This window comes from Castanea sativa, chromosome 9, assembly GCF_040712315.1.
Source record: "Castanea sativa cultivar Marrone di Chiusa Pesio chromosome 9, ASM4071231v1".
In the NCBI taxonomy this organism is placed as follows: Eukaryota; Viridiplantae; Streptophyta; class Magnoliopsida; order Fagales; family Fagaceae; genus Castanea; species Castanea sativa.
In genome coordinates, this window is record NC_134021.1 from 31,558,122 (window position 1) to 31,624,593 (window position 66,472).

At 34.1% G+C, this 66,472-nt stretch overlaps 4 protein-coding genes across 5 annotated transcripts in view; 1 reads left to right on the top strand and 3 right to left on the bottom strand.

The window, feature by feature from the left end:
* The window catches only part of LOC142610766 (protein PNS1-like), a 2,255-nt gene extending 2,078 nt beyond the window's left edge, over positions 1–177 (bottom strand). Inside the window, exon 1 of one of the 2 annotated variants that reach the window (XR_012839884.1) lies at positions 1–168. This exon is cut by the window's left edge and continues 56 nt beyond it. Coding sequence is in view for 1 of the 2 variants with exons in the window: in XM_075782694.1 (XP_075638809.1) it covers positions 1–46 (46 nt within the window). In the remaining variant the exon portion in view is untranslated. The other variant, XM_075782694.1, reaches the window with a different exon arrangement.
* Positions 178–15,145: 14,968 nt separating this feature from the next.
* On the top strand, positions 15,146–19,469 carry LOC142611222 (beta-glucuronosyltransferase GlcAT14A). Its single transcript, XM_075783273.1, has 4 exons — positions 15,146–15,881; positions 15,990–16,065; positions 16,191–16,306; positions 18,747–19,469. Exons 1-4 carry the CDS (start codon positions 15,386–15,388, stop codon positions 19,262–19,264), a joined length of 1,206 nt encoding a protein of 401 aa, XP_075639388.1. The 5' UTR covers positions 15,146–15,385; the 3' UTR covers positions 19,265–19,469.
* Positions 19,470–26,656: 7,187 nt separating this feature from the next.
* LOC142609043 (uncharacterized) lies at positions 26,657–27,272 on the bottom strand. Its single transcript, XM_075780686.1, has 2 exons — positions 27,092–27,272; positions 26,657–26,973 (listed from the first exon to the last, which is right to left on the bottom strand). Exons 1-2 carry the CDS (start codon positions 27,270–27,272, stop codon positions 26,657–26,659), a joined length of 498 nt encoding a protein of 165 aa, XP_075636801.1.
* Positions 27,273–33,039: 5,767 nt separating this feature from the next.
* LOC142611138 (glutamate--cysteine ligase, chloroplastic-like) lies at positions 33,040–44,068 on the bottom strand. The gene is made up of 15 exons (XM_075783178.1): positions 43,772–44,068; positions 40,182–40,332; positions 39,877–39,984; positions 37,723–37,815; positions 36,977–37,060; positions 36,745–36,813; positions 36,593–36,663; positions 36,427–36,495; positions 36,021–36,114; positions 35,453–35,542; positions 35,024–35,104; positions 34,300–34,392; positions 33,358–33,438; positions 33,213–33,282; positions 33,040–33,128 (listed from the first exon to the last, which is right to left on the bottom strand). The coding sequence occupies exons 1-15, from the start codon at positions 44,032–44,034 to the stop codon at positions 33,040–33,042; spliced, it is 1,506 nt and encodes a 501-aa protein (XP_075639293.1). The 5' UTR covers positions 44,035–44,068.
* Between the last annotated feature and the right edge of the window lie 22,404 nt (positions 44,069–66,472).

The following is a 66,472-nucleotide window of genomic DNA, read 5'->3' on the forward strand; positions in this document are numbered from 1 at the left end:
GCATAGTTATGGAAGTATTATTAAATGAGTCCTTCGAACTTGCCATGTGATATTTCAATATCTCCACTTTAAGTTTTTTTTTTGAAGAGCCTTGATATTTTCCTTCATTATTTTCTTGGTCTTCACGTTTTAGCAAAGTCTGCTGGAAATTTTTGCAAACAACAGGAACTTCTGTTTTGTTATCACTCGAAAGACTAAAAAATTTGCTCAAAAGTCTCCTAAAGACTAAAACTAATCAATATTACAAGCAACTGACCGAGTCCTACTCCCACCCATCTCTTTCAAACTTTTATTGCCCAAGTAGTTTTAATATTTGGAACTGTGGTTTGGTTGTGCTGATGTGTCATGGTGACATGAAAGAAAGATCAATATGTTGTCAGTGATGATGATAACCGGTAAATTTTGCGACATCCCTAGATAATTTATATAAATTTTACATACAATAGAGGGTGTTTATATTATGTAAAAAAAAAGTTATATTTGTTTTTGGGGGAAAGAGTGAAAGAGAGGGAGGAAAAACTTTCTACTTTGACTGCAATAATTCAAACTTGGGGATGGTGCAATAATTTGTACATTAAAGATTGGGTTAGGTTACCAAGATGATTTACGGATGCTTGCAGTGCATGTTGATTGTCGACCAAGAACTTGGTACCTTTTTCTTTAAAAAAAAAAAGAACTTGGTATCTTTCTTTAATCATCAGAGCTGCCAAGATTTTTAATAAGTGGTGTAACTTTTAAATTTATATATAAGATGTTCTAAAAAAATTTATTTCAACGTATTAAAAAGTTCTTTTATTTATTTTAGCACAATATTTAACATTACATCCTACACCTCATTTTTTATTTTAACATGTCACCTATTAAAATAATCTAAAACAATACCCACGATCTATTAAAAAAAAGTAATAAAGAGAGAGAGAGAGAGAATACAATAGCATGCGTTAAAATAATTTGGCTTATGACACATGCGATGGAGGTGAATTTTTTGTGTTTGGTATGCCAAATGCTCTAAAAGTTTAATAACATTTGATATTTTTGTGTGTTTTATTCATTTATAGATTCACGATGTGATGACATTGTAACAAAAAAAAAAATTACACTATCACCCTAAATTATATCACATATTACATTTTACACCCTAAACTTTCAGAATGCCAGTTAGCACCTTAAATTATAACCCATGTTACACTTTGCACCTCGACGTCAAGTTTGCTATTACCTTGGATGTAAAACTCAATCACGTGCAAATCATGTAACTCTTGCTTAAGTGGCACCAAGTCAAAAGGTCTAAAGGAGTCACGTGATTAGCACATGATTAGGTTTTCCATCCAAGATAACTGTAGCATTAATGTAAGATTGTAAAGTGTAATACGAGTTATAGTTTAGGGTGCTTACATTCTGAAAGTTTAGAGTGAAAAGTGCACTCGGATGTATAGTTCAGGGAAGTAAAATGTAATTTCTCAAAATAATAATAATTATAATAAAACTTTACTTCTTTAGATAGCTCTAAAAAACAATCACCTCCTTAAATTGTATATGCTTATTGATGATGCACAAAATCGTCAGTGAGTTAATTATCGAGACACGTAGTGGCGAAGGAATACCTGAAGAATGAAGAATCTATAGAAAGCACCAGTAGAGTGCCAGCCAAAGACACTCCAAAGGTTAAGTTAGTGACTCGATGATCTCCAATAACTCTAAACTATGAGAGCTAGGAAATTCTACGTACCTCGGAGAAGAGGAGGCTTGGTGGTTAATATAGTGATATAAAGCTGACCCAGTTTTCGTGAATGTAGGCTTTTCCCTTATAGAGAGTGAGGTGGAGTTAATATCCTAAGATCCTTGAGCCTAAGTTCCCATATTTGGAGGATATGAAGTTGTAGAAGGATCTTTGGGCGCGATGTGCAATTTATTTTCTTATGGAGTGGAGGACACACAAAATGGTGTGCAAGGCTAAGTATACAGGATCGTTTGTCATAGGGTATTCTTCTGTTACCATAGTGCATTGGAGGAGTAGGTTTGGATTAGGTCACTTCAGTGGTGATCAGATGCAAGGTACTAGACAATCCTTGGTACCCTGAAGATCCTCTTGCACCTGACTATCCTATGGAGGCTTGATGACTCTAGTGTGTTAGATTAATCTTATGATGACGAAAATGTTCCCTATCAGCTGCCCCTTATTCCGTGATTGTTTGGGGTGTCAGACGAGCTGCAGAATGTGACGGGTCACGCCGTTTATTTAGGTTTATGGTTATTTGTGGTTTGCGCCTTTCTAGTGTCATAATGGTCCGAGCATTTAAAGAAGTGACACGTGGCGCTTTGTGGTTGGTCCATTTAAAATAGTGGTGTCTTTTCGTTGCCCCACATCCTTCACATATAAATCGTCAATTTCCCTTTCAAACCTTTCTATTCACTCATTTTACATCGGAAACACATATTGACTTCAAAGGTTGACTTTTTTGGCTCTTATCGTTTGTTTGTCACGTAAAGTCGTCATTCGTTTTCGAATCATTCATTCGTCTCAGTGAGCCGCTTTCGTCCTTGTCTTTATATTATGCACTTTTCTTTTTTAATAAAGTTGTCTGGACAAGTATGACTTGATATCGAGTGGGAGTAGTTTCTTAGTTTTCGTTCGTTATTGTAGGTGTGAGGAATTCGAATGAATCCGAGTCGACAAGTAGTTCTAGGTTGTTTGTCCGAGAGGTGTTGAATAATTAGGTTTCCTAGCTTGATTTTGGGTTTCATGTTGACAAACAAGCTCAACTTGTAAGTAGGGGAGAATCGTCAACTACAATGGTGTAAGGGGAAGACCCTGCTCTTGATAATCCTAGTCGAGTCTTTCGTGATTTCATTTTTCCTGAGGATTGAGTAGTAAATGAGTTCCTTTCGAGGTTTCTCGATGAATATTTCTGGAGGGTTCGTCCACATTTCTAAATCCTTGATAATGTGCCTATTAGACAGGCAAAGGAAGGGGAGAAGTGTTACATAGGTGACACTTAGGATATTAGCTTCTATGAGGCTAACTTCACCGGGGGTTTGAGGCTCCCTCTATATAGGATCACTAGGGTTTTGGTGAGGAGGCTAGACATAGCTATCCCCCAACTATCATAAAACGCCTGACATATCTTTGTCAGAGCTCAAGTACTTTGGAGTATCATAAGTGAGGGTTGTCAAAGCTTGACCCTAGATGACTTCTTTCACTATTATAAACCTTAAGGGATCCCTCAATCCCATGGTTTTTATAACTTTGTTTGTTGAGGTGAGTCGGTGAGGTTTGTTGCTGACATGCCAACTTCTAACAGGACTTATAAGCATAGGTACTTCTTTGTATAAGGTGCCAATTGGATGTGTAGTCATGAAGAGTGGGAGGAGGAGGGGGGCTTTGATTGTACATGATGGCTTTTGCCTAAGTTTGGTGAATCATCTGCCCCTATCTCGACTTGTTTTGAACATGAATAGGATGCATAGGTATTGTGATGCTGTTATGTAGTGAGGTAAGCGAAGGTGATTCAACATGAACATGCACATTTGTTTGATGGTTAACATGATGAATTTGTGTTTGATGGTTAACATGATGAATATGCTTGGTTGATGCCATGAGTATGTGATGAATGTGTTGATGCCATAATGATATGCTTGTTACCTTGTGATATGTGTTGTTTGGATAAAATGATGTGCATGTTTATATGTATGTTAGGACATGTAATGCCTGGATATATGTAGGGAGATGAATCCATGCCATGAGATATGATATGAGATGCTATAATGTACAATATATGTATGTGTTAGATGAATGCTAGGATGATGTGATGATATGAGATGCTACGATTAGATGATATGTTCCATGTTTATATGAATGGTAGGTTGTATGCTAGATGCATGTTAGGATAGATTGTGTGTGCATGTGTGTGTTAAATAACCTATTAGAGGACCCTTTGATGGAATTATGATGTGAAACATAATGAGTGGAGGCTGACCCACGAGTTAGATGGGGTTTGGTCTTTAGCACCTTCCTATCCCTATACCTAAACTCTAAACATGTGCTTTGGTAAGACTAGTCCTTCCATGAAGGGCACTATATATATGGTTGTTAGAACTAATCTAGGTGGCGACACCATTTTCATCCTCCACCGCATTCCACTTGGACAAGGCCTGTTCCCCTCCAAAGAAAAGAGACGCCGTCCCACAAAAAAAGGCAGTCGTGGGCGCTTGTGCCACATAGATGAAGCTGTTTTGGCTATTTGATCAGAGTCTATGTTTTCTTCCCTAGGGTTTTGCATGAACTTGACTTCTAGGTTTTGAACTATGAGACACTTCACCAAGCTTAAATATTTTTTCATATGTTTGCCTTTTGCCTCATAGTCTTCATTGACTTTCCCAACTATCACTTAAGAGTCACTATGGATAATCATGGAAAAGACCCCTGCCACTTTGGCTAAGTTGATACTTGCCAATAGAGGCGTGTACTCAGCTTTTCTTATTGGTCGTTGGGAAATGGAGTTGTATGATACACTCTATCACGTCCCTTTCAGGATATTGTAGGAAGATGCCAATCATTCCAACGTGTCGATTGGATGAACCATAGATCTTGACTATCCATGGAGCTTCCCCCCAGCCCTCATCCTATTTTGACTTGAATTCTGCAATGAAAGTTGGCTAATGTTTGAGCTTTCATGCCATCCTTAGACAATATTGTATGTTGAACTCACTTAACTCAATTGCCCATAGAACCGATCGTCTAGCGGTCTTCGAATTGTTCATTTTTTTTTCTTTAGGGATTGGAATGTCAGGATTACTATAGTGTGAGCTTGGAAGTACAGCCTTAGCTTGCAGGCGGCCCGTAATCAGGGTGAATTCTAGCTTCTCCATAGGGGGGTATCTCTCTTCCACTCCCCTTATTACCCTGCTTGTGTAGTACACTAACATTTTCACTTGTTCCTCTTCTCATATAAGCAAGCTGATGGTAGTTGGTGAAACTACTTGGTAGAGAGAGAGCTCCTCATTTGGTTTGGACAGGTAGAGCAAAGGTAAAGATGCCTTGTATGCCTTCAACTCCTCGAAGGCCTTTTGACAACCGTCTGTCCACCTAAGGGTCTTCTTCAATATCTTAAAGAAAGGTAAGCATTTGTCTGTAGCCCTCGAAACGAATTGGTAAGGACCGCTATTTATCCATTCAGGTTAAGCTTCATGTTTTAGAGTCGGAGAGTCTTGAACATCTCTTGGAGGTTATCCAAGTAATGATCTTTTATCTTGCTTTACACCAATATATTTTCCAAGTACACCTCAATGTTTCTTCCAATTTGTTCATTGAACATTTTTCTCACAAGTCTTTAGTAAGTGATACTCGTATTCTTCAACTCGAAGGGCATGACCTTGCAGTAAAACAACCCTTGACTAGTGACGAACGAAATCTTCTCTTAGTCAGACTCATCCATCTTGGTCTGATTGTATCCTAAAAAAGCATTTATGAAGCTAAGGAGCTGATGAGAAACCATCGAGCCTACCAGTAGATCAATCTATGGGAGAGGGTAGCTATCCTTTAAACATTCTTTGTTCAGGTCCGTGATGTCCATACACATATTTCACTTGCCATTAGGTTTCTTGACCATTAATACATTAGCCAACCAATTGGGGTAATAGACCTCTTTTGTGAATCCTACTTATAAGAGTTTTTGGACCTATTCTGCTACAAACTTGTCTCTTTTAGGGGCAAAGACTAATCTCTTCTGTCGGATGGGTCGAAAAGATGAAGAGACTTGAGGTGATGGACCATCACACCTGCGTCAATCCCTAGTATGTCTTTGTGGCTCCAAGCAAACAAGTCTATGTTGCCTTTTAAGAAGAGTATGAGACTCTTATGAGTCAAAGTATCCATTTGAGTCCCAATGCGAGTGACCCGGTCTGGGTAATTGTCATCATGAGGAATCTCTTCCAGCGTTTTAGTTGGTTCTACTACTACCTAATGATCCTGAATGTTCAATGCTTGTAGTTGATCTTCCATTTTGAGCATTGTTACATTGCACTTTTGTGCAACAATTTGATCTCCTCGTGCTTCCCTTACTCCGTACTTTATAGGGAACTTGACCAGGAATTGGTAGGTGGAGATGGCAGCCCTAGAGGAGTTGAGGGTAGGTCTTCTAATAATGGCATTGTGCGCGGATGGGTAGTCAACTTCCAGGAAGCTTACAACCCTTGTCAGTTGCTAAGGGTAGAAACCAATGGTGACTAGTAGGGTGATGATTCCCCTAGGGAACACCTTAGTCCTGCTAAAACCCACAATGTGGGTATTTGACGGATGAAGTTCCTCCTTGTTGATTTTCATTTGCTGGAAGAATGGGTAATAGAGTATGTCCGCTAAGCTTCCATTGTCCACTAAGATCCATCTGGTAGTGTATTTAGACATTGATAAGGCAATTACCAAGGCATCGTCATGGGGGTGATGAAGTCGTTGTGCATCTTCATCCTTAAAGGCAATGGGTGAACCATTTAGCTTGTGCTGTTTGGGTGGCCGACTCGTGATTTGTATGCTTTGTACCATGCAAAGATAAGTTTTCCTTAACTACTTAGAGGATCCAACTGTTGTGGTACTCCCTACTATCACTCTTATCTCTCCGAGTGGTGTTCTAGGACGTTCTTCTACCCTGCCTTAGGGTTCCAAATCCCTAGGGGGTGCCTGTCAATCTTCTCTCATATGATGAATCGTTCCAACTTCCCTTGCTTGATGAGGGTTTCAATTTGTTGCTTCAAGTCATAGCAATCATAGGTGTCATATCCATGGTCACAATGGAATCAACAATATTTGTTCCTTGGTTGTTTGTTTAGGTCACCCTTTAACTTATCCGACCATTTGAGCACCGGGTCGTCTCTATCTTGCGTCAGTACCTATTCTAGTGGAGTGTTCAGCGGGATGAAGTTTAATCATCCGACAGAGGGTTTAGTCCTCCTGTCGTTCATCTTGTCAGTTGTCCAGGGAGCCTCCCTTCTTCCGTAAGGGCGAGTGTCGTCTTGAACATCTTTCTTCTTCCCCTTCTCATCTTGGGTTATCATGGAATCTTTGGCATTCATGTACTTAGTAGATTTAAATAACATATCTCCTATAGTCTTCAGATCATTCTTATATACATAGAAAAGGAATTGTCTCAACCAAAGTCCATTGCTTGATGTGTAGTGGGCTAGCAGACGATCGCTTGTGCCTTTGTTCCTTAATAAAATGTGTGATGAAGTGGTTGTTTAGTTCTTTGAAGGATAAGACAGAGTTTGGGACGATCTTGTTGAACTAGATCTTGGCTAGTCCCTTCAAAGTAGTTGGGAAGGCCTTGCACATTATCTCACTTGGCATGCCTTGGAGGTGCATGATAGTTTTCAAAGACTTGAGATGATTGAACGGGTCTTTAACCCGTTGTAGGTCTTTATCTAAGGCATTCAAAATTTGGGTGGTAAGAGACAAGATGTGATTTAACCATGAAGGGAAAGTTAGTATGGTGGACTAGGTTGTCAAGATTGGTAGCCACTCATCCCCTCGTGGCACTCATCATCATGTTGACCTTATCCTTCATTGCCCACATGTCTTGTGCCATGCGAATCACGCCACTTTTTAGCTCAAACGGGCGATCTATGTCATTCTTCCTAGTACGCCTGCTAGCAATAATGCTTTCCTCTTCTTTCTCTCTTTCGCGCTGGTTATTCGTTGGAGGCTAACAATCGTTATGTTAGTCTTTGTGCTGATCGTTTGTCGGGGGGTGGCATTCCTGCAATTGCTTGACGTGCTACTCAAACTCTTGATTTTGTTGTGTGAGTTGTTTGATAGTGGTGGCAAGAGTCTAAAGTTGCCTCTCCAATGCATGGGGGGGGGGAGGGGGATTTTCGGTCTTAGGATTAATGGGTGTCATTGATTGCGTTTGAACCATATGAATTTTTATCTTAGTGAGTCGATCATCTAGACAAGTAGTGGTGATGGGGCACTTAAAGAATGAAGAGTGAAAAATCTATAGAGAGCACTAGTGGGGTACCGACCAAAAACCCTCCGAAGGTTAAGTCTGTGACTCAATAATTTACAATAATTATAAAAGTATGAGAGTTAGGAAATTTTATGTAGCTTAGAGAAGAGGAGGCTTGATGCTTTTTATAGTGACATAAAGCTGACCTAACTCTTGTGAATGTAGGCTTTCCCCTACAGGGAGTGTGGTGGAGTTAGTATCCTGAGATCCTCGAGCCTGAGTTCCCATATTTGGAGAATATGAATTTGTAGAAGGATTTTTAGGCGTGGTGCGTAAGCTATTTCCTTATGGAGATAGTGGAGTGGAGAACATGCAAAATGGTGTGCAAGGCTAAGTATAGAGGATCGTTCGTTAGAGGGTATTCGACCATCAGCATAGTGCATCGGATGAGTAGGTGTGGATTAGGTTGCTTCAGAGGTCATTAGATGCATATACCTAATAATCCTTGGTACCTTGACGATCCTCTTGCACTTGACTATATCATGGAGACTTGATGACTCTAGTGTGTTAGATTAATTTTATGATGGAGAAAATATTCCCTATCACTTACAAATTAATATACTCTAACACTATAGAGTTGTTAAAAAAAAAACACATATAATAAAAAATTATTAAGAGATGTAATATTAATAAAGAGTTATATCATGTACATATTGATTGTCATTATAAATTATAGTCTAGTTTCTAATTGCGTCCTTCAAATTTTTTTGAAAAAAATAGCTTTGTCTTTGAAAATTTAAAATGTTTTTTTTTTTATATACATTTTGTCATTTCATCTACTTCTATTAAGTTTGAGGAACAACAATAAAACCTAGATATATTTCAAGAAAAAAAAGAACCTAAATTGTAACCTTATTGTCATTAAAATTTAACTTAGGTTTTATTTTTGTTGCTAAAATATGTATTATATTTTACACATTGAAACACAAGTAACTAAAAGAACAAAATGAGTCACATTTTAAATTTTCAAGGATGAAAATAGAACATGTAATATGTTTCAAGGACAGAACAATAAATGAAATTCATATGTTATTAATATGTTATAGAACATGTAATATGTTTATATAATATAATATTAAATAAAAATATTTTAACTTTTTGTTGATTTCTTCTAATATTGTTGTGGGGGGTAAAAATGCTTAAATGCACATTTAGGCCTTGGGCCTGGTTTGTTGGTATAAGTCTATTCAATCAAAGTCTTCGAGGCCCACATGCCAGTTCGCGCTACAAGGGGTAGAGGAATTGTCCAAGGAGGAGTATCTCCTCGGACGGGCCCAATAAAGGCCGTGGGACGTGCTAAATGATTTAGAGACAGAATTCTAGAAGATCTGTTGGGTAAAGGCGTGATCCAAGCACTCGTTAGAAAGAGGAATGTGTGAGAAATATCTGAGGAAAAAAGCTGCTACCACAGCATTAAAAGCCCTGCATCTACCTCCCTGGACGCATTAATGGAGAAATGACCTCTGAACAGTAATATTCAGCCTTCCAGCTATTATTTGAAGACTTTAAGAAGGTGGTGGATGTGACAAGTATCTAATAGGAAAATCTGTGCTACACGTGGGAGAAAAAGAAGAGAAGAAGAGGGATATAAGAGGACATGATAGGTATGAAGAAAAGGAGGAGGAAAAACTAGAAGACCAATTATAATCTTTTGCTTAGAGAAAGAAAGACAATACAAGTGGTTCTCGGCTTACGCCCGAGGAGAGTTTTTTGTCATATTCATCTATTATTTGTATAGATTGCGGCATTCTAGCCTGTTTATCATCTCTCCAATATCCCTAACCTAGATTTCAAACCCATACTCTACAAATTTCATTGTATAAGACTCTTTGGGCCTGGGTCCATCTAGTGATTGGACCGGATACAAATTGTGCACTTACAATTGTCATATCAGCTTCTGAAAGTCAAAAAAATTTCATCTCGTTATTCTATTATAAATTTTGAATTGAGTTTAAATTCTGTAATAATTCTCTATATGACCTCATATATTTATATATTTCATTAAAATCTTGTCACATTATATTTTTTTTAATATCATATAATAGATAGTTACACACACAAACACAAACACAATCAAAATCACAATCATAAGAAATTCCTATTAATAACTAACATAATAATCAAAATCCATAATTTTTATTAAATTAAGATTGATTTCTATAAACATATTTTATTTATATTTGTAGGAGGTAAAAGTGCTTGAACAAACGTTTGGGCTTTGGACCTGATTGGTTGGTACAAATCTGTTTGATCAGGGTCTTTAGGCCCATAAGTCAGTCTGCACTATAGAGGTCCGAGGAGTTGTCCGAGGAGGAGTATCTTCTCGGACAGGCCCAGCAACGGCCCTAGGACTTGCTAAACGGGTTAGAGGCAGAATTCTGGAAGAACTGGTAGGTAAAAGTGTGATCCAAGCACCCTTTAGAAGCAGGAACATGTGAGAAATATCTGAGGAAAAAGCTGCTACCACCACATTAAAGGCCCTGCATCTACCTCCCTGGCCGCATTAATGGGAAAATGACCTCTGAACAGTAGAATTCAGCCTTCCTGCTATTTTTTGAAGACTTCAAGAAGGTGGTGGATGGGACAAGTATCTAGGAGGAAGATTTGTGTGACACGTGGATGAAATATGGAAGAAGAAGAAATATATAAGAAGACGAGAGAGGAAAGAAAGGGGGACCTGCTGGTTAGCTGAAAAAGAACTAAGAATTGTAATCTTTGGCATAGAAAGAGAAGTATTATACAAATTGTCCTCGGCTTACGTCCGAGGAGGCTTCTTTGTCATATTTATTTATCACTTGCATAGATTGTGGCACTCTAGCCTGTTAATCAATTTCCAACATCCCAAACCTAGGTTTCAAACCCATACTCTACAAATTTCATTATAAAAGGCTCATTGGGCCTGAGCCCATCACTTGTTCTGGGGTCCGGGTACAATTGTGCACTTACAATATTTTTTTACAAATTTTATTATTTACTCTTTGTTTAGTAATATTTTTAAATAAATAAATTAATTAATATTTTATTAAACTTTTCTGTATATTGCACATATTATTTACTAGTATGTGTATGTGTGTGTGTGATAAAGTTACATCTAGTATAACTTTAAGTAATATCACACTACGTAATAACTTTTTATAAAATTAATATTTTGAAAATTCTATTTTTGGATTACATGTTCTCTATGTTCTTATCATTCTTTTCAAATGTCATACCAATCTAATGTTGTTTACTATTCGATATATAAACTTATCTTTTATGCATAATTTTAAAAAACAAAAAACTTAAAATTTAAATATTTAATAGATTAGATGGCTAGTGATCTTTAATCATCTTGAAATTTTTGCAAGCATGAAGATTATAAAAAGAAAATTTAATCCGGTGGAAGATTTGTTAAAATTCACATCAAGTAAAGAAATATTAAATAATGTAACATTGCTCCTCTAAGAAAACACACACGCACAACTATTGTATCTATATTCATTTATTTCACATCTTGTCCAAGTAAGACATATTAGCATTTTGACAAAATTACACTCGTGACTCTAAAAGTCTTGGATTATTTTCATTTTGATTATTTAAGTTTCAAAATTTTTAGTTTAACGCTTTATATATAATTCCATTTTTATATTGCCTTTACAGTTTATTTTTGTTAGTAATTTGACTGTTAAGTACTAGATATCAAATGTCCATTAAATTAAATTACGTCACCCATATAATGCTATGAGCTTGTTTAAGATTTGCTTAAAAAATATTTGCCTTTTAAAAGTTATTTTTTATTTTTTTTTATTTTTTTGAGGTAAAGACGATAAAAGTTAAGTTTGTTGAAATAAGCTAACTTTTAGTGTTTTGTAACACATTTAACGTAAAAGTTATTAAAAACTATATATATATTTTTTATAGACAGTAAATAAGTTACTAGAAACGATATGAGTAACATGAAAAGTGAATCAAATATGAAGGATGTTAAAATGTAAAGAGACAAAATGAAAATAGCCAAAAGTGTATTTTACTCTCACTTTTTGTTTTTTTTTTTGTCTGGAGTACATAAGGAAAAGGAAAAAGAAAACATTTTTCTTTTAAATAATTTTTTTAAAAATTCTCTCGCTGTGTTCATGAAACATGTGAAAGCCACCATAGAACATGATCTACAATGACAGGTTAAGCTTTTGTCCAGTGCATCAGTGTACTAGACACATCCTTTAACTTTGGGGATGTAGATACTTGAAGTGGGGCCTAGGGTTTTTCACAAATAAATGTTGAAATTCTTTTATATTTTTTATTTTGAGAAGGGAATTCTTTTATATGACTTTTGAAATGTATTAATCGTGTAATCAAAGTAGGAGCCTATAAAATTTTTTTGTGCATCTCACGGGCTAATACTAGTAGTAGCCTATTCTCTCAGCAAATAAATTAAAAGACTATATTTTGCTCAACAAGTCCCAACCAAATGCCATAAGTTTCGTAGATCCAAAATAAATGTACATGTTTATGAAGCGACTAATGCCTAAGAATTCAATAATTTGATTGATTTATGCAATATACATGTGTTGTTTGATTAATTAATATATGAACATCCTCAATATAACTATATATAATACATACTAGTATGTAAGCCGAGCTTAGGCACAAGAATGATGAATTGAAGTGGTGTTATTGATATTAACTTGGGTTATTAAACATATTGGACATTAATTTGACCAGGACATTTGGAGGTACTAAAATTGTTTTTCATTGCAATTTTCATGATATTAGTTAAGCCAAGTTTCTCATTACATTGCTATTACGTATATAATTTTGAAAATCACTATTAGATATTACATATCAATTTACAATCATTGTCCGTGAAATTCTACTAAATACTACACAACACAAAATAAAATAATGAATTCATCCAATAGTATCTCCTAAATTAAATGAGGATAGGTGCGTAGGATTGTTCAGCTCAAGTACAGTTTGTTACGTTCAAGATCTTTGCATACAAAATATCTGAATAAAAACAATATAAAAAATATGCTCATTAGTTTAAATAATAGCAAAAATCTAAATAATTAAATTTATATGAAAAGCTAACAAAAGAAAATTTCAATTTTGATTCTAATTGAAAGAGTGGAAGTCTATTGTAAATCATTTTCTCTAAGCTTTGGTGTGTGTGTGTGTGTGTGTGTGTGTGTGTGTTATAGTTAGTAATGGACTATACATAGTCATGGTATACTACGTAAATGACTTATAAATTTGAATTATTTTTAATTACATAAAAAAATGACTCATAAATATAAAATCATTCAAACTCTCTCTTTCTCTAGTTTAATATATAGAGTTAAATATACGATTATGTTTTTTATGATTTATTTATATTGGATCTCTCGTTTTCTATACAGAATTAACTAACTTGATATAAAAATTAAAATACTTAGATTAGATAGGTCATGTAGCGCAAAATTAAACTCTATTTGAAATTTAATTTTTACACTGAATTAATTCACTTAGCACAAAAATTAAAAAATTTAGATTAGATAAAACACGTATCACAAAATTAGACTCTAATTGAATTCCAATTTAAAATCTAATTAGATTTTCTTTTATCTTTTAATATATATATATATTCTACTTTGAATCCATTACATTATAGACAATACATAGAATTATCGTCTAGTACGTAGTAACTACTAACTACCATGGGTGCAACAGTTTAAAGTAAATGGGTATTATGGATCACAATAATTTACCCGTTTGTTATCTTGGTTTAAATGGGTGGACTCCTAGGTTAATTACTATTTTTAACTCTCAATTTAACAAAATCTTAACGTCAATGATTCTAAAAGAGAACCAAAAAAAAAAAAAAATCATAATGTCAGTATTTCAATAACTTCCTTCTAAACTCGAGTACAAATGCATTTTTTTATAAAATAAAGTTTAATTACGAACTTGGTTGCAATATTAGACTTTAATTTTGCAATGGACGTGACAAGTACTGGTTGGGTTAAGTGAGAGTGAGTGAGTTACGTGCAAACAAGGACACATGCCAGCTTTTTAGAAGAAGTTGAAGCTTAAGAATGGAACCAAGTTTACTACGGGTACTTTGTTTTTTTGTTTTGTTTGTTTGTTTGTTTGTTTTTTTTTTTAAACAAGATAGAATTCTACTTTAGTCTAATTTAAGTAATTTACTGCCGGTACTTTGTTTTTTTATTTTTTTATTTTTTTGTATACAAGATAGAATTCTACTTAAATTTTTTTATTTTTTTGTATACAAGATAGAATTCTACTTTAGTCTAATTTAAGTGTATATATGTGTGAAGTTCTCTTCTGGAGACTTGAACCCCGGTCCTTACCCCCAACACTCCACAAATACTTATACTTGTAGTATGACCATCACACCAAAGGTGTGCGGTAGTAGTACTTTGTTATTATTTATAGAATTGCTTCTTTAATTTTGTTTTGTTTTGTTTTGTTTTTTTTTTTTTTGCCACGTAAAGAAAAGCCGAAAGGCAGTTAGCTTTTTAGGCTTCTTTGAGTTCAAAATAAAGTACCATTATGAACTTGCTCAACCAACCCAACAACTTATATATACTGGCCCGTTTGGGTTATAGATCGGCCTTCTCAACATAACTACAATCCGCTCAGCCCAAGAAAACACAAAAATGTAGCAATGCGAAATATGAAATATGCATTGCCAACTACCTTTCATCTTTTAGACCCAAAAAAAGAATCTTTAACTTTTTAAAAGAAAGAAAGGATTGATGAATCGGAAAGATGCCGACATCCAAGCTACAATAGTTAGGGCAATTCGGTAAAACACCGTGCTTTATCCACATCGTCTGGAAGATTTCATAGCTCACTTCCACTCTGAATTCTGAAATGTGAAAAGTCCATTGGAATCTAAGCACTGATTCATTGTTTGGTTCCCTAATCAACTCATGCTTCTTCTTTTTTTCTTTAATTTTTTTCACAATAAATTTCAAAGTAATCTATTCACGGTTCACAGTAAACTATTTCATCAATTATAAGATTTGTTTTGAAAAATAAAAGTGGTCACTTGTGATACTCAATACTCACAGTGAAACTATTCCCACGAGTCCCACCATCAATCAATAAATATATATATATATATATATATATATATATATATTAGCAAAGTAGGACATTTATTTATGGTGAAGGACAAATGGAGGCCTTAGCTTCAAAGCAAGGAACCCGAAAATGTCATCCACACACTTCCCATCCTTTTCATTATTCCCTTCCCCTTCTCTTCCAGTCTCAATCTTTAGCAAACTTGCAGCTCTCCAACGTTAACCATTTAACCACCTAACCTCCCAAACCTTACTAGACAAATACTCCACCTCAATCTATATTTCTCTCCGAACTCTCTTTCAGATGTTTTCACACTAATTATGGGTATGATCAAAATTTTCATGTTTTGCTTCATGCTAACCGCAATGCTTTTCTCTCTTCTCTACATTCCAACCAGACTAACCATACCCGTCTCTAGCTTTAGGCCCATTATGAACTACTTCAACATACAAAAAACTAACATAACATCATATCCTACAACATTCGCCTACCTCATTTCAGCCTCCAAAGGTGATACTGTAAAGCTAAAACGTTTGGTACGTGCACTATATCATCCGGGGAATTACTATTTGATTCACTTGGATCACGGTGCACCTGCGTGGGAGCATCGTGATATAGCGAAGTTTGTGGCTAGTGACCAAGTTTTCAGCCAAGTGGGTAATGTTTGGATTGTTAAAAAGCCAAACTTGGTCACATATAGAGGTCCAACCATGCTTGCCACCACTCTTCATGCAATGGCTATACTCTTGAGGACTTGCAAATGGGATTGGTTCATAAACCTTAGTGCTTCTGACTATCCTTTAGTCACTCAAGATGGTAGGGTGAGTGCCCTCTATTTTTTTGCTTTTTTGCCCTTTTTTTTCCTTCAAATTTATGTACTAGATTGATTTTCTTGTAACTTGTTTACCTTTTTCTAATTTTCAGATCTGATTCATGCCTTCTCTGATTTGCCAAGAAATCTAAATTTCATACAGCACAGCGGTAGATTGGGTTGGAAGCTGTGAGTGTCTTTAATTATTTTTACAATTTTACTAATTATCAAAATTTTTTGTTGAAGAATATAATGATATTTTATTCAATGCTGTATGAGCAATATCTGATTTTACAAATGCATATTTCATACAGGAATAAAAGAGCCAAGCCAGTCATAATAGACCCAGCACTCTATAGCCACACCAAATCTGAGATTTGGTGGGTTATTAAGCAGAGGACTCTCCCAACAGCTTTTAAGCTTTATACAGGTTTTCCCAAATCTTTTGCTTTTTATTTTATTCTCGTAAGTCTGAACCTCCTGCTACCCTCTGTCTAACAGTTAACTTACTCAAAAAAAGACAATCATAGTAAATTTAAAGAATGCATTTTTTTTTCTTTATTCTTTTATTGATAACTTATCAGTTGTAAATAGCATGTGAATTCTACTGAAGTGACCACACACATGTCATGATATTGGTACCCCAAGTACACAGTACATACATTAACATAGTAAATTATTTTTGTCGGTTGGGGCCATATGTTACCACTTATTTAAAATTGTCTTCTTGTGCTTTCCAAATTCTGAAAACTATAACCCTTAATGAAATTGAAATACAGGCTGTCATTATTTTTACTGCTATCAAATTCTTTTCAAGACTAAATTGATGGAACGTGAAAACCTCAAGCTAAGGACCCAATTGAAAACCAGTTGGCCGAATGAAATTTCATTTTTACCACTTTTACAAGCACATAACTATTTTTATGTACTATTTTAGTGGGTACTGTCATAAAAATAGTGATGTGCTTGTAAAAGTTGTAAGAATAACCAGGACTGTTGGGCAGAGTAGTTTAATAACATATTTTTAGTTTTTAAATAACATTACATATATTTTCATACACTTTTTCACCCATACGTATTTAAAAAAAAATACTAAAACAACGTTACCAAACGACTCCTAATTTGCTTAAAGTGGTAGCTGAGTAAGATGCCATTGTAAAATTAAAAAGTAGAGTACTTGGGAAACACGTTTCTGTGAAGCATCAATGTCAACTTGGAAGCGAATTTCTAGTTGGGAAGCCAAACTGAATCAAAAGCATTTTAATAAATATAATAATTGAAAAGAACATGTGGTTGAATGAATGAAATGTCATAAGTATTCTCTAGAATTTGCACCTAATTTGTCGGCTATGAATTAAACCCCACAACCAACTTATCATACCTAACTGCCCACAAAACAATCAGCAAATATAATGACTTACAAGTTCAATCTCAAAAGATAAGTTGGGAAGCCTCAAACTTCATGACAGTAAAAGAATGGGGCACCTAGGAAAAAGAATCCAAATTAATGAATTCTTATATAATCAAACATTTGTCACCGTTTTTGATATGTAGATCCATTTATTATTAGAACTTGAAGAGAAAGGATAATGGACTGACACTTGCATATGTGAAGCTGCATGATCTAGAAAATGCACATGCGTGGAGTGTCTTATTCATTTATAACCTTGGTGTCTGTCAAAATGCTTTCCTACCTGTACGGAGTGTCTTACAAAGCTGAGAAAATGGATGTTTTCAATAAATAAAAAAACATTGTTTTTAGACTATGTAATTTATTAATTTATGGATGGAATAATCTTTGTTTGTAGGAGTTAGATAACAAAAAAGCCGAAGGGAGAGTGGAGATTTAATGCTAGAAATATAAAAGACATTGTTTTTTTATTTATTTATGTGAATTCCATATCTTCTTATTTTAATTTATGTTATATATGAAATATTTCTTGTACAAGAGCTAGTTCCAAACACAACCTACAGTTATTTATTCTCAGAGCTAATGAGATTATGAATGCTTAACTTATAATAGGACATTTTTCTTTAACCTTATATAGAAACAATGGAATTCTCAGTTCATTAGATTCCAATATTCCAAACAATTGTGATGGGTGTCCCTTGTCTGGTTCCCAGAACATGGAAAGAATACATGTATAATACTAAAAATGGCTCTCTGTCTTACATTTCTTCTTCATATATATATATATATACTTTCTTTAAAAGGGAAAATAATTGCAATTTCTCTTATGAACTATTGATGGATAATGTTTGATTTCTTCCCTTATAGTTATTTGACTACCTAAAATCATAGAATTGTTTACAAGGAAGATTGTTGGGAAAATGCTAGAAACATTTGATTTTCATAGAATTCAATCTAACTTGTCAGGAACAAAAATTCTATCTCCTAACCAGATCTCTCCAACGGCTCATCCAACAAATGTGCTATGGCCGCACCTTTTGTTTAAAATGGACACCCAAGATAGCCAAAATTACTTGAAAATCAACATTGATACAGAATAAACAACTTGCTTCATATAGCTGTCACTGAAGGGAAAATGCACCAATTTAGCGCATAGTCATCCAATTAGTGTGATGATTGGCGAATCATGTAAATGATAGTTTATATTGGAGGAAATTTCATAGTTTTATATATATATATATATATATATTTTTTTTTTCTTTAACTTGCTCCTCAACAACACAGAAAAATCCAGTCCAATAGAGAACCTTATCATTTCCAAGATTGCCATACAAAGCATCATATACGCGTGAAACCTATTTGATTAGTGATATTATTATGTCTATTGTGAACAATTACCTTTTTTAAGATGGTGATTTCTTTTTTATTTATGTTGTTTTTATTGCCATCCACAAACCAGGTTCAGCTTGGACTATACTGTCAAGATCTTTTGCTGAGTATTGCATAGTGGGCTGGGACAATTTGCCAAGGACTCTCCTCCTCTACTATACCAACTTTGTATCATCTCCTGAGGGATATTTCCAGACTCTGACGTGCAATTCTGAAGACTACAGGAACACTACAGTTAACCATGACCTCCGCTACATTACATGGGATAATCCACCAAAGCAGCACCCAAGGTCCCTTGGACTTAAAGATTATAGAGGCGCGGTTCTAAGCAACCGCCCTTTTGCGAGGAAGTTCAAGAAAAATGACAGAGTTCTTGACAAAATTGATCGACTGCTTCTCAAAAGACACCACAGACATTTTACATATGGTGGGTGGTGTTCTGGGAGTGGAGAGATTTATAATACATGTTCAGCTTTGCAAAGTGAGAATTATGGTGTTTTGAAGCCTGGACCAGGGGCTAGAAGGTTGAAATCTTTACTAACAAGAGCTCTTTCTGAGAGGAATTTTCGCAGGCAGCAATGCAGATGATTCTTTAACAAAAATGAGCGAGTCCTTGATATTAATATATTGATTGATTTTTTTTTTTTTCTAAAAAAATTGGGTTTGAATTTGGCTAAGGTTAGTTATTTTTAGTTAAATTTTTTGATTCAAAATGTGATGGTTCTAAGCTTATATGAATCTTCTTGGTGTAGTATTATATTTTGTGAAAAGAGCAGGCATGGATTTAAGCGAAGAGTCAAGACTCTAAGAATTTAGTCGAAATGTTACATGCCTATTACATTTTCATTGTATATTGAGTTCTAGTTTGTAGTACAATGGAAAAGCAAATACGGATCCCATGGGTCAAAATTTAATTCAGTTTTGCCCTCTCCTTCAACCAAGATTTGCCATTTCAATTTGCGAAGTAGGTCTAGCGAAAGAAGTCCTATCATGTGCCATAAGGGCACTTAGTAAAGTTGAAGTTCATGAGTAGCAAAAAAAGCACTTGAATGACCTTAGGTTATTATTCCCTTAAGTTTGTGTTATGTGCTTTTGAAATTAAATTACTGCTACCAAGCTAATTTCAAGAAACGAACAACTTAATTCAATATATTTGTATTTCATGCATTCTCAAAATCCCATCTGAAATTGCAGTTTTAAGAGAATGGGATCATTTGTTCTCAGGATGACCATAAAAGCCAGTTTTTATTATATAGAAAAGTTGATAATTCATGAAAAGAAACGAAAAGAAATTTCAGAAAGTGTACTAATAGACCACCTTGCACCCCATTCATCTACATTGCAGCCACTTGATTTAGTAAACTTAGTAGAGAATTATGATGAATCAAAATTGAGCTTGACAGGACTTATAGCCTAGCCTATCTCAATCAGAAAAAATTTCTCTGCAATGCACATCATAAGCACCCACTGCCTTCTTCGTCAATCACAAGTTTAACCACAAAAAAGAAGAGTGGGTGGGCCGACCAAAGGTAAACCCATTTAGAAAAGTTTTCCAACTCCTTTTAGGAACTTAAAATCCTCACTGCCAATAAATAAATAAATAAATAAATATATATATATATATATATATATATCCCTTAAGAAAAATAAAACTTTTTTTTTTTTTGGGATTTTGATCCCCAAAGAATTATGAACTCCTTCCTCTCAAAAGATTAAAAAAATTTCTAATATTCAAGAAGACCACACTTTAAGTAAGCCAAAAATTATCTAAGAAAATTAATATTTTTTTCCCAGGATTTTGGCCCCCAAAAATTATGAGCCTCTTGCTCCCTTCCTCTCAAAAGAAACAAAAAATGTGTCGAATCTGTCAAATTCTAATACTCAAGAGGTTCACACTTCAAAAAAAAAAAAAAAAAAATCCCCAATAATCTCATTAATGAGAATAAAGCTATATAAATATATTATAGAGAAAATATAAACGTCTTATTTTAATTCATTCTTGTAATATTAAAATCAAGCATTAGACATTCTCAATTTTTATTACAATTTTCCTATCAATTAAGCTTTATAGAATCGTATATGAAAGAATGAAATCTAATTAAAACTCATAATGTTAAGAAGTTACTTATAAAAAAAAGGAATATATAATTAAGAAGTTCAATATTTCAAACACATTGAATCAAGAATCTTCACATGATTTTCGTTTGCTCCTTCCTCATAAAGTATAATATTTTTCATTTACACTTTTTAAGAAAACACAAATATATTAAAACCTGGCCCGCCCAAAACAATAGTTTCTGACTAATTGGTTTGATCCAACTCTTTTTTCTAGAGATGTTGGACAAAGGCTAAGAGATGTAAATTTTTTCTTTATTTTGTTAGATTATAAACAACCATAATGTAAATTTTAGGATCTTGAATTATCATAATTAGCTTGTATCTCCATGTATATGCATGGATATACTTAAAGATATATAATAAGATGCATAATATAATTCATATATATATATATATATATATATATAATTTAAATACTATTGATAACCATTTTATATTTTGTTAATTCTTTAAAAAAATTGTAAGGATATTATTAGGTATAAAATGTAAATTGTTCATATTTTATTTATTAAAATTATTATAAAGTATTTTTTTTTACGATTCATATATTCTAAATTCTTTAGTTTTTGTACTTAATAACTCACTTGGATGAATATTTATGATGTGGTCCCACATTTGATTCTAAAATTAAGAAATAAAACTCTTTAAGAATAAATAATTTAGGATACATGGTACAAAATTAGAACTCTAATTTAGAATTCTTATTTGAGTTTCTCTCAGTTTTACCTATTATTATTATATATATATAGATATATATATATAGATTTCACAGCTACATAAATTAAATATAAAGCTTATCTTGATCCATTACTGAAATTTTCTTAAGACCAAATCTCAGTATAAAAGACACTTAATTCTTACAGAATTGGTTTCTTTCTCTTGACATTCTTTTCTCTTTAACTATTCAGTGTATACGATGAGATACTTGAATGTGTGTGTGTGTGTGTGTGTGTTTTTTTTTTTTTAAGGCAGAAGAGGACCAAATTTCTTGTACATGTAACATCCACTTGTCCATCAAAATTGGAGTTACTTAGGAAATTTACTTTCTCTATTAACCAATGTTTTAAGGACATGTAAATTCTTATTAAACCATAACATACATGAAGTTGTGAAATGAATACGTTATCAAACGGGACAATTTAGTCTTACATTCTCCCACTTGGCCTAATGATAGCTTACGTCAAGGTTTAATAAGATTAACTATTAGATGCACAATGGTACATATCCTATTTTACTTTAATTTAGTTATCACAATACTATAATTAAACAATCTACTAATGTGAGTCATGGCGGTTCCATATCAATTATACGACATAGTTTCTTCCATGTACTATAACACTAGCAACTTGTTTAATATATAGCCTATAAATGAGAAGTGACTTAAAGGTCCAACAATAATGTCTCTTTTGTTAGAGACTATTTATGTTATTATTCATTCATTATCATATATGTACGTATGTAAAATAAACAGGAATAATAAAAAATGCATTTAATGATACCTCCAAGTGTTAAAATCATAAGACAATATTAAAAATAACAACTGTCATGTTCTATGTTTGAGACCCATTAGATTAACATGTTCCTTAAATTTCTTAGGAGGCAAAGAAGTTAAATAAGGCCAACCTAATTAAAATCGAGTCCAATTGTAGCAAGGAATCAAAGGAAATTTGCATTAAATCCAAGTCCAATTTGGAATAGGATTCCAGCTTGTGCACCAGTTAGTATTTTGGGCATAACTTTCGGCTCTAATATCCAATCGAGATGATTCAAATTGGGCTGGAACTTTAACTTAAAGGGCTATAACTTTATAGTTTACCAAAAGTTCTAATTTGGAAGTTAAATTGGCCAAAAACGTAGGAATATTGAAGCCTAAAAACTTGAGATTTTCTCCAAACGAGAATTCAACTTGTAATAGGATTTTTTGACCTATTTAAAGGTTCTTTAGGGCAATAGGAGAGCTGCCGTAGAACGTAATTTAGGTATTCTTAAAGTTTCTTTATAGTTTTTAGAGTTTTATGTATTATGACTTGCTAAAAGCTTTGTTAAGGCAAGGGGTGACATCCGACTGTTTATTAGTATGTTCTTAACAATTGTTTTATGGTTTTAATGCTTATGTTACTATGTTATTGATTGATTTATTCATTTAGAAAATTGTTTAGTTTTGTATAATTATTTGATTTATTGTAGACTCCGAGCACGTTAAATGCTTAGTATTCCCTGCAAACTAATTCAGTAGTTTTGTTTTTCCTATAATTAATCAATTTCATGAAACTACCTTAGAAAATTAATTCTTGAGTTCTTATTGTTAAATCATCTGACTAAGATCAACCATCATATGAATTTTAGTTGAGTTATAAAATAAATATTGTTAAGACTACCAATAGATGTGTTGTATATGGATCCCTAAACCATCAAAATCTCTTCAATTAAACGTCATTGTTTTAGTTTTATTCTCTTGTGGTTTACTAATCAATTCCCTTTTACTTGTGGATTTGACCTCAGACTTACCGAATTATTACTTCACAACAATTCTGCACTTAGGAGCATTATTTAAGTTGCAGGAAGTTTAATCATAAGCTATGTGCTTATGTGTTCTAACGACACTCATTGTTTCTAAACTTCTTCCTTAATCGTAAGGTACTTTAATTCCATGTGTTTTGTACCATTAGAATACTTATCATTTTTAGAGAAAAACACAGTTGCAGAGTTATCACAATAAATTCTTAATGTCTTGGATTTTTTTTTTTTTTGATAATCTGCAATGTATTACTTAAAAAAAGAATATACATAAGGGATAATCTGCCTTATAGCAAGCTGATAAGGCAAGGGGCAGATTATCCTTATTAAAGCAAAATGAAAAACGAGACTCAAGTGTAGACTTAGCTGCAAGGTGTGCAACACCGTTACAAGACCTTCTGACCCAAACGAAAGCAACAGAAATAAAACAATCTGCTGGAGTGAGGATGTTGGAGCGGGGAGTGAGTAGAGTCCACTAGCAGGGGAGGTTGGGGCTATTAATGGCATCAAAGCAAATTTTGGAATCTCCTTTGAAGATCACGTGCCACCATTTCTTGGCTTTGGTGAGTTGGATTGCCCATAGCAGAGATTCAGTTTCAACAAGGAGTGGTGAAGATTTCTTAGTGGTTCTTACCTAGGTCTTGACTGGAATGCCGAGATGGTTCCTAACTACAACTGCGATGGCGGCATAAGATTCAGATAAGACGGCATCTACAGTGAGCTTGATCTAGTTTAAAAAAGGGGGGGGGGGTGGTCCAAAGTTGGTGAGGAGGCTCTGGCAAGGGGGTAACAATAATTGGATGAAGCGAGGAGTATTCGTGGAACCTGTTATGAACGAGATGGGTAGATGCGATTACATCCCAAGAGGTGAAGTTATACAGCAAATTGTTCCTGCAGTGCCAAATTTCTTCCATGGTAAGGGCCATCATAAGAGATGACTGCCATTTTTGGTGTGTAGTTTCGAAGCCACTTGGAGGGTCCAGCATGAGTTTGGCAATGTCCTCAAAGTGTGTTGAAGTGATGAGTTCAGTTTTGAGACCCCAGCAAGCAGAGAACTATAGGGCTCTGGAGGCAGGATATCTAAGGAATAAATGGCTGATCGTTTCTACCTCTTGCTTGCAACAAACGCAGCTTGAACCCTCAATTTGAAGCCTTAGCATGAGATTTTCCCTAGTAGGCAACGCGTTGACTCTGATCTTCCATAGGAGGATTTTGATCCTTTCGGGGACATTTAGATTCCATAGTTTGACCCAGTTAAGTCTAGAATTAAGGGGTGTGGAGGTGGAAGCATGAAGGGCAAGGTATGCTGATTTTACCGAGAACCAGCCTTTGGAGTTGGGGATCCAAATAAATTTGCTTGAAGTAGGTTTGAGTAGGAGTGGTATGGAGAGAATTTTTTGTGCTAAAGTGGTCTTAAACAACTCCCTGACAAAATTAGGCTTCCAATAATGGAGGTTTGGCTTAATGAGTTAGTTCACAAACATTGGCTCATGTGAAGCTGATCCACCTTTTGGAGTAGGAATAACACCTTGTATCCAGGAGACCCAAGGGTCTTCCTAGACATTGATGGAGGTTCCATCCCCAATGGAGTAACATGCCCCATTTACTACGACCTTCTTTGCTTGTTCAATAGGCCTCCAAATTGGTGATGCATGCTTAGAGGCGTCAGAATGAAGCCAATTGTTACTGACTTTATATTTTGCTCTCAGTATACTCATACAAAGGCTATCTTTCTTCCCTGCAATCATCCGGGCAAGTTTGGCTAATAAAGCATTGTTGATATCTTTGGCTTTTTTGAATCCGAGGCCTTACTGCTTTTTCTGGTAGCAGATCTTGTCCCACGACCTCCAAGCCATAAATTTACCATCCTAACTTTTGGGTTTCCACCAGAATCTTCTTGTGGCTAAATCGAGGTTATTACAGATTTTGTTTAGTATGTCGAAAGTGGAAATGGTGTAATTGGGGATAGTTTGGGCCACTGAGTTTATGAGAGTTGCCCTTCCTGCCCAAGATAAACATTTACTTCTCCATCCTACAAGTCTGGCCTTTAACTTGGTTTGTAGATAGGCAAAATCCTTAGATGGGGCTCTGGTCAAGAGGAGAGGTGCTCCTAAATATGTAGCATCTTTTTTGATGGACCTGATGTGGAGGGTGTTTTTGATATTTCTTTGTATAGGTCTTTGAGTGTGCTTAGAGAAAAAATGCCGGACTTGTTCCTATTGACAAGCTGACCAGACTAGAGGCAATATTTTTCTAGAATCCGAGAGATGGAAGTTGCATCTTTTTTAGTGGCTTTCAAAAACAAAACAATATTGTCTGCATACATCACATGAGTGATAATCGGCCCCCTTTTGCTTGTCTTGATACCGCTAATACTCTTCTGCCTGAGCTCTTGATCAAGAAGCTTTGAGAGGACCTTTTGTCCAAGTATGAACAGATAAAAAGAGAGAGGGTCTCCTTGCCTCTGTCCTTTACTAGGCTTAAAACTCTCAGTTTTGCCTCTGTTGACCATAATTTCGAAAGAGACTGACGATATGTATAAAAAATCCAACTAGTGAAGGTCTCGTTAAATCCCAAGTGGAGGAGTACTGTCTTGATGAACTTCCAACTGACTCGGTCGTAGGCTTTTTGGAGATCTAATTTGATTGCCATAAGTCTAGGTTTGGTTTTGCTTGTTTTGAAATTATGGAGCATCTCCTGGATGATGACTTGGTTCTCCACAATCCATCTATTTGGGATAAAACCAAACTAAGCTAGGGAGATGATTTTGTCAAGGTGTGGTTTGAGCTTTGTAACTAGAAGTTTAGAGATTATTTTGTAAACCACGTTGCAGTAGCTTATAGGTTTGAAATGATTAACAATGGATGGATTAGTAACTTTAGGAATGAGGAAAATGAAAGAGCTATTTACCTCCTTAGGCATGGATCCGTTGTGGAAGAAAGATGTGATTGCCTTGATGACGTCATTCCCTATAGTCAGTCAGAGGTGTTTATAGAAGATGGTAGGGTAACCATTCGGTCTAGGCCCTTTTAGGTCTTGCATACTGAATAGGGTGGATTTTATCTCCTCTAAGGTGGGGATTCTCGAGAGCTCTGTATTGTCATCTTTAGTGATGCTTGGGAGAATCAAGTGCTCGAGATAAGGTGGGAGGTTGTAATCCTCCTGATTGAACAGATTTTTATAATTGTCTAAGAATAGACTTCTGATGGAATTAGTATCTGTGAGCCAAGTACCATTATCATCTCGGATTGCATCGATGTTGTTTTGTTTACGCCTAATGATTGCTGATAGATGGAAGAACTTGGTGTTTCTGTCTCCGAGCTTGAGCCACAACTCTCTAGATTTTTAGTGCCACAAAGATTCACTTCTTAAAAGCCATTCAGATAATTTAGATTGAAGTGCTTCTTCTAGAGGACCAGTCTTTTTCAAGGGAGGTTCAGCTTGAATAGCCTTAATGTTTTGAAGTAAGGAGTTTATTTTGTCTTGGTAGTTTCCAAAGACCTCTTTATTCCACTTCCGCAGGGCGTCTTTGGTTGAGGCTTGCTTCTTGTATAATTTGATAAACTCTGATCCTATGATATTCTCATTCCAAGTAGCTTCTATGACAGAAGAACACCGATCGTCTTTAAGCCAGGTTACTTCAGGCGATGAGCAAAATTGGACTGTGGATTGGTGTCAAGGAGAATTGGCGCATGGTTAGAGCTGATGGCTCCCAGATAGGAGATGTAAGCTCTTAGGAAAGCCAATCTCCAAAAGATGTTTGCTATGCCCCTATCAAACCTTCTCTTGATTGAGGCACTACCCCATTTGCTTTTTCCCATGTATACTTACTGCCTGTGTAACCCAAGTCAATAGCCTCGAGTTCAAACATCAGTTCGTTGAGGTAATCAGAATCAGATAAGCTGCCTTTCTTCCCCCTTAATGCCTCATCTTCATTGAGTATGAAATTGAAGTCGTCCATGCACATTTAGGGACCTTGATGGGCCTTTAGAAGAGTTGTAAGGCCTTCCCACGCCTTTTTCTTTTTTGAGAAGTAAAGGGGGCTGTAAAATCCGACCATGAGCCACTTGCAAACAGCATCAGAGATGGTAACGACAATGAGGTTTTTGTTGAATTCTACCTCCCTGATGGACCAACCGCTCTTCCACAAAATACACAGACCCCCTGCTTTTCCATTAGCTTCAACAACTAACATATTATTAAATCTAATAGCATTTCTAACAAAACCCATCTTACTAGTGAGAGACTTAGTTTCTAACAGGAAAATTAAATTGGGCTTGGCCCTTTTTATTTGAGACTTTAAGGCTCGAATTGTCGAGGCGTTGCCTATGCCTCGACAGTTCCAACCGAGGAGTTTCATGGTAACTGTGGGGGCATGATAAGGCCTACTTCCTCGGCTGTAGAAGTGTGAGTGACAGAGTAACCAGATGTGTGAAAATAGTGGGGAGATTACCTTAGGAAGATAGACTTACTCGTGGCCTCATCCTTGTTCTTCTGGTTTTCATTTAGCAAAAAATGTTCCAAACCTGACTGGGGAATGAGTGTGGCGGAGTCAAGATCAAAGTATATTGGCTTCGGTCTGTACATAGCATTTTTGAGGCATTTGGAGAAGGTTCCAAGTGCTTTTGCTGTGCTTTTTCTCTTGAGATGGTTAGGGAGAGGTGGTGATATAGATTCAATTGTTTGGAGCTTGGGGTTATCGGAGTTTATGGCTGAGAGGGGGTGTGAGGCGTCTGGGGAAGAGGGACTGAAAGAGGGGAGTGTGGAAGATAAGGGAGTTAGGTGTTCTGACTTATTATTTGAGGTACGGGGAAGGGACGTGTTTGGCACGTGGTCCAAGTTTGCACGGTGTGGAGATGGACTAATAAATGTTGAGCAACAACTGGGCTTGGAGCTTACTTAGACTGGGATTAATTAGATGCGACTATGGGAGTTGAAATTTTGCTCACTCTATGGGGGGTTCAAATAGGCCTTGTCTTCAACTGGGTTGGCCTGTGTATGGTGAGCAAGTCCTGGATAAGTCTCCAGGTCAGTATAACAAGGATTATTAGACGGAGCTTGTTTGACAGGTGGCATAGTAGTGGTGAGGTTCTCGTGTGGCTGCCACGTCCTGTGAGTGGGTAACGGTATGGTACTGTCTGCTAGCGTCGCATTATACGTTGTTGTATGCACGACTCTAGGATGTGTACTAGGTACGGTTTTGCAAGTTGTCACCGATGAATGAGCTGGCGGGTTGTCCGTGCTTGTGGTGGCGCTAGATGGTGCTTTGGGGTGAGCAAACATGTCCATTGGATAGTCCTCATTTTCGAGATGGAGCCACGGGCTAGCCGCATTGAAGCGGAAGTCGCTGGGGTTGCACAGTTGGAAGAGGTTTTAAATGCAGGACTTTTCTTCATGCCCTATGACACCGCATTTGTAGCAGCAATCTGCGAGTTTTTTGTACTTGAACCCAATCCATGCATTACACCTATTCGGTCTGGGGAGGAAAAATTATAGGATGAGAGGCTTTTCTGTTAGGATGTCTATGCGTATTCGTAGGAATTTTTTCCAGCTACCTCCGGGTTCTCCTACTGTATCCACTTCAAGGACCTGACTAATATGAGCAGCTATTCTTCTCAGATTGCTCTCTGATCTCCATAAGGTTGGGAATCCTAGGATTTAGACCCAGAAAGTGGATTTAGTGAAGTCAACCTCTTACCATTTGGTGTTTAGGGTGAGGTTCTCGTGTGACTGCCATGTCCTGTGAGTGGTTAACGGTATGGTACTGTTTGCTGGTGTCGTATTGTACGTTGTTGTATGCACGACTCCAGGATGTGTACTAGGTACGGTTTTGCAAGTTGTCACTAATGAATGAGTTGGTGGGTCATCCATGCTAGTGGTGGCGCTAGATGGTGCTTCGGGGCAAGCAAACACGTCCATTGAATAGTCCTTGTTTTCGGGACAGAGCCATGGGCTAGCCGCATTGAAGTAGAAGCCGCCGGGGTTGCACAGTTGGAAAAGGTTTTAAATGCAGGACTTTTCTTTATGCCCTATGACACCGCATTTGTAGCAGCAATCTGGGTGTTTTTCGTACTTGAATCCAATCCATGCATCAAACCTATTCGGTCTGGGGAGGAAAAATTCTAGGATGATAAGCTTTTCTGTTGGGATGTCTATGTGTATCCTTAGGAATTTTTTCAGCTACCTCTGGGTTCTCCTACTATATCCACTTCAAGGACCTGACCAATATGAGCACCTATTCTTCTCAGATTGCTCTCTGATCTTCATAAGGTTGGGAGTCCTTGGATTTGGACCCAGAAAGTGGATTTAGTGAAGTCGACCTCTTGCCATGTGGTGTCTGGACTCCACCTTTTTGAGGATGAGGTGTCCTCCTTTGCAAGACCACGGCCTTATGGAGAAAGCTTTGTGCATATCCACTTCGTGCTGGAAGGAAAACATGAATATCTTTTTGTCAAGCTTCTTTACTTCCATGGGGTAGACAAGTTTCCAAGCTTTGAGGGTGATATCTTTGACGTAGGAAAGGCTTATATCTTTGGGCGTGATAAGCTTGGCAAGGAGAGTAAGCTCTGGGGAGTCGTCGGGATTTTGGTTTGGAGGGAGCTCGAGCCTGGCGTCTTTGCAAGATATTCGCTTAGCTCGAGTTATGAGGTTAGAGACCTCCATGTTTGGGCGGAGGGTATGGGTCAGATGTTGTATATGATGTTGGGTAGGCTGCTCTAAGGTGGATGGATAAGTAGGGGGGAGGATGGTGTGGGGAGCAAGGGAGTGGTGACGGCGTGGGGAAAAGGATGGGGAAGGAGAAAAGAGAGAGGGTACTAGTGGGAGTATGGAGAGCTACAATTTTTCAATTTGTCCTTAATGTCTTGGAAATTGAGTTAACAATTCCAAGTATTGAGATAAAATTCCGCAACCACAATCCATGAACTATGGCCTTAAAGCATGCTACAAATACAGCTTCCATAGTGGATGCAGCAGTGATAGTTTGTTTTAAACTTTTCCATGATGTTGCTCCTCCAACTAACATGAAAAAATAACCAAAAGTGGACTTTCAACTATCAATGCATCCAGCAAAATCTAAATGTGAGTGACTAGTGACCTTAAGCTTATTAGATCTCCTAAATGTAAGCATGTAATCCTTTGTGTGTTGCAAGTACCTCATTACTTTCTTTGTAGATTTCCAATGATCCAATCTTGGATTGCTTTAGTATCTTCCTAGCATACCAACTACAAAGCTAATGTTGGGCCTTGTACAAGTTTGTGCACACATTAAACTTCAAATTGCAGAAACCTAAGGACTTCCTTCCATTTGTTTATGCTCCCATTCATTTTATGGGTATTGCATAAGGCTAAATTTGTCCCCTTTTTGAGCTAGGGCAACCCTAGCAGAACATTTCTCCATATTTAATCTCTCTAGAACTCTTTCGATATATATTTTCTAAGACAACCCTAACAGTCCACATGATCTATCTTGGAATATAAACTTCCTATTGTCGAGAAACTTGTTTAAGTTTGTATATTGACATCTTAAGTTTGCAAGGTAAGTGTTCCTTACCCTTGATGGAGAAACCCTTTTGTTGATCCATATAGACATCCTCTTCTAAACTCCCATTCATGAAAGTAGTTTTCACACCCATTTGGTGCAACTCCAAAACAAAATGAGCTACCAATGTCAGAATGATTTTAAGTGAGTACTTGGATACAGGGTAGAAGGTATCTTGGTAATCAATGCCTTCTTTTTGAGTGAAACCTTTGGCCACAAGTCTAGTTTTAAATTATTTGATATTGCCATTAAAGTCACGCTTGGTCTTAAAGACCACTTACTACCAACTTTCTTGTATCCTTTAGGCAATTCAACGAGATCCCAGACTTTATTTTGGTCTATCGATTTCATTTCATCTTTCCTGTCATCCATCCATTTAATAGAATCAACACTTTTTATGGCTTGTGAAAATGAAAATCGGATCCATACTTGTTCCTATATCAAAATCATATTCATGTAGATAAGCCATATAATCCTCAGAAATAAAAAAGTTTCTTTTTCCTTGAGATCTTCTTGATGCTACCTCTTGTGGTTCTTCTACCACATGTTCATTGGTGAGCATCTCATTATGGAATAGTGATTCATTAATTTGTTGTTCAACATTGTTTGGCAATACAACAATTGCTAGAACAACAATTTCATTTGAAGTTATAAATAGTGGAACTTGTACCCTAACTTCTTGAACATCCACATTTCATAAATTATCACTCTCACTGATTTCATCATTTTCAATGAATCTAGCATTATCGGTTTCCACAATTCTCGTACTATGGTTAGGATAGTAGAACCTATACCCTTTAGACTTTTCAGGGTAATGTATAAAGTAATCACTGATTGTTTTTTAGTCTAATTTCTTTTCATGTGGATTATAAATTCTAGCCTCCACTAGACAACCCCAAACATGCAGGTGTCTTGGTTTCCTTCCTGTCTACAGTTCAAAAGGGGTTTTTGGAACCACCTTACTAGGAACCCGGTTTAATAAGTATACAATGATTTTAAGAGAATACATCCACAATGATAAGGGTAATGTGCATGGAATCACTTAACATACTCCTAACCATATTCATTGAAGTACAATTGTGTCTTTCAACCACACCATTTTGCTGTGGTGTTCCTGGCGTAGTGTATTGTGCACAAATGTCATGCTTTTCAAGGAGTTTAGCAAATGGGCCTAGGCATTGCCCCAATTCATCATACTTTTCATAATATTAACCACCTCTATTGAATTTAATGATTTCACTTTTCTTTCTAATTGCTTTTCTACCTTAGTAATGTACACCTCAAAAGTTTCCACTGCTTGACATTTTTCATGAAATTAATAAATATAAGTGTAACATGAAAAATAATCTATAAAGGTGATATAATATTTTTCTTTACCGAAAGATGGAGCATCAAAAGGTCCACAAATGTCGAATGCTTGAACTCCTTAATTTGTTATAATTTGAGAATATATTAAATGGTTAAACTCCCCAATAGCATGCCAATTGAATTATTTGCTCAATCACTCATATTCAATCTAGTTTACAAGTTGTTTGAGTACTATATTCCAATTAGGGGAGTAAGTTATCTATTCTATTTGAGTTAAAAATAACCCAAGTTCATAAGATAAAATTAATATTAGGTGGATCTTTGAATCCTAGTGTTTTTTCTCATTAATTTCTCTTAAATTTATTATGTTTTTTTCAATTGTAGTTTTAATATTATTTTGCTCCATCTTTGGTTGGAAAAACAAACAAACAACTATTTTTATGTTCTTTTTAATAATAGAGGTTTTTGCATTAGTGCTAATAATTCCTTGTGGAACGACTTCAAACTCATCGAGATATTATTACTTGCGAATAATCTTGCATTTGGTTTGCGTTAATATAATCGCAATAGAAAGTAAGGTGCAATGTGAAAAGCAAGTTATAGTTTAAGGAGATAATTTTGTATTTTGAAAGTTCAAGATGGTAAATATTAGTGGAAGTATATTTTAGAGTGGCAAAATATAATTGTCCTTTATTACTTTTTAACTAGTTACAAATATAATTATTGAGCATGTTCGAGCCATGGGGAACGTAATAATCATCCTTATTAATTCTTAAGAAAGTAACCTATTTATAACCAGTTATGAGAAGTAGTTAAGGCCAACAACACAACAAAACACAACAAAGGGCATTAGTGAACTGCCATAAGAATCTAGTTTAACTCAATAGCGTAGCTCCTCAAAGACATGATCCACATTATGTCCCCACTGTTCATTATACATCTGCAAAAGCTTCTCAGCTGGTGTCACACCTGCAATAGTTAAAATCATATCCTGCATGTATTGCGTATTGTGAAGCCAAGAAAGAATACACACATTCCTTACAAATTATTTACCTGTTGCAACAATCTCTGCTAGCTCATTCAAGTACACTGATTCCTCGAGGCTTCTCCTTTCCAAGCCATCCTACAGAAGAATACGTATGTGTCTTAGAAGATAGCTAAGGCAATAACGACACTAATAATATTTTGCCTAAATTACCTTCGCCCACTTTATCACACTTTCAGCTACATCCTTTAGCAAGCCTCCTTGAAATGGTGTGTTTAGACCAGTCTTAGGAACCTATGAAATAAAAGTTTAATTTAGAATTGTCATCTCAGTTCCATAGAAAGATGTAATAAAACTAATGCATTTTTTTTTCCCGTAAATAAACAATTAAGTAGAGAATATAAAGCATCATGTGTATCAGTGTATCCAAGTTATAAATGATGGTTTCACTATGATGTGATTGTTAGAAGTATGAAACGTAACCAGAGGCTAACCTTGTCAAAGTTATGCTACTTTGATAATCTTCAAACACTGCCCGTTACATACGAAAATATCACGTTTGTTGAGATGTGAAAAATAACAGTTGATGCCTTTTTATATAACTAAATTCATGAAAGAGGTTAAATTTTCCAAGACTATAACCATTAACCACTCATATTTGGTTCTGTCTTTACAGTCTTCACAACAGTAGAACACTAAATATTTACAATACAAAACCAAATTATATCAACATGCCAAAAGTATACATGTATACAGTATACCACTGTTATTTTTTGTTTGAACGCTATGCCTTTTTTTCTAAAATTTGGGATTTGTCGGCATTCTAAATTCTACTGTTAGTAATTTTTTTATGGTTTAGCAAAATTAGAAGGGGAAATTCAAAATTTTCACCAAACTTTTTGGCTCAAATTGTTGAGTCAAAATCCCAGCTACAAATTCCATCTTCTCTCAGTCTCACTCTCTTCCTTCTCATTTAAAGAACATCTCTCTCTCATCCTTGAGCGCTCGAAATCATTTCTTCTTTCAAAATGCCAATCACACATTCTTTTATAAGTTTTGTATTATTTGCATGCTAATTACTCATGCAAAATGCAAAATAAGACAAAATAAAAGAATATCTACAAAATAAAGAATATTTTATAGTACTTGCATTACCTTATCCCTTAACATCTGTCTTTCTTCCGAGGTCCAGTCAGATATCATTTCTAGAACATTTTGTAGTGAAACCTCATCATACAATAAACCTACCTGAAATTTAACAAATATCTAAAATTAGAAAGTTGTTGGGATATTAGTTATCCAAATTAAGTGGGCACACATCATTTGATGATTAAGTGTGCATTTAGGTTAGGATTAAAAATTAAAATTATTTCATTATTCAGCTTATTTTTGCTATTATTCATGGGTCCCACGGTACTATTTCAACTAACTTTTACTTTTATTTACAATATTTTTAGCAATAATTTTTCAGTTTCAGCAAAATAAGCGGTATCCAAACATACCCTTAATTGTCTCTAAGTATATGTAAGTCGAATGACATATGGGGAATTTTATGGAAATGATCAAAGATAAGTTGCAGCTCTTTCTAACTTTTTTTTGGATGAATGCAGCTCTCTCTAACTTGTTATATGGTATCTAAGCTGTAGCATGGACATGACTCCACAACTGACGGTCATAATATTATCTTGAAATCACTTAACCATGTTGAAAATCTCTCAATTACTAGTTTCATATCCTTGGTCCTCAAGTCAAATGTTTAAGTTCTATACTGTTTCTAATTAATATCTTAGCAAAGTGATGCTTATTTCATATAATTATGTACTTTTGAATCATTTAAGAAAAGACCGACTATTTATAAATAAAACAAAGAGACTATTACCCAAAATGCCGGTAAAGCACTCAACATTGTCAAAGGTCCTGCATCAGCACCCCTCATTTCCAAATATCTCTTTAATCTGACCTGAACAAGTAAGGTATGACATATATTATTATGCACTAGTAAATCATGAAGGATAGTTTGATAATAATATTAGTATAAGCACAAACAGTTCGAGACCTAATGCAATAGCCCCCGTGAAATTGTTTTGTAAAGGCAGAGATCGAAAGTTAATTAATAGTTCCTTTTTTTTTTCCCATAAAATTCTTTTAACTATTTTCCTTTTCACATGTACTTTTTTACCTTTTACCTTTTAAACTTTTCTCTTTCACATTAAGGGGTAATTGCATGGTGCAATAGTTCCAAATTCGACGGCAACACCTAAAAACAAAAGATTACAAAAAATGGGTATTGTCCACACAAGTAACAAACCTCTGTATATATTGTCGTCAAATGATTCTCCCAATCATTTAGGGTTGGAAATTCACCTGGAAGACTAAGAAGTTTTCCTGCCATGAAGTCCTGCATATTAATTAAGATATGACCACTATTAATTATATATTAAATAGATTATTAACTTTATTTGGTAACAGGATAGAAAAGTGAGAAAAGAAAATGCAAGGAGGATGGAAGAGGAAAAAAAAAAAGTTCTTTATGGTAAGTGTTCGGTAGAAGGGACATACAAATTAATAGAAAACAAAGTATCTTATATTAGAATCAAATTATACACTTGTATTGAATTGTTTTTAATAGATTGAACGTTTTAGATTGTCAAATCATTTACTTAAACCATTTGCCCATCTATTTTTCTAATTTTAAAAAAATCAAAAAATTACGGGACCAGATTAAAAATAAGCAGCTCCCCCTTTTTCTTTGCTTTTAGTTTTCAATCCTTTTAAATAAGAAAAGATATCATCTATCCTACAGTTTTTTTACTCTACAGAAGGCAGCCCAAAAATTTAGAGACTTTCAAGTATATATTAAGTAATAGATGTAAAACCCGAAATGACATTCCAGCGCAATCAATGTACTTCTTTTGCCGATAAGCACAAACCATTGGAACATCAAGTGCATAATCAATATAGCGCTCAAACCTGCATAAAGAAAATTTCAAAATGTTTAAATTAATTGTGCTATTAATAAAAGTTGTATTCATATCAATATTAGAATCATAAAAAAATATTATTGATTTTCAATGCGTACCTAACCTTGAAAAATGTTTGCCAACTAATTTTGATGGTTGCAATTGTTGCAACCAAACACATGAAAGCGACTTATATTATAAAAAAAAAAGTTTTTGTTGAAACAAACCAGCCTTATTGATCTATTTTTCTCACAAAATGAAGCAATGTCATTGTCAACATATAGATTGCTATCATCTACAAGTGACAATAAAATAAACTAACCCAAAAGAGTCACTGAAGACAAAGGGAATCATGCCAGTGCGCTTCTCATCAATATCAGTCCAAGTATGGCTGTTTGAATGGAGAAAAACACAAGAGAGAAGTAAGTAGGAAGCAAATATCTTGAGATATGCTAGGAAAATAATTTCATGGTAGACTGTAAAAGAACCTTCTCATGCTGAGGAAACCATTAGGCTTCTCTTTAGTGAAGGGTGAGTTTGCAAATAGAGCTGTTGCTACCTGTTTCATTTTGTTACAGTTGTTAAATTCAATGAAATCGGAATTTTTCAAGAAAAAAAATATGAAGGCCATAGACTTTACAGGCTGCAAAGCAAGACTAGCCCGAAATTTCCTGACCATGTCAAGTTCTGAACTGTAATCCAGATTAACCTATACAATTTCAAAGTGAGCTCAAGTGAATATTAATTTCCAATAAGAATTTTTAATCTGAAACAAAAGTCTTTCCACCGAATCAATGCAATGAATGCCTTTTTGAATTTCGAAAATTAGCCAGCTTTTGAACTTTATCACCACAACTACTAAATTCATTTACCTGAACAGTACATGTTCTATGCATCACATCCAGTGCAAGTGAGCTACGCTTGGAAAAGAACTTCCTTGCAATCCCAAATCTTGCCTGAGCAAAATTGATTGTTCAATTTAATAATAATAATAATAAGGTTAACAGAGGACTATGGAGTATTTTCTTTTTTTTTTTTTTATACAAAAGAGAAATTATACTCTAACCTAATTAAATGTGTTCTAATTCCTTTATAACGTCTGAGGTGTTAAGTGGTCTAGGAGGAGAAGGATCGAATTCCTCCCCTGATTCATTAAGGTCCTAATAAAGATTCTTATTCATTTACCACCAAAAAAGGGGAAAAAGAAAATTAAGTGATAATGACATCCTTTGTTATGTTTTATGCCTATGCTTTAAACTTCCCCTACTCTATCTACCTGTTAAAAAAGAAAAAAGAAAAGAAAAAAGAATCGAGGAAGGTTGTCCTGTTTTGAAAAAAAAAAAAAAGCTCAAGGTAAAGAGCATTAGGCGAATGTGGAATTTCATGGAAAGACTAAAATTGATAGCCTTTGAAAGTAAAACTTATGATTTAGATGTAAGTGGAGTTTTGCTAATGAACGGGCGTGGTTTAACTGTGAGAGGTTCCCATTTAATTATTGGTTTGACTAATCCCTATTTTTATGTAATGTTTTCACTTGTACAACAAAGTAGTATTAATGCTTATGCCAACACAACACTTTTATCCAATTAGAGTTATTGGAAGGAGCAGTATACAATACCATTGGTAACAAAGGCGTGTCTTTGTCTTCCCATTTGGGCTGGAAACCTATTGCCAGGAATCCAATCCCCATTTTTCCAGCAACAGCTTTAACCTTTGAAATGAAATATATCAAGAGATTTCTTTTGCATAAGCAAGTATTTTAATTTTTAAAAGACAAACTAGAATTATAAAAACTATTCTTATTGCATGAAAATGTATTTAAACTTAAAGAGAGAAAGACAAACTCGCTAAATATATCTATTCTAATTATATTGAATACCATTTATTTATTTATTTTGAACTAATATAGAATGGTAGAATACCTTGCTTCATGAAAAGGTACTTAAGTTGAGGGAGAGTAGGGGCCATGATATTTGTGGATAATAAAGTAGTGTCAGTAATTAGCTTATATGAGAATCAATAATAATTTATTAGCTCAACAAGTGTGAAATTTATAGGCAAAACAGATAAAATAACTTTCTAAATAGTAAAATGAGAATTTTTTTAGATACCTGAATGTGAATGCTCTAGGACACTTTTTAAGCATTTTACCCTTGATAGAAAAGTGGTTTCCCTAAGCCAACCACAATATATGGAAGGGAGCATAAAAGACTACCGAAAAAAGAAAAAGAAAAAAGAAAAATGGTATTCTAAATTTCTTATATTTAGTACCTTGCTGCATGAGATCATTCTTAATTTAGTGCGTGTTTGGCTCTAAATTAAAAAGTTAACTCATTTTACTATTCAACTTATTTTGCTACTATTTATGGACTCTATTGCACTTTTTGGTACTATTTATAGGTTTCACTATACTATTTCAATTAACTTTTACCTGTATCTACAGTATTTTTAGCTAAAATTTTTTCAGTTTTAGCAAAATAAACAGATCCCAAACAAACCTTTAGAGAGAGAAAAATGTCACAAGAACCCTTGGATGATACTATACTAGATAGTGTAGGTTTCAAATAGTTTCATCTTCGAGTAGATGCAAAAAAACTAGAAAGTGCTTTAGAGAAAGGGTAGAAGGCAAAAAATGAATACAACAGAAGGGGACAAGGCTAGGTTTAGGAGTTTCTATATGCGGATTTTTCGCTTATTATGTTGGTTATATAAGTGTGAGTGAAATCTTATATTGGATACTCTAAGAAGATAGAGTAGTTAATATAACATAGTTAAGCTTATATTCATTGGGCTTAGACCTTTTGGGTCAAATGTGCTTTTATATGTTATATTAACTACTTAAGATATTTCCCGAATATATTTATCCTTCCAACAAATGGAATATGAGTTTACGGTGGTATGCAGCAAAGGTGACAAGGTTATCAAGGTCTCTTTTGCAATTGGAGCGGGGACATGATGTGTGTACTTGGAGCCATTTCTCAGATGGAGTAGGGACAAGTCCCTTTTGCAGGTGACAAGGTTCTTAAGGCCCCCTTTGAAATTGGAGCGGAAATATGATGTGTGTACTTAGAGCACTTTTATAGGAGTAGGTATGGTATTTTGCACAAGGTAAGCCCATAAAGCCCACACAAAGGATCTTGGAAAAAAGACCCAACAAAGAAGTATTGCCAATGGGCTAAATCATGATGTGGCTCAAGGTTCACATTGACATGGAAGTGCAAGTTGGGTTTCTATGGATTATCGTGCAAGATTGACACTGGTTCCTATGATTGGCATACAAGAGGCCCATGAAAGACACATTAATAAAGAAAAAACTAATAAGGCCGGGGGGGGGGGGGGGAAGTGAGTAGGACTTGTTCATGACCCACAAAGAAGGCTTGAAGCCCAAAGAGAGGAAGATACTCACATGTGAGCAGGAGATTGTTGGATATACATGAGTGAGTAAAGTCTCACGTTGGATGCTACTTAAAAGAGCAAGTGGTTAATACAACATAGTTGAGTTCATACCAATTGAGCTTTGAATTTTTATGTTAAATATGTCTTTATATGTTAAATTAATTGCTCAAAATGTCTCGGCGGTGTTTATTACCCAACAAATTAAAAAGTTTTTCAAAAAGAGGTTATATTTTGATCAAATAAATAGAAAATGAATCCACCCAAAACACTAATGCCAAAATGACCCATCACCCATGGGCCCCAAACTAAATGAAAATAAACTTTAGACTATTAATTGCAACAAGTTTGCCTATGGCTTCAGAAACAACTTAATTACCTGACAGAGGTGTGAGTTAATCTCAGCACAAGTTTGATGCAAAGTTTCAAGAGGAGCCCCACTCAGCTCAAGCTGACCACCAGGTTCCAATGTTACCTTTTGCTTTCCCTGGCTCATGATAAATTTTATTCAACAAAATTTACCCATAGATTTTTAATTTTTATTTGGCTTACAATAAACACGGAGGGGAATTTGAAAGCATGTTGATGTTTGACATGGAGAGAAACCATTTTCAATTGTGAGTATAAGTATATCCTTTGTATTAACTAAAATGAAACTCAGATAGTAAAAAAGAAGCAATTTACCTGTTTGAGTCCTATGACATTGTCGCCTTCCATTATTTTATCCCAACCAAATCTCTCAGCAATGCCATTGAGCAACTCTGCTATTTGTCCATATCTAATTGGACGTAAACTTCCTAACTCGAAACCAAATTTTTCGTGCTCTGTACCTATTCTGCTAAGACCACATATAAGTTAGCTCATATTCACAAATGTACATAGAAAGTAGTTCCAGAATAATAATCATAACCAAGGATTAAGTATAACGATTTTCAGGGAAAAAAGAGAAAGAACTGTATAGTGCTCATCTGGGTAAGTACCCATATTAAGCTAGCATTTCTAAATCATTCAATAATGGTTAAAATACTTTCTAAACCTCACTGTTTTAGATATATTTCATTAAAATTTGAGCTTTTAAAATGTTTCATTTAAATCTTAAAGTTTCAAAAACTGTTTCATTTAGTTCATAAAAAAAAAAAAAAGTTTCATTTAAATTTTCTAGCACAATTTTTCCTATTAAAAAAAATATTTAAAACCATTAAATATCATGTGATTGGCTTGTTTAAATGAATTTATTACAAAATCTTAGGTTTAAGTGATACTTATCCAAAATTCTATTGTTTAAATATAATTAGGAAAAATTATACTTTACTCCCTTAAATTATACTTCATGTTATATTTATCCCTAAATTATGAAAATGCACAGTTAACTTTCTTAATCTATTAACCTCTCCGCACTTTGCACTCTACCGTTTAATTAGCTGTTAATTTTGACGAAACTTAGACCAATGTGCAAGTCATGATGTGACAATTGCAATAATCAAAAGACTGAACTGCCTTCATATTCACTATCTCATAGATTGGTTTGGTTCCTCACTGTTTCACATCTTCTTCCCCTCAGTCTCTCGCTTCACTCCATCCGTCTAAGCCAATTATGAATTATGTAAGTTTAATGAAAAAAAAAAAAAAAACTTGAGAGAGTTGCGAATGAAAGAGAAAAGACAGAGAAAAAGAAATAAAGGGCAAAGAGAAAGAGAGAAAAGAAAGAAAGAAAGAAAGAAAAAAGGTGAGATTGTTGAGGTTTGACAAAGCCACCACCGCATTGATGACTGCCACGCCACCCTCTCTTAGCTTCCTCTGCCGTTGCCTCTTCCCACAGTCTAAGTCAATTATGTAAGTTTTTTGTTGCGTTTACCCAACAACAATGCTAGAATTTATTTTATTTTTTTTATATAGGTAAATTCATAAGGCAATGGGTAAACGGATCTTCAGAAAACTTATATAATTGGCTTGGATTGAGGGAGTGAAGCGAGAGACCGAGTGGAAGAGGCCGCAAAACAGTGAGGTACCAGGTCAGTTAATGAGATTAGGGGTGTTCACCAAATCACAAAAAGGGCAAAAATAGTACTAAAACCACCTTTAAAATAGCATAATTGAAGTACTGCATGTTTGCACCACAGGTAACAATGTACTGCACTGCATGATGCAGTGTAGTTTGTTGTTTTATAATAAGAAAATCGCACCGCACCGCACCCTCTTTATTATTATTATTTTAATATTAAATATATTATTAATAGTTTAATAATCCTAATTTTTAAAAAACAAAAATAGTATAATAACGCTAACAAGTGTTGATTAGAAAAGTTAGTCCAAAATAAAGAAAACTAGCTTTATAGTTTAAAACTTGACCCAAAATAAAGGGAAAATTAGTTTTGGGCTACATAGGAAAAACCCAAAATTTGAAAAATATATTAGTTTCAAACTGCATCTTATATACTACACTACACATGTTACTGGAAAAATGAGGTGCGATGCAATTATAATTTTGGCTAAACACCGCAAAATGCAGTGCTAAAAATAGCCCAAAATCGCACCATACTGTGAACACCCTTAAATGAGATAATGAATATATGGGCAATTTGGACTTTTTTATTATGGTAGCTGTCATGACATGAGTCAAAAGTCTGTCTAAATAAACAACTAACTAAACGGGGTGCAAATGAGACCTTTTTCAAAATTTTAAGGTTTAAATAGAATATTTGGAAAAAAAATAAGGTTTAAATGAATCATAATTAAATCTCTAAGGTTTAAAAAGTAATTTATCAAAAAAATAAAAATTAATTGCATCCAGTCCACTAGAAAAAGTTTTATAAGGTTAATTGGCAAATATTTAAAAACCTTTATGTTTATGAGTAGATAATCAATTGCTAAATATTCTTTAAAAACCTTTATGTTTATGAGTAGATTATGCCTTTGTGTTTATGAGTAGATAATAGAATCTAATCATAAACATAAAGGTTTTTGAAGATTTACCAATTGACCTTAATAAAGTCTTTTATTCAGCCAAAAAAAAACAAAAAAAAAACAAAACAAAACAAAAAATATCGTAGTCCACGTTCTATATCTTTTTGTCTTAAGCCTTGGTCAATGTCCAAATCTTGAGATATATAATCTCATTGATTGAATTAGGGATTGAGTATAGCTTCCCCTGAGGGCATGGAGATTGCTCTGGTGATGGTGGTTATGTCGCAGAGTGAGAGAGAACAAGAAGAAAGAATAGAAATGCTACATATGCAATAATTAGTACAATACTTTTTTACAATAATTGAGTTTATAAGTTATTACCTAGTTCTTATTTGGATTTATCACTGACATAAAATTCTATTTGATTGGAAGAACGAAAAAAGTGGAATGATGAAAAATATTAAAGTGGATAAAAAAATGTTTTAGTTTTCACCATGCACGAAAGTTTTATACCCATTTTTTACCCAGAGTTTTATCCACTTTCTTTTCATCCCAAATAAATAGAGCCCTTTTTTTGTGTGTCTATCATTCAAAATTAGTAATCTCATCAAATGTGGTAATTTCGTGATTATGGAGTTATTGGGGAAAGAAATACAATAATGACAAATGAGAGATTTTTTTTTGATAAATGATTAATGAGAGTTGTGAGAGATTATATTTGAGGTGACCTTTTTTTCACCATTGTTCATCTCCCATCTGGAGTAATTTGCCAATAAAATAGAAGAGATTAGAAGGATGAAGAAGGTGAGGGTATCAACCCTCTCACATCAATTTAGAATTGAAATTGTTAGAGGATTTACATCTGATGTTGCACTTCTCTCACACATGACCACTTAATGCTCCCATAGTCAATTCAACCACCACAGACTATGCCATATGTTCCATAACTAACACTATAGCTAGATCAACCACCCTTTGTATGAGAGAGAGAGAGAGAGAGAGGACTAAAATATTGAACAATGCAAAACGCTATATAGTGCCCTTTAATAAGTTTTGAAGAGTTAGATGTGAATGTCGTTAAAATGCAATTTCAGTATTTAAAATTAGGCACAATATTCTGTTTCTATTATTAAGTAATTTAAAATAGTGTTGATTTAACAATATTTATTATTGAAATTGTTATGCGGCCAAGGAAAATGTTAAATTTTGGATAAATTAACGATATTTATTTTGGATACTAGCTAGAACTTTTTAATTATCCAAAATTTTCAAAATAATGCATATGATCCCATGTGAGAGAGGCTGATTTATGAGCCATTCCTAAGGATAAATTTTCCATAGGTGGGCATCAAAAACACTAAAAACCATACCTCCACTCCGTTTTAGGCTTGCATCCAGAGGCAAAATATGCTACAAGATCCTCTTTTGTGATCAATGGTTTGTTTGGAATTACAGCAGACTCTGTAGGGTTTGCAGCAACAATGAGTCTATGCCCTCGGTTGCTTGGCACTCGTGCACTGTGTACACGCAATTTCCATGGCTCAAATGAGTTACGGTGCAAGCAAATGACACCCCCACAAGTTCCCTTCTTTTTTGATAACCCCAAATCGTTTGCTGTCCAACCTGAAAGCATGAAATGCGGCAAAACTGTCGACGAAGAGAGTGCCATGGCCTGCTCTTGAAGAAACACAAGCAAACCAGATGATCCACTAACTTTAGTATTCGAAAATATAAATCTTGATATTAGGAGAGCCTCAAAAGATATTGTTTTTCGTCCAAAGATATAATCAAAACTTTGATAATTGATACTTATCTAATACGTCAATAAGTACACAAGTTGCATTTAAACAACGAAAAGAAATTTCAAAACTTATGAGACAAATGTCATGTGGAAAGTTATTTTCCATCAAAGGCATGGATGTGACCGTTCTCCTGGCTTCTCTATAAAAGCAACCATTTAGATATAATTATAAATTATGCAAAAAAAAAAAAAATCGTAATAAATAATAACTGCATGCATATGGGAATACTTTAGAAGGTAACTTCCATGTAGGACTCAAGATTGATTATATAATTATCCAGGCCAATAAGATAGCATAAAAATGAGCTTTTGCAATGGATAATTAACCTTTCTTTTTTCTTTTACTTGGAATGAAATCAGGATTTGTGGTGTTGACTAGTGTTGGTATTGGCGTTTGATTCCTTAAACAGAAGCAAAATTTTATGAGGAATTAATCTTCTTAAAGAAAACAGGCTGAGAGCGGAAGTGGGAATTCTTTGCATTTATTCTCTCTGTCCGTGCTTAAATAGAGAAGTTTAGGTGCCTACAGTTGGGGATTAAGAACAAAATGGCACTACTATGTAAGATCCACTTGCCCTCGTTGCCAAAGTACATGTGATCAGCCATTTCGGTTAGAAAAAAAAAAAAAAAAAAAAAAAACCCTAAACCCCTAGGCAACCTAGAGGAGGGAGAAACTCGTATACCACGAGGGAGAGGACATAATTTATATTTATTTCAGTTTAATAAATAAATAAATTATATAATAATATCATTCCTCAAAAACAAAAGCATTGAGGAGTATAAGGCTTACCAAATAAATTACCAAAATTTATAAAAGATATATATAAAAAATGCCATATATTGTTATTATTATTTGTGTGAAGAAAATAGATATAAGTTGCTATAGATTAACTCTCCGTTTGTTTCAAAGTGAAATATTTTAGAAAATATTTTCATTTTACAATGTTTGATTGTATAACTAAAATAACGAGAAAGAATTTTTTAGTGTTTGTTTCACAGTAAAATGAAATTTTTTTCATAATCTCACTTCCCAAGAAATCCAAGCTACCCAATAAAATCCACAAACTTAGCCTAAAAACAGAGATTAGTAAGCCCACATAGTACCAAAATATCCAGATTGGTAAACCCACATTGCAAAAAAACAAAGGTGACTACACTTACAAGTCAGGGTGGTCACAGAACTACTGTGACTTGCCCCCCCCCCCCCTTCAAAAATTATACTATGCAAAAAAAATATTTTTATAACATAATTATATTTAAATTAGTATTTTTTGTCTACCCTAAAAAAAAATATTGACCACCCTGAATTGATAATATCAATAATTTGGATTTAATGAAAGTAAGAGTAATGCTAAGGACACAATAAAATGTCATAACAATTTTACAATATTCTAGATTAGCATGACAATTCACACATAGATTTTTTTTTTTAATCTCTAATTTAAAATTTTTTGTATGCTAATGTAGAAATTTTTGTGACATTTTGTTGTGTCTCTAACTTTACTTACAAAATAATCTTGGCCCCCAAATATAATCCTTATGCCCTTAAACAAAAACATAAGTAAAAGTTCAAATTAGAATAAAAATGAGCCCAAATAACATCAAAAATAGCTCAAAACAATAATATTAGACCAAACAACAACAAATGAACAAAATCTTGAACAAAAGCTCATTAAAAAAAATTAAAACCCTTAATCATTCAAATTAATAACTCGTTCAACCTATTTCATAAAAATAATTAAATAATCCATAATTTCATTTTCCTAAAACAGTATGAAGAGAGAGATTGTGGCCATGAGTCTCGTCGTTGACATCGGGAGCTCTACTCCTTAGTGGCTTGGCTTGTAATCGCAACATGTATCATTGCTCTATTTCACTTTCTCCATATTTCTTTTCTCTATCATTATTTTGGGCTCTTTTTCATTTTATTTCATTTTGTGGTGTTGATATATTCAAATTTTTTATATTAAATTTTTGTATAGTTTGAGTTTTTTATGACCACCCTAGAAAGAACCTATTCTAAGAACCGGTGGGGGAGCTAATGAACGTGGACGTAGAGACATTAGAGGTGTAAAATAATGAAAAAAACCTAGGAAGTTCGAACATGAAAATCAGTGTGTGGAGCTAACCATGGTGGAGGTGAAGCTAATGATGGGTGGCACCGATGATTAGATCGATGGCTAGGGATGAGTGGCGTGATGGTCTATTTGTGGGAGAGAGGACCAAAGAGTGAGAGAGATGAAGAGTTGTCAAGAGAGACAACAACGATTGTCGAGGGAGGGGAGGGGAGGGGAAGGGGGGGGGGGGGGAAGCTTTGTGCGAGAATTTTGGAAAAATATTTTACCTTTGTTTAATGGTAAAACATTTTATAGAACTTTTCTTTGGGTTTTTCAATGATTGAAAATATTTTATAGGTGATTAACTATTTTATTGTGAAACAAACACTCTAAAATGTATAAAATATTTTACTTCGCAACCAATTGAGTGTAAATGCATTATTTTTATTATTTAATAAAATAAAGTTTTTAAAAAGGGTAGTGAATGTTTTCTTTAAAAATAATAATAATACTAATAAGAAAAAGGAAAAAAGTGTGGTTAAGACCGGTCAAATGGCCTGATGGGTAGGTGGGGATATAAGACAAAGGTTTGAAAGAAACGTTATTTTCAAACCTATAATTTATCATAATTACCTTTGGAGAAAACAAAAATGGTGAAACCAACTAAAGTTTTGCCCCTCAAAAAAAAAAAAAAAACTCAAGTTTTAAATATGTTGTGAAAATATTCTGAATTTTTGTTAAACTCAAAATTTTGAGATTCTTAAGTTAAGGTGTTTGACAATTTTTTGTTATAAGATAAATGAAATATGGTATTTTAAAAATAATTATATATAACACTTTTTTTATATTACAAGTACACAAAATAATACATTCTCAAAAAAAAAAAAAAACAAAAAAAAAAAAACAAAAAAACAAAAAACAAAAACAAAACAAAACAAAGACCTGCACAAGAAAGATTCTGAGAATATCATTATCACGCAGAAAATCAAACAGGAAATCCCAATGTTTGAAAATTATTATTTATTTATGATGATGCCCACCTTCTCCCCTTGTTTATGATGATAACCTAGTTTCATATCTAATGATTGGATTTTAGAACATGCCATCTTCACCCTTGTCTAGGTGTTTACGTATCTTACAAAACACGATGTAATACAATATAATATACTATATAAAAAAAATTAAAAATCAATTTATAATACAATTCATGTTTTGGAAACTATGATGGTCAGTAACTAACCATGGGTTATAATCCCATTTGATACAGTGATTTGAATTAGATTAAGGCTGCGTTTGGTTCAATGTAAATTGAATTCCGAGTGTAAAATGAATGCAGGGAAAAATGAATTCCCGTAAGGAAAATAAAATCCGGGTGTTTGGTCGTGCAATGGAAAATAGTCTAAAAATTGATTTTCGGTGTTTGGTAACATTCTAAAAATGCTATTTTCCAACAAATTTTTTACATTTTCTCAACATCCAAACAAATTTTATTACAGAAAATTTCAATATATACCTTTAAAGAAACAAAAATCTGCTCAAAACAATTCATTAAACTAAAAAAATTTTCAAACTGAGAGAGGGAGGAAGAGAGATCGATCGAAAATTGAGGGAAAGAGAGAGATCGGTCATGGGTCATGGGCGATGAGATTGAGATGACGAGATCGGTAGCGCCGATGAGCTTTGGGTCAAGAACGAGAACAACGGCGCCGATGAACTTTGGGTCGAGAACAAGATCGGTTTTGGGTGGATCGATCTTGGGTGGTGACGATCTAGATGGTGGCGCCGGTGCTGGGGTGCGATCTCGATGGTGATGCGATCTCGGTGGGACGATCTCGGAGGCGCGAACTAGACGGCGTCGGTACTGGAGTGCAATCTCTCTTCTCTCTCTCTCTCTCTCTCTCTCTCTCTGAGCGTCTGTGAGCCAGGAAATGATTAGGTAAAATAGAACCTGCATTCATTTTCCGGGTCAAAGGCCTCTTTTTACGGTCAAAGTAAATGATTTTTCGGAAAACTCTATTTTTCATGTGCAACCAAACACACGAAAAGGTGTAAAAGTATTTCCTGAAATCATTTGAAGTCAAAACAAACGCAGCCTAAGATATATTGCTGAATTTAGAGCCAGCTCAATACAATTTGAGTCATATCGTTTTAAATAAGTCTTTTTATATTTTAAATATTACTTAAAAATATATTTAGTGTATTAAACATAATAAATAGTTAATTTTTTATATCATAATTTTATTTATTTTAAATCCATCATTCTTACTTTTTAGTCTGAGTAATTCACTTGAGTGATGTTAGAGATATTACAAATTTTACTAAATAGGCTTTACAAATTGACATATCACCAAATAAAAAATGGTGATCCAAACATTTATTTATTATATTGTTTAAGTGGCACTAATCATATTCTTGTCATATCAATTTGTAAATTTTTTGCGGTAGACTTTGTAGTAGCTTTAGCATTTTTCATTCATATTTTTGTTAGGGATAATGCTAAAGTTACTACAAATTTAGTACAAAAATCTTACAAATTGATGTTTCAATGAATATGATTGGTAGCACTTCTATAAGATAATAAATGAGTATTTTGACTTAATTTTTGTGAAGAAAAAAAATGTAGAACTCACATATTTTTAAAAAGGAAAATACTAACGAATGCCCTTAGACCAATGGTTAACAGTCCATTTAAAGAAACTTTTTATAGAAAAAAAAAAACAATTAATGTTTTGACAGTTTTTTTCATTTCCCATAAAAGTTGTGTCAAAACTTTTATAAAATAAATTGTTAATAATTACCCTAATGGCACTCGTTAGCATGACCCTTTTAAAAAAAAAAAAAAAAATCACTTATTGACCTCAAATTTAGGTGCCTTTTCTCTAGTAGGGTGCCTTTAGCCATGGCTTAAGTGGCCTAGGCCTAAGGCCAACCCCTGTTGAATTGCTCACTTAGTTAAACCAAAGGCCCTAAGGGTAATTAATTGCAGCAAACTATAGACGTCAATAAAGTCTAGGCAATGCTTGAACTTGTTCAAACTTCAAAGCATGGTTGCTAATTAATATTCTAGTTCCATTGGGGTTGGATCAATAGTCGAATCAGTAACATCATAATTAATTTAATTATTAAATTTAAAATTATAAAGACAAATGTATCTAACTAATAATATTTACTAAAAAAATATGTGAATCTTTACAATAAAATTATATGAGTTTTTACATATTATATCAAGAAAATTAAAAAATATATCTAAACTTATTAACATTAGAAAAAATAATGATCCTTGTTAGGATTTATGTGATTCACGTTAGGAATATATGTCATCATGTATTGGCTAATCCTTTAATAAAATGCATTTTACTTATAATTGGGTAGATCTAGGATATGTTTAATGCTTCAAGGAACAAGGTTTTAAGTTCAAGTGTTAAATCTATGCAAGTTTGTCCAAGAATCAAGTAATGAAATGCTGGATTTTAAATCTCAACAGCTAGCTCGACAGCTAGTATCTATCGAGATTTAAAAAACTGTTCTAGCTCGATACTCGACAACTATTCGACAGATAGGGTATCTATCGAGAATTATGAAAATCAGATTTTCAATTCTGATTTCATTTCAATCTGAGAGTATGTGTTTGAGTTTTCTTTTCTCACAACCTTAAACATATATAAGGATTGTTTTAAGGGTCGTCACAGCAGATGCACATCAATGCAAAAGTTCTTCACAAGCATATTGTGAACTGGAGACATATGCCCTAGTTCGTCTTTCTCTTGAAGAAGTTGTTGTGTTTGTACATCGTAGGGTTTTGTGACCAAGCAACTTTGTGATCTTCATAGTGTGATGAACTGAAGAATTTGCAGCCAAAATCCTTCTCAAGTTAGTGATTAAGTCGCGTACTGGAATCCGCACATCTGTTGGTTAGTCACGTACTGGGAGTCGTGCATTAAAAGGAGAGATTGTCACTACAGAACAAGTCCAATTGGGTATTGGGGTAAGGGTTCAACTGTAAGTTGGTATAAGATATTGGGATTCCTTTACTTGTAACCGTTTGTTGTGATAATAGTAAATTCTCGGAAGTGATGATTTTAAAATCACTCCGTCGGGTTTTTTGCCTTGAAAGTTTTCTCCATTCGAAAACAAATCACTTAATCAACTTTATTTTTCGTTGCATTTTCTTTTATTTGTACATTGCATGTTAATTTGATTAATTAATAAATTAGGCTAATTAATCAATTAATTCATCACTAGAGGTTAATACATTCTTAGCCTATCAATCCTTTAGTAATATCAATCCTTAAAAAATGAAATAAATTATAAATTTTATTACAACAAAATATTATTATTTATTTGAAGGATAGGTTATACTTTTGTTGAATATAAGAGGAGAAAAAAAATCACGTAAACAAACCAAATATTTAGCTAAACTCACTCAAAACACTTTTGTATTAATTAGGCTCAACAAACTGAAGTCCAAAATAATTTTTAAACAATAGATTAAAACAATTATCGAGACATTATTCATCAACACATGACACATCAGTTATAAATTATTATTATTTTATATTCATGTCTAACACTCTTTGGCTATGAAGGTAGTAGAGGTAGCATAGCAAAGATAAGGGAGTCTACTCAATTATTGTGATTTTGTCATGATCAGATCGATCGATTGATATAAAGCCGCTAAAACTCAGGGATCTGTCACCGTCAATCCTGTATCGCTTTACCCATCAATTTAAGGATTGACATGTGATCGAGAAATATGCCAAAATTGACTTATTAGTAAGAAATAAGCGAGGAGGAGCGAGCAACAGTGAACATTATGCAATGCATCATTACGAACATTGAATCAAACTTGCCTTTTGATTCTTGGATAAGTGAAGTCCACTATTTTGTTTTTCATGAAGGTATGAAACTTTGGGCTTCTTCTAATCTCAGATTCGAAATAAAATCCGTAGGTATGAATAAGTAGCAAACAAACATGTTAGGTTATAAAAATATAGAATAATTGGTAAATCGTGAATACAAATTTGTCTAGATATAAATTCTAGAGTCTATAGGTATTATTAGACAATACTCAAGGTGATTCAAGTTAAGATTCAAGAACATACAAACTGCAGAAAGAAGAGTTCAGAGATTGCTTGGTTCAACGATCGAAAGACAGGCTTGACTGATCAAAACGCGTATCTGCAGAATTTTAATTAAGCTCAAACAGTAGTTCAAGCCCATTAAGGATTAGGCTTTTAGGTCTACTTCTTCTAGTATATAAATGAAACCCTAAGCACATTTTTAAAGAGGTTTTTCAAAGAGAGAAGAGTATGTCTATTTTGTAGATCTAGGGTTTTTTACCCAAAAACTCTTTAGAGTTTTTGAAAAGTTGTGTGTTGAATTTTTTGTAAAATCTAGAGATGTTTACTTACATACACACACTTTGAACAATCAAGATCAAGATTCACATCAAGAACTTGATGGTTATTTTAGTTGCTTCATAAATAACTTTAAAGAAGATCTTAAACCTTTGAGTGGAGTCTCAAAGTCACAAGTAGGTGAACTTGTGATTGCTACAAATCAAAGAAAGAAATAGTCCGTGGACTCGGAGCTATCATAGGGTCATGATAGTAAATTTTCTACTCGAGATAGCAATAGAATGTTAGTGGTCTAAGTTCTATTGTACAAACTTTTATTCTTTCATAGTGGATTTGCTTTTTATCTTGAGGATAGTTAGGTTAAATCCTCCACAGTTTTTTACCGGTTTGGTTTTCCTAAGTCATCAGATCTTTGTATTCTTTATTTTCTACTGCTTTACATGATATGATTTGATTGATTTAACCTAGATCTGAATAATAAACCTAAGTATTTACTTGGTTAATTATTAGGTTAAACAATTTAGTTTACAGGAATCTAAAACTTTACAAGTGGTATCAGAGCGGGTTAGCTCTAGTGTTTAGATCTTTTGATCTAAGAATTGATCATTGATCCCTATTATCATGGATAATTTTAAGTGTCTTACTGTTTTTGATTGTGATGATTTAAATAAAAAGGACACTATTGTTTCTGTTGATCTTTTTTGTGCTTATGAAACTCTTCATCAGGAATTATCAAAATCTTTGAAAATTGCTAAGAATTTAAAGAAGAGTTGAAATTGGCTAATCTTGGAAAAAAGGAATTGGTTGTTAGATTAGATTAATCTAATAAAAAGAATGAATTTTTGAGAAATCAACTTCCTCTAAAAATGAGAAGATGAAAAGCTTGGAACAAGAGTTAGCTGAGTCTAAAGCTAAACTTGAAAATTTGACTAGTACCAAATCCGCTGTTATCAACAGCAGTGTTTCGATTTCTCTTAAGCCTAAAACAGAGGAAGTTTATATCCCTCATTTTAAGAGGAATAATAAAGAAAATGTTTATTTTGCTAGGTTAAACAAAGGTAAAGATTATAATGTAGACGCTGAAATTTCTAAACCTATGGCTAAACCTACTGTTAAAGAGCATAATAAATCTGTTTTTGTGCTTACTTGTCACCTCTGTGGTGTTATTGGTCATATTAGACCAAATTGTTATTTGTTGAGGCAAAAACCAAAATCTGAGACTAGATTTGCTGTTAGGAATACTGATATTCCTAAATTTGTTTCTGTTTGCCACTTTTGTGGTGTCTCCAATCACATTAGTCCTAATTGTCATAAATTGAAATTTAAACATTCTGTATTTCAATCTAGGATATGTGATGATATTTCTCCTGCCATAAGTCCATATAAATTGTTTCATATTCTTTTGAAAAATTTAAGCTTGTTGGCTTGTGAAAGGAAATTGCAGGATTTTAGTCTTTCTCAGATGATTGGTGTAATCTCTCAAATACACTCTAGTTCTCATGGATTTTCACCTACAAAGCTGAAGACTCATGCTATATGGGTGAGAAAAGATTCTCTAAGATGAGTGTTGCTGACTTGTCCCTGATTTAATTCTTTTAATTATTTGTGGACATGTTAACTTTTAGTTTTGGTTGTTTTATTTTCTTAGGTTGTGTTGATTATTCAAAAATCCAAAAACATTGAAAAGTTTCAAAAAGACAAAAATATTTTATTTTGTGTCTAGTTTTATTTTTCTTGAGAATTACATGAATTATGAGAAGATGCTTTTGATTTAGAACATGCTTGACATTGTAAAGAAACTTGAATAGTATGTATTGCTCAACTAAGTGCATGATTATTCTGAGATAAATATGATTTTGTATGAGTATGTACTAGTTGGTACATGTACTCATGGGTTAATTAAGAAATTCATATTTCTTGTTTGTGTACCCTCTATAATTTAGTTTAGCACTATCATGTATAGTTTTGCATTGTTCACTTAGCATAATGTGTGCTTTTAGTTTTTGGTCATAATTTTTTTTTTAAACCAAAAAGATTTTTATTTGTTTTGTATTACACATCATGAATTTGTAATAAATATTGGCCTATTATCTTTACATAACATGCTTGTGTACCTTGTTTAGCTTGGATGAGCTTATTTTACTGCACTTTGCTAGTTTTGGCTATGCGATGCATGTTGTGTGAGAATTGTTTATAGTTTTTTATCAAGTGATCTTAATTTTAAAGTCACATGCTTTTGATTGTAAGGACTAAAAAATCTTAAGAGAAAGGCATAAATAACTATCTCACCACTGTTTACTAGCCAATCATGAACACCTTAGTGCATATCATAAGATTTTGTGCTCGAAAAAGTGTAGCACATGCACAAAAAGAACCTAAGGTGTAGCCTCGAACATAATAAATTCAAATTAAATAACATTGGTGTGTACATTATTGGGCTATAATAAATTCAAATAAAATAAAATTTGTGTGTACATTATGAGACATTATAAGAAACTTCCATGATTGCAAGCTTGTTTTCTAGGAGATGTAGGAGTTATATGATGTAACTCTTTAGGTGATAGTCACTTTCAAACTTATGTGATGAACTCTGTAGAAAATGTGATTGATTATTATCTACATATCACCTTACATGTATCTCATGTTGTTACTAGTTGCACACACTACACAAGTTATTCTTTGCTAAACTTAGTACATGAAATTGTGTGTGAATTTGATTTGGCCATCTAAGATTATATGTTCTATGATTTTGATGCAAAATATGTTCATTGACTAAAATTTGGGGGAAAAATGTGTTATAATCTTGTTTTTGAAAGTTCTAGGTTGAAAACAAATATTTTTTAAAAACTTTTAAACTCATACTCATGCATTTCATTTATAAAATCAATTGGTTTGAGTGTTTTCTGCATAAAACATCTGCTGTTTTTCAAAAAATTCAGTTTTCCAGAATTTCGATCAATCGAGTGTGATTTCGATCAATTGAAAATTTCCAGATTTTCAAGTCTAGCTTTTGCCTGACTCGATTAGTATTCGATCAATGCTTGACCGATCGAAACTAAAAATTTTCAGTTTTTCGATTTTTGACAAATTTTTTTTCATGCATCATTTATGTTTAGGATTCACATGCATTGCATTGTTTTTTGTATCCATCTTGTAGTTTTGCAATCATATCTCTCATTGCTTTCACATATAACATGCATATACTTTGCTAAATTGGGTACTCAACTTGATTTAAAAATTGATTGATTAATTTTTGAGTCATTTGTACATTTTAGTATATGTTATTTTTTGTGTGAACTGCAGAAAATATTTTTCTTAAGAGATATGATGGATAATCAATGTGCAAATATTTTCTCTACTCATGCAATTGTTTATAGGTCACATAACGTCAAGTTTGCATTTATTGAAAGAGAGAATATTTTTCTTCATGTGTATCCGCAACTTAGATTTTAAGTTTAGTTTGTGTGTTTTTATTTATCCCCACCTCCTAAATATGTTCCAAAACTATTTTTCCCAAAACATGTTCTGTTTTTCCTATTTTTATAGGGGGAGAAAGATGTTTTTAGAACCTATGTTGATCATAGGGGGAGTTGTTTCCTTGATTCTCTATTTCCTTTTATCTTTTGTTGCGTATGTTTCTGTTTACTCTTTGATTGAGTTGTCTTTGTCAATACGTGACAAAAAATGGGAGAAATAGATGAAATTTGGAAAAGTTTTTTAAAATGTTTTGTTTAGGGGGAGATGAAATTGTTTTTGAAAGGGGGAGACTATAAAAGTTTTTGATGTATCTAACTTAGAGGGAGAGTTAGTTTACTTTTGTTTTTATATTGTGTTTCATATTGGTTTACTTGTATTTTCCACACATGCATTTATGGTTTGTTTAGTATTTCAAGAATTTACAGGTTAATTCATTCAAAGTTGCTGTCTACTTTTGCAACTAATAGATAGTAGTTAGGTTGAATAGTAATTTAGGAAATAATGTGTAATTGGGCATTTTATTGTATTGGGTTGTTCTTGTATTTGAACATTTCATATTGTATGTAAGTTTTGTTATGAATTGCCAAAGGGGGAGATTGTTAGGTTCTAAAAGTTTAGAACAATTGGCAAATCGTGAACACAAACTTGTCTAGATATAGATCCTAGAGTCTATAGTTATTATTAGACAATATTCAAGGTGATTCAAGAACATACAAGATGGAGAAAGAAGAGTTCAGAAACTGCTTGGTTCTATAGATCGAAAGACAGGCTCGATCGATCGAAACACGTATCTGCAGAATTTTAATTAAGCCCAAACAACAGTTCAAGCCCATTAAGGATTAGGGTTTTAGGTCTACTTCTTCTAGTATATAAAGGAAATACTAAACACGTTTTTAAAGAGGTTTTTTAGAGAGAGAAGAGTATGCCTCTTTTGTAAATCTAGGGTTTTGTACCCAAAAGCTCTCTAGAGTCTTTGATTAGTTGTGTGTTGAATCTTTTGTGAGATTTATATGTGTTTACCTTCATACACACACTTTGAACTAGCAAGATCAAGATTAACTATCAAGATCAAGATTCACATCAAGAACTTGATGGTTGTTTCAGTTGCTGCATAAAGAACATTAAAGAAGATCTTAAACCTTTGAGTGGAGTTTCAAAGTCATAAGTAGGTGAACTTGTGGTTGCTGCAGATTAAGGAAATAAGTAGTCCATGGACTCGGAACTATCATGGGGTCGTGGTAGTAAGTTTTCTACTCGAGGTAGTAATAGAATATTAGTGGTCTAAGTTCTATTATACAAACTTCAATTCTTTCATAGTGGATTTGTTTTTTACCTTGAGGATAGCTAGGTTAAATCCTCCCTAGGTTTTCTATTGGTTTAGTTTTCCTAGGTCATCAGATCTTTGTGTTCTTTATTTTTCGCTGCTTTACATGATATGATTTGATTGTGTTAATATAGATCTGAATAATAAACCTAAGTATTCACTTGATTAATTAATTAGGTTAAACAATCTAGTTTACAGGGATCTAAAACTTTACAAAACATCACTAAAATCTTAAAAGCAATGCTATTGACACAAACTATTTTACAACATTTTTACAAATTGCTGATATGGCAATTTCTTACTAATTCTAATATGGGTCTATCACTAACATCACATTTTTACTTACAATAACTATTTAAAAATTACTAGTCACATCAGTAGTTTGTAAAAATGTTTTAAAATAGTTTGTGTCTGTAGCATTACTCAAATCTTAAAGCTTAAAAATGAATCCATAAAATAACCCCCTACTTAACCCAATTACTTGTCCCTTTTAATTGGTATACATCACCAATGCCTATGTGAAAGGAATCACATTCAAACACAGACACTTCACTAAAATATGGCAAAGGCTAGTTTAGGAGCTTTGGTCAAATTTTACTTAAATCAACTTGAGGTGGACATCAGGACTGAGAGTGTCAACCAATCACATTTGAGCTTTTCATTGTAAGAGTCATCACCGACTCTAGCATTAGGCCGGTAATAACTTATTCAAACATTTTGTACATGTGACTATAAGCAAGATGTTGGAAATAATACACAAAGTAATAGTGGAAAAACTAGGTTAACACAAAGATAGAACAGAAAATAGATAACTTGGAGACACAAAATTGTTATCTTTAGACAATATTTTCTCCCACACTCTTGTTGTTAAAGAGTGTTCGAGGGCCTTTTTCGGTTGCTCGGCAAAGTGTCGTCCTTTAGAGGGATGACCTTGCTAGACCCAAGTTCGTTTGGGGAGTTGCGTCCCGGAACTCAACATTGGGCCACGTGGTCCAATGGCTACCGGTGTACTTTTAAGCCTACCAAACCATCAAAGCCAAAGTTTAAGAATCATGATAATGGTCGAATAAATATACAATATGCGTTTGATATGATAGCTTTGATTAGTAGTTGAAAAAAAGTAGAATTTATTTAGAAATAAAGTAATCATGTACTTAATAATGTAAATTTAAAGATATGGAAGCAAAGTCACTTATCTTAATATACTTTGTAGCCTAGCTATGTAGCATCAGTGAGCTTATAGGATTCCAGCAGAATGCCAGCGGTAGAGGCTAGTTAAGATTGCCCCTCTTATCATGTATTTAAATGAGTTTAAGTTTTGGTTAATAGTTGTAATAGTAGTTGGAATAAAGTGATATGTATTTAAATGTGAAGTAATCATATACTCAATAATGTAAATTTACAAAAAGGAAGCAAAGTCACTTATTTTTGTATGGTTTGTAGCCCAACTGTACAGCTTATGTGAGTTGATAATATCCCAGCAAAGTGACCCCAACGGTAAAGAGGTAGTTTGCCATGATAACTTCATGATTGATGGGGAAAAATTGGTGCAATTGGAAGGAAAGAGAGTATGTCCAGCTGTGTGTAGGGGCTAGTTAAGCTTGCCCCTCTTATCATGCACTTAAATAAATTTTCCCCTTGACAATACTCTTTTAGTTGTTGTGAAGTTATGAATAGTGCTACATCCCACGAGAAGGGCTTTTTTATAGAGTATTTGTACCTTCTAAGAGGAGGGTTTTATGTAAGATAGATTTGTGCCTTCCATGAGAAGGGCTTTGATATGAGATCTTGGTGCCTTCTAGGAGAAGGGCTTTAGCATTAAAAGTTTATGCCTTCCATGAGAAGGGCTTTTATAAGAGAGATGGAGAAGAGTATTGATATGTGTTTATGAGCAGCAAAACAGTAGAACTTAAGAGTGAGAGAGTATGAGAGTAGAGTTTAGAAAAGTGTAGTGAGTCATATGTAATAGTGTAGTAAATATGTATGAGATTGTGTAAGAGAAGTGGGGAAAGAGACATTTAGAGATATGAGTGTTTTGTGGGATGTAACATTTGTAATATGTATGATATATGGAAGTATGAAAGAAATGGTGGTTAAAGATAGTAAAAATATGAGATTATAATCGTTGGAGAAATTATAGAGATTGCTTTGCAAGAGGAAAGATTTTGTAAGAGAAGAGTATGAAGATGTGTTTAAGTATTTGGAGATAGGAGCCATAAGATAGGTGTATTTTCTGAATATGGAGAGTGAGAGAATGAGTATAAGAGCTGGGCTTTTCTACTGGGAGGGTGTATGAAAGCTTATGAAGGGCATGATGAGCTAAGGGCTGAAGAGTTTAGTTCCTAATTTTGAAACTAAAAACCCAGAACTTCTTTAAGAGCTTGAGAAGATAATTTAGAGGGAGAGAGAATAGAGAGGTTTGTCAAAGAGTTGCTCTTCTCCATTTTTTGTGTCCCCCTCTTAAGGTGTTGATGAGAGGTCCTATTTAGCTGAGTTTAAGGGGGTATTTTAGCAAATAATCTCAGCCAAAATCTGTCCCAAATAGCAATAAATTTTCAGAAAATCCATCTTAAGATTTGGGCAAAAATGGTAGGTTTAGCTTTATGGTATTCTTGTTGTTTTGGGTAAGAGCTGTTAGGGAAAGAGCAGCAGAAAAGGAAGGTATTTTGGCAAGAAAAAGATAGTTACTTGTTGGTTTTGGTTTTAGCCAAATGTGGAAAAAACAGCAATGCTCAGGCTGCTGGGTCAGCTGTTACATCTGCTCTGAAAAAACTGTCCCAGCTGTCAGGAAAAGCTGTGACATATATCATGAGACAGCTGTCCCAGCTTTCATGAGACAGTTGTTGCTTTGGGCAGAAGCAAATGAGGCCAGTTGGGTGATTTCAGACTGCTAGAGAGGGTATTCAACATTTATTTATGGATTTGGCTAAAAATGGTAAGATCTCTTTCATGGGAATATTGCTATTTTGGGTATAACAGCTGGCAGCTGGGATTTCAGCATTAAATGGTTGATGATATCACTTCTAGCTAGGTGTCAAGTATTGAATACACTGCTGGGATTTTGCTGGAAATGTTTTCCTTTTGGGTGTTTGTGTTTTGGTGCAAAGTTCCATTACAACACATTTCTAGCAAGTAAGAGAAGGATTGGTTGAAAGTTAATGAAGTTTTAGAGATTTAGTCAAGGTCTCATTGTGTTGTGACATAATCTTGGTGAGCAAGAAGAGTATTTAATGCTCTGCTCTAGCAGCTGGCAGAGAAATATATGGTCTGATTATGGCAGACAACAACTGGGTATGAGAGATATCATGAATATTTTGCATATAGTTGGAAATAAAAGGTAGCCAATCAGATTAGGTCATGTGTTTGAGTTGGATTTTAGCTGAAAGTAGTAATAAGATTTATATAGAATAATATAATGAAGTTTCCAAATTTGTATAGTAATAGTTGGGGATTGAATGAACAGTTATTTTCCCAGCAGTTAGATGGTTGGGGATATTGAATATAAGTTTTAGGAAAAGAGCAATGAGGAATTTTATCATCTAAAATGCTATGTGACAAGAGATGCTTACCATATGTTACCCACTACACACAGACTCGTCAAAGTTCAGAGAGTTGGAGAAAACACGCAAAATAACATGCTTCTTTTATCAACTTTAAACTGCTGGAGTTTTACTGAACATACCTCTTGGTCCTCCAAAGCACAACTCCCAAAATTTCCCCAAAGAGATTTATGAGCTTGGATCATAAGCCGAATATGAGATGACGTACCTCGGGTTTTGTTGTCATTTTGTGTAAATATGGGCTCTTGTTGAAAAAGCCACTTGCCATGAGTGTAAGAGAGGTAATATGGGTCGTGAGCTTTAATTCATTGCTTAAGCCTGATCCATATGTTGATGTTGATGATGTCATTAGTTATGATCCCAATTGATGAAAAGGAAATATGGACCATGAATTTGCCTTTTGAAATAAGGATCTTATGGACCATGTGAGCCCAATCCATGTAGTTGAATGAGATATGAGCTTATTTTGGGCTTCAAAGAGATTTACCCAAAAAATCAATAATATGTTGATGTGGAATGGGTTGCCAATGAAGTAATGTCATGTGGGCCAAAAAAAAAAGCCCTTAACATTTAGCCCCCTGAGTGCATGGGCTTATACTGCAAGGGCATGCACGAGTAATGGGTTTGCTTGAAGACCTTTTTGAAGGAGGCAGTCTGAGATTGTTGGTTGTTGAAGATGATGCTGCTAGGTTGAAGGCAACAACGTAATGTTGCAGCTAGTCAGGATTGCAACTGGGCATAGTGCCGCTGGAGTAAGGGCAGTGAGGTAATGTTGAAGTCAGTTAAGATTGCAGCCAGGTTTGGTGTTGCTGGAGTGAGGGCAGCAAGGTAATGTTGAAGTTGGTTAAGATTGCAGCTGGGTGTTATGCTGCTAGATTGAGGGCAGCAAAGCAATGTTACAGCTAGTCAGGATTGCAGCTGGATGTGGTGCTGCTGGGTTGACAAAGGGTTATCGCAAACTTGTTCACAAGATACAACCAAATTGTTGGGTTTACAGATAGTAATTCTAGAGAATAACCACGGGATTTCTTGTATTTCTCTCATTTCTAGGAAGTACAAAACCCTCAGGTTGTTCCGTGTAGACTTTTTCATCAGGATCACCATTAAGGAAGGCTGTTTTTACATCCATTTGATATACTACCAACTTGTATATGGACTAATAGAGTCAATACTATACCGGAGGCAATTTCGGCTTAGTTAATGGAATGAAATATTTCAACACCGTTTAATACCGGTGTACCGTTTTAGATTTACCACTATTTTATATAATATATATTATATTAAGAACTATAAAATTTCAAACTCATATTTCACCAATTATGTCAAATCTCAAACTTAAAATATCACCCCCATTAATAATATGATAATAAACATTTTAAAAAATATATACTAATATAATAAGTCATTTATGTACATTTCTTTATTCTGAAAACTAAAAAGTTGCCGCTCAAAAAAATAAAAAGTTCAATTGATGTGATGCAATTAATGCATCACATAATGTGGAGCTCAAAACTGAAAAAGAAGTAAAGGTTGAACCATTCAGCCCATCTTTTATTAAAAAAAATATAAGTTTTTAACATTTCCAAGGCTAGTCACGTGTAAAAGGGCTTGCAAAATTTCATATAAGATACAAAAAAAAAAAAAAAGAACCACATAGCAATGTTCATTGTTCGGTAAAAAAAGAAGAAGAAAAAATCAGAGTAGTGGAGATGGACAACAGAAGAAAAAAAAAAAGAAAAAAGAAGAAGAAGAAGATCTAATCGACAATGTCAATGTGGTGGCAACCTGCTACACTAGAGTTTTTTCAAAACATGCAATTCTTATATTTTTTCTTTTAGTTTTTGTACCAGCCAATTTCTCTTTTCCAGTCGAAACGTCTGATATACTTTGGTATAGTCGGTATTGTCCAGTATAGGCCAATATCTTGAACGGTACATTTTAAAGGTGTTTTGGTACTGGTTTATCAACTGGTACAAAGAATTCCAATTGTACCGGCCAATATAGTACGGTATCGACTTCCTTGATATGGATGCAAGAGCTAACTATACATGCATAGACGTGATCCTAGCCACTGATGTATAGGTATCAAATAGTCTATTCATTCCCTTTGTTTAAAGCCTTTTGTCACTAGCATTGCTTTAAGGGTTTGAATTGATCCATTAGTATTATACTTTTGTCTAAATACCCATTTACAACTAATTGGTTTTAAACCAATAGGTAGATCCACTAGGACCTAAGTATCATTGGATAATATTGAGTCCATTTCATCATTTATAACTTCCTTCCAAAAAGCTTAAGTCTAATAATCTATATGCCTTTGAATTTTTAGCATAACCCATAAACACACTTTTCATGGCTCTTGGACTTAACTTTGTTCTTTTTGGATCAATCACTCTATAAAAGACTAAACACCCCCACACTTTGATATAAACAAGGTTTGGTTTCCTTTCATTCCATAACTCATATTATACAAGTTCAAGCATGATAGAATTTCTATCTGACTTAGGAAAAAATTTCTTTGTCATCTTTGCTTGAATACCAATTTCATATTTCTTTTCATCATCATACTTATTTGAAATCATACCATGCTTTGACATAAACTTTAAGTATTTAAAATTTAAATATTCTAATCTAGCATATACCACAAATATGAAGAATTAACAATATAATCACAACTAGAAACTTCTTTATTAATAATACTTAGTTTGTACATGTCATTAGTAATATATCTCTTGCGTACAAATATTCCATTCTTGGACAAGATTAAATTGTCCAATTCAAGTATAGCTTTTACACCACTCTTACATAACAAGTTAGCAAATACAAGATTCTTCTTAATATCGGGTACATGAAGAACATTGTTCAAGATCAACATCTTGTCGGAACTTATTTTCACTTCAATGGTGCCGTTTCCAAGAACCATTGCTTTATTGTGGTTGTCCATTAGCACCTCTTGTTCTATGGAAGACTCCTCATAAGGCTTAAATTATTCTTTGTTGTTGCATACATGCACCATTGCACCCGAATCAAACCACCAATCAAAAAGATTTGCAATTACAGCCATATGAACCTTAGTGATCACTTCTATATGTATGTCACTTTCCATGGTAACAATGTCCTTAATGACATTTGTTTCATTGGCATTGACTTCTTTATCCTTTCTCTTGTTCTTTAAGAATTTACATTCGTGAATGTAATGACCTTTCTTTCCACAATGGAAACAAGCCTAGTTCTTCTTGTCCTTGTTGGGATTCTTAGAGTTTTTCTTCTTGAAACTTCTCTCACTTTTGTTCACTTTCAAGTGCTTATTGGTCTTATTCGAACTCTCACTTTGAACATTGCTCACATTGTTCACATTCACTTTAAAATCTATGTTAGTCCCATCTCTAACTCGACTTTCCTCTTTGTTAGGTTCTAAAGATTTAGATTAAATATTTAGATTAAATATTTAGAATTATGGTTGTATTGTGTTGGCAAACCGAGAACAAAACATGTCTAGTTTAAGTGTTTAGAGTGTGCTTAAATAAGTGTGTTTCAAGATTTCAAGTCCAGCTGATTGTAGAAAAGAGAAGACAAGTTCTGCCTTTCTTGACCGATCGAGAAATAGACCCGACCGATCAAAAATCACAGATATGGTTTTCTGTAGAAGGTTATTTCATTCCAATCACTACAAAAACATTTAGGGTTTCACTTAAACTTCTCCACATATAAAAAGAAAACCCTAGCTACGTTTTGAAAAAAAATTTGGAAGACATATGTGTTACTCTTTGTGAAATTTGAAAGGTTCCATACTTTCTAACTACACAAGATTCTATCGGAGCTTAAACTACAATCAAGGATTCGTAGAACTAGTTGTTGCATTCAAGATCAACTATTGATGGTGATCTGAAACTTTTGAGTGGAATCTCAAAGTCACAAGCAAGGGTGTGCTTGTGTTGTTGTTAATCTAAGAAGAGAATGAATCTGTGGATTAGTGCTTGCACGTGGTCGTGTCAGTAAGTTACTACATGAGGTAGCATTAGATTTAGGGTTAAATCTTTTGTAAAAACTTCAATTCTCTTATAGTGGATTTGGTTTATCTTGAGGATAGCTAGGTCAAATCTTCTCTAGGTTTTTATCTTGAAACGGGTTAGTTTCATTGGTTTTCCTAGGTAGTCATATCGTGGTGTTATTTACTTTTCCGCAACTTTGCATGATATAATTTATTTTTTTTAACCTAGATCTAAAAATTAATCTAAGTAATCACTTGGTTAATAAATTAGGTTAAACAATCTGTTAAAGGGGTCTAAACAAATTCTCACTCTTTCAATTCAAAGATGTTGTCCTCTTCAATTCGAAGATGTTGTCCGAATTGTTCTAAAGTGAGATCTTCTGACATATGCAAAAACTTCTTTCTAAAATTATTTCAACTTGGTGGGAGTTCGCAATGATTGCACCCACTTGGAATGATTTAGTAATATTAATTGACAAATCACGGAGTTTATTGACCAATATCTGTAACTCATGCACTTGATCCAAAATTGAGATATTGTCAAGCATTTTATAATCAAAGTACTTTTGAGTAATAAACTTATTCATACCTATTTTCTTAGTTTTGTACTTTGCCTCCAATGCATTCCAAATCTCCTTCGGTGACTTCATTAATGTGTAGAGATCTGAAAGAGTATTGAGAATGTTCCCTCTGCATATCAATTCATCTTCTTCCCGCTTCTTTCTTTGTGCCTTTATTTCATTAGTGTCTTCATCATTTGCAGTAGGGAAAGGCATCAAACTCAGGTCTAAGACGTAGAAGAGCCTCAGTGCAGTGAGTAGGAATTTCATCTTGTCTTTCCATCTAGAGAAATTGGTTCCAACAAAGTGATCCAATTTCACCAACTCATGATTCAACATCTTTAGCATTGAAATATCACTTGTTCCTTCTATTGTAGCAAATATTGTCTTAAATTGTTGGGACTAATACACAAAGTAATAATGGAAGAATTAGGTTAAGACAAAGACAAAACAAAAAATAGCTAACTTGGAGGCATAAAATTGTTATCCTTAGACAATATTTGCCCCCACACTTTTGCTGCTAAAGGGTTATTGTAAACTTGTCTCCAGGATACAACCAAATTGTTGGGTTCTACAAATAGAAATTCTAAAAAATAACCGCAGGATTTCAAGTGAACATAAGCCTCTATTTATACCCATAGGGGTTATATTTCATCAAAAGACACGTATGGAGAGTCAAAATGTTTCATAAAGCCGTTCACAAGGCTTGAAACCTCTTTAAACTTTCAGAATAGTCACTAGAAAATTTTGCAAAAAATTCAGTTTTATGAATTTCGATTGATCTCAATTCCTGTTCGATCGATCGAACACCAAAAAATTCCATAAAAAAATCAGTTTTATGAGTTTCGATCGATCAGGAGTTCCTTTTGATTGATTGAATGCTCTTTTTGATTAATTGAATAGGAATTGAGATCAATCGAAACAGGTAGACACTCTATGATGGATTTCCTTACCATTTCGATTGATCGAGCAAAAGTTTTGACCAATCGAAAATACTGAATTTTGAATTTTCATTTAGAAAATTTCAAAACTTGAAATTTCACTTTATCGACTTTATGAAACAATATTCTCTAAACTCAAATATCATTATTACAACCTACTCATGTATGTATATGAGTGTGTATATATATATATATATATATATATATATATATATATATATATATATATATATATATATATATATATATATATATATAACACAAGATGCTAAGAAAATGAATGAAGCATGAGTGGGAGGCTTAGTGTATATTTGTTTGGAGGGACTTTATGTAGGATGAAAAATTGAAAAGAGAAAAGTGAAGAGAAAGTATATTTAGTGGGAGTTTGGTTGGAAGGGAGGGAGGAAAAAATAACCGGTGGGGCCTAGGTGTATTCTTCCTGGGCACACCATATTTCAATCTCCCCAACTTGGGAGAGAAAATAGAAAGAAAAACTAAGAGTTTTACTTTTTTATGTTTTGGACAAAACTAACCCTAACACCAGACCACAACCACAACTATATTCAATGTTGTCTCAATTTTTGGTTTTATTTTTTCTTTCATTTTGGTTTTTTGTCTTGTTGTCTCAATAGTTTCTTCTTCTTCTTCTTCTTCTTCTTCTTCTTCTTCTTCTTCTTTTCAATGTTTCAGGCAAGGAAGTCGATTTTGTACCGTACCGATTGGTACGGCCAGAATTTACCGTACCGGTGCTTAGGCCGGAACAAAAACATGGTTGTTTCGTTCCGCTTCAAGTACCGGATCATACCGGGATGTGCCGGCCGTTCTGGGAAAAATACTGAATATCGGCCGGAAAATGAAAATCAGCCGGTAAAATGTAAACTAATGAAAAAAAAAAGAAGAAGAAGAAGAAGAAGAAAGATACCTAGATCCTTATTGTCGCTTCCACTTTCTTGGCAGCGACACCACTTCGCCGATCATCGTCCATCTCCTTTTTGTCTTTGGT

Excerpts from the sequence above, each read along its gene's own strand:
- LOC142611222 (XM_075783273.1), top strand. The coding sequence starts at position 15,386 with ATGGGTATGATCAAAATTTTCATGTTTTGCTTCATGCTAACCGCAATG. Across the intron at positions 15,882-15,989 it reads TCCTTTAGTCACTCAAGATG|ATCTGATTCATGCCTTCTCT; the intron begins GTAGGGTGAGTG and ends TCTAATTTTCAG. Across the intron at positions 16,307-18,746 it reads AGCTTTTAAGCTTTATACAG|GTTCAGCTTGGACTATACTG; the intron begins GTTTTCCCAAAT and ends TCCACAAACCAG.
- LOC142611138 (XM_075783178.1), bottom strand. The coding sequence starts at position 44,034 with ATGCTTTCAGGTTGGACAGCAAACGATTTGGGGTTATCAAAAAAGAAG. Across the intron at positions 40,333-43,771 it reads AAGCCTAAAACGGAGTGGAG|AATAGGTACAGAGCACGAAA; the intron begins GTATGGTTTTTA and ends TGGTCTTAGCAG. Across the intron at positions 33,439-34,299 it reads GACAGATGTTAAGGGATAAG|GTTCCTAAGACTGGTCTAAA; the intron begins GTAATGCAAGTA and ends TTTATTTCATAG.
- LOC142609043 (XM_075780686.1), bottom strand. The coding sequence starts at position 27,272 with ATGGACGACTTCAATTTCATACTCAATGAAGATGAGGCATTAAGGGGG. Across the intron at positions 26,974-27,091 it reads AGTGCCTCAATCAAGAGAAG|TCCAATTTTGCTCATCGCCT; the intron begins GTTTGATAGGGG and ends ACCAATCCACAG.